General features: G+C 32.1%; 3 protein-coding genes and 2 long non-coding RNA genes across 9 annotated transcripts; all 5 read right to left on the reverse strand.

Moving 5' to 3' along the window:
- Positions 1–17355: 17355 nt before the first annotated feature.
- Positions 17356–20632, reverse strand: LOC108479980 (uncharacterized). Of its 3 annotated transcripts, XM_017782863.2 has the most exons (4): positions 20478–20632; positions 18989–19107; positions 18647–18715; positions 17356–17659 (listed from the first exon to the last, which is right to left on the reverse strand). In XM_017782863.2, exons 1-3 carry the CDS (start codon positions 20630–20632, stop codon positions 18693–18695), a joined length of 297 nt encoding a protein of 98 aa, XP_017638352.1. In that variant the 3' UTR covers positions 17356–17659; positions 18647–18692. The 3 variants fall into 3 exon arrangements, with proteins under 3 accessions (XP_017638352.1, XP_052878984.1, XP_017638351.1); XM_053023024.1 differs by lacking the exon at positions 18647–18715 and having other exon boundaries at positions 17356–17655; positions 18985–19107; XM_017782862.2 differs by lacking the exons at positions 17356–17659; positions 18647–18715 and having other exon boundaries at positions 18719–19107.
- On the reverse strand, positions 17356–26645 carry LOC108479979 (alpha-L-fucosidase 2-like). Its single transcript, XM_053023023.1, has 11 exons — positions 25542–26645; positions 25211–25356; positions 24151–25007; positions 23875–24007; positions 23367–23525; positions 22842–23066; positions 22666–22767; positions 22410–22545; positions 21702–21897; positions 21250–21538; positions 17356–17659 (listed from the first exon to the last, which is right to left on the reverse strand). Exons 1-11 carry the CDS (start codon positions 25744–25746, stop codon positions 17594–17596), a joined length of 2514 nt encoding a protein of 837 aa, XP_052878983.1. The 5' UTR covers positions 25747–26645; the 3' UTR covers positions 17356–17593.
- A 1030-nt stretch (positions 26646–27675) lies between these two features.
- LOC128285681 (uncharacterized) lies at positions 27676–28783 on the reverse strand. Its single transcript, XR_008276210.1, has 2 exons — positions 28366–28783; positions 27676–27944 (listed from the first exon to the last, which is right to left on the reverse strand). It is a non-coding gene; the product is annotated as an uncharacterized LOC128285681 (long non-coding RNA).
- A 1013-nt stretch (positions 28784–29796) lies between these two features.
- LOC108479854 (alpha-L-fucosidase 2) lies at positions 29797–35620 on the reverse strand. Of its 3 annotated transcripts, none has more exons than XM_017782676.2 (10): positions 35042–35620; positions 34660–34805; positions 33436–34337; positions 33028–33160; positions 32519–32677; positions 32118–32342; positions 31922–32023; positions 31695–31830; positions 31097–31292; positions 29797–30393 (listed from the first exon to the last, which is right to left on the reverse strand). In XM_017782676.2, exons 1-10 carry the CDS (start codon positions 35250–35252, stop codon positions 30090–30092), a joined length of 2514 nt encoding a protein of 837 aa, XP_017638165.1. In that variant the 5' UTR covers positions 35253–35620; the 3' UTR covers positions 29797–30089. The 3 variants fall into 3 exon arrangements, with proteins under 3 accessions (XP_017638165.1, XP_052879324.1, XP_017638166.1); XM_053023364.1 differs by lacking the exon at positions 29797–30393 and adding an exon at positions 30675–30945 and having other exon boundaries at positions 35042–35529; XM_017782677.2 differs by lacking the exon at positions 29797–30393 and having other exon boundaries at positions 31172–31302; positions 35042–35527.
- Positions 35621–70828: 35208 nt separating this feature from the next.
- On the reverse strand, positions 70829–71610 carry LOC128285215 (uncharacterized). Its single transcript, XR_008275660.1, has 2 exons — positions 71436–71610; positions 70829–71176 (listed from the first exon to the last, which is right to left on the reverse strand). It is a non-coding gene; the product is annotated as an uncharacterized LOC128285215 (long non-coding RNA).
- Positions 71611–72089: the final 479 nt, after the last annotated feature.

The following is a 72089-nucleotide window of genomic DNA, read 5'->3' on the forward strand; positions in this document are numbered from 1 at the left end:
TTTTCACATCAAAACATGCTATCAGACTTATCAGATTATAGATCATATACAAATTTAGCATTTTAGACATTCCAGTAATCAAAAAACATACAATAGCAATTGATTAAATCTCATGTCTCAGAGTTATTTTTATAAAATACGGACCCTACAGAGTGACTAAATACGAATCATAGATCAATACAACCCTAGGTAAAATTTTCAAAAAATGGGTCTACACACTCGTGTAGCCCATATGGCCCAACTAGACCACCCTGTGTGGTCCACACCGCCCAACTAGCCCAAACCTTGTGGCTCACACGACATAGCACACGACCGTGTGGTGTCAACTGTCCACTTTTCAACTTCGCATTATTTGTAGTTTTTCGAGTTTTCGTTACACACCTGATCGTTTTTCGATGCAATCACAACAGAGAGGATTCCTGTACCTAAATTGACATTTCAAAATGTAAAAATTAACAGTGATAAGCTAAATTCTGAGTTCCTAACTTGGTCGCAAACATTAACTAAACATTCATAACAAGATTCGGCCTAAAAATGCATTGATCGCTTACCCTTAATAAGACAACGACTTATAACAGAAACTAAGTCATCGGAGGAGTGTTCTTCTTAATATTTTCACCTTAAACAATGATTTCCAAATAAACAAATAAACCTATGCCATATAGAAAAGCCAAATCATCATTCAAAATCTCACATTAAAAGCTAAATACCAATTGAAGGATTAATTCTTCACTATTGAACCCAACAACCATAAATACTACATCATCACAGAAAATCCATACTCTTACTCGACACCATAATCATGCACAACCAACACCAAAATTAAAGGAGTGCCAACAACACCGAATTTATGTCGGCCAAAAAGGAATCAAACAAAAGAACCCCTACCAAAGCAACACAATAGATGAAATGAATGGAAAAGAGAGAAAGCCAGAGAAATTATGGAAAGAGAGAGAATAAAAGAAAAGAAAAAACAAAAAGAATGAAAATTAAAACAGAAGAAAAGAATGGAAACGTGAAAAATTGGACAGCAACTAGACTGAAAAGTGGGAGAAAGAGATGGTTGTGAGGGAGGAATTTTAGGGATTATAAAAAAAAAAAACTATCCACTGAATCTATTTGTTATGCAACTTAGATTTACTTTGCATACATAGGATTCAAACTCAAGACCTTTTGGTAAGCTAAAGTCTTACCACTAAACCAATAAGCTCATTTTTATCATTAGTTTAGCAAAAATATCATTTACGCCAGATGATCAAGGATAGGGGTTAAAACAAAATTAATAAAAATTTAATGAAAATGATTCAAACCAATAAGCAAAAATTTGCAAATCTCCTCTAACAGAAAAAACAATAAAAAAGTTCAAAGTTTAGTTCAAAATAATAACTCCCCTAACAATAAAAGCAAACAATCTTGAAGAAAAAAATCATAGAACATAAATCAAATGATTGCTCTCTAGTTGCTCCCCTTAAGTCTTACCCTCCTTTTTTGACAAAAATTGAAAAAGGGTGAGCATGAAGCTTTAACCTCCGAGTCACGAATATATTGCAACACATCAACCTTCCTTTTGAAAATGGGTAGAAGGGAGTTGAGGAAATCTAAACCAATTTTAGGATTCTTCAAGGTCAAAGCCCATTGTGCACGTGTCAAAGTATTTGTGTCATTGGAGGTAAGCTCAGCTACTTCCACACCAACAAGTTCTTCTTTAGCTTCTACAGCTATTCAAAATATATTCAGGATAGTATCAACCACATGAATATTAGTGTCAAATTTGAAATTATACTTCAATTCATGAGGGAGTGGCTTTAGTAAATAATCATCAAACATAACATTTTAATGTCTCATGATGAGTTGGTAAATCAATGAAGGAAAAGGTAGCCTAACCTTACTTCATCTATCTCAAACATGTTTAATAGTTTGATTAAAAATCATAAAGCCAAAGTCGACTTTGGTTTCATTACCAACTTTGTAAAAAAGAAGAAGAGCTAGAGCCTTTACTAAAAAGACATTATGAGAAGTTGGCATCTAGTTGCAGATGACTAGTTTGTGTAATGCAACATAAAACTTACTTAAGCTCAAAATTGGTATCCAGTCTTTTTATTCCAAGATGTTCAAACTTTTAAAGTTATAATAGTGGGCATTTTATTATAATAGTATCAAACTCATCCTCATGTTTAGAAATTCCAAAAAAGAACATAAGTAATAGAGGATTAAAATCAAAATAGTGTCCTCTTACATGAACCATCATACAATTTCTAGACTCATTGTTTGCAATATCCTTCTTCAAGTGGGCATAAAACTCAAGAAAAATATATTTTACATAGGGCAACAAAAATTTGGTTGTATTCAGCAAACTCAGCTTTTCTAAGGCTTGCACCACTCTAACTTTGGCAAAATCTTCAATATTTATATTTTTTCTCTTGTATCAAATGTTTTTGTTATAGGGTATTCATCCTATTCATGTAGATTCTGTTAAGAAAGCATGGAGCTTCCTTCTCAGCCACAACTTTCTTTTACTTTTTAGATTTTGATGGAGGTAGAGTGGACTTAGATTTTCTCTTCCTTTTTTTTGGGAGTGAAATAACATTGGCTATGAGTTTGAATAGAAGTTAAGTGTCTTAGGTTATATTCTATTTCTAAATGAGAAAAGCAGTGAAATAATCCTTAATTTGCGATAGATTCTATAGCTAAACATAGTGTAATGTCTTTTTTCTCTTTTGTGGTAGTTTGTTCTTACAAATATTCTTTTGGAAGAACAAACTCAGTGGCAAAGTTACCTTAGCTAGTAAGAGCTTCAATAGGAACATTTTTTGTAATTTGATTAACAAGATCATCAAGATTTATAAATTCTTTATTGACATCATTAGTAATAGAATTAGTACCACCATTAATACTTGTATATGCATAATTTATAAGAGTGTTGGGTTGATAGATTGCCATTACCCAAGCATTAGGATCTTCACAATTTCAAGTAGGTATAGGAGAGTCTCCACAACCTTTGGTACAACAAGCTCAATAAGAGTCAGTTCTTCACCCAAAACATTCACAAGTTTAGCTATAGAGGTTGCTGGCTTGGATTTCTATCTTTTGGTCAATATTATTTGAGATCTTATTCTTTCAACTAGTGTAGTCAGTGTCGCACTAGTTCCAATTATTCTCATCGATGCACAGCATTCCAGTGATAAACTGCTACAACCAACTCCCTTTTCCACACTGATTGAAATTCTAGTCAGTATCGATCGCATCGGAACCATATCGTCTAATTCTGGTTACATTAATCAAAACATTTTGCATCAATTAATTCATGAATAATAGTAAAAAATGTAAAATTTCTAACTTTTTTACTAAAATTATAATAAATAATAAAAACTCATACCGAAACATTATGCATCGGCTCGTGAATGAATAATATTAAAAATATAAAATTTCAAACTTTTTACCGAAATAGTAATAAATAACAAGAACTTATATTGGAACATTGTGCATTGGCTCGTATGAATAATATTAAAATATAAAATTTCTAATTTTTACAAAAATGGTAATAAATAATAAAAATTTTACTGGAACATTATGCATCGGCTCGTGCATGGCTATTTTATATTTGAAATATATTTAATATTATTCATATGATATTTGTAAATATTTTTATATATATTAAATATTTTTCTAAAATATTGATCAATCCAAAACGATACACCAAACATATCGGTGTGCAATAATTCCAGTAGAAAAATGATGTGTCCACCACTGCGATACTAACTTCCTTACTTTCGACTCTAAATAAAAACACCTCATTAGATGAATCACTTTCATTATTAGATTTTCTTTTTATTTAGCCCATTGTTTGGATTATTCAATCTTTTGCTTAAAATCCTTCAAAATACTATAATTAGAATTAGTAACATTAGGGCTCTAACTTGATTCTTGATCTTTTGCATTACTAGATAATTCTTCAATATGTTGTTGCTCCTCCAATTGACTTCTTCTTTTAGGATCATTCTCACTATTTCTTTTAACCCTAGTTATGGTGAAAGAAGCAGGGTGAATAAAATTTTGATTCTTGAAAAAGAAAACAATTGGATTAAAGATTGATAAGGTCTTTGAAGTGGGTGCAAACACTAGAATTTGATAAGGAGTATGTAAAAATAAACAAACCTTAAGATTATCTAAAAGGAATTAGTACATTAATTGTCAACATAAAAAAGTTTAAGTTAAATTGAAACACTCTAACGAATACAAATGTATTTTCTTTCAAGAGAAATTTAAAAATTAAACAAGATAAAAGATAAAAATACAATGAAATTTAAGTATTACAAGCTTTTAAATCAGTTTGAAGTTTCTTAAACTTGTTACCATATATTTCGTAAACAAGACAATAAGAATTTTGTTTTTTTTTTTTTGTGATCTCATGCTTTAATTCAACCATATTTTGTTTGTCCAAGCCTCTAATGAAGTGATGGCAAATATCAATATGTTTTATAATTGAGCGTAGCACTAGGGTTTGTTTTTGGAATATTTGTGGCTTGTATTATCACAATAGACGTTGGCACATGTTGAACACACATCATAGTCCACAAGCATTTATTTTGTTCATATTAATTGGGTATAACATCCTCTAGCTACAATATAGTCAACTTCTATAGTGGATAATGAGATGAAAATTTTTTCTTGATATAGTAAAAGGCTAGATTATTCCTAAAGTAAAAACATGCTCCTAAATTGCTCTTTTGATCATCCAAATTCCCTACCCAATTAACATCACAATATCCTACAAGATTAAGAATAGTATATTTAGTGAACCAAATACCCAAATTCAAAGTACCAGCATATCTAGTTATCTTCTTATTGTTTTCAAAGGGGTCTCCTTTGGTAAGGCTTGATATCTTGCACATATGCTAACATTATGGCAAAGATCTAGTCTCCTAGTTGTGAGATACAATAAATTACCAATCATGCTTCTATATGTTGTAACATTAGTTGCCACGCTAGTTCATCCTTAGTGATTGTATCATTCAATCCCATCAGAGTTCTGATTGCCTTGGTAGTTTCTGCACATATACTTCATTGAGTTGTTTGTTTTGAATCCCAAAACATATGTCAATTTCCTTACCATACTCATCTTAAATTATCTTTCATGAGATTAGTAAATTCTTGACATGCTTTTATTGAAGTGAAGCTAAAAATCATGCCATTCATATAGATCTGTGCTAATAGGATTTCTCCTTTCACTTATTAGTGAAAAGAGTTTTATCAACAACCCCTATTGCAAAGCCCTTTTTAGATAATTTGTAATAGCCCAAAATTGGGTCTAGTTGGAACATAGGTTTCGGGACCACAAAATCTGAGATAGAAATAATTATTTTATGATTATTTTGAGGTCTATGATATGATTGCATGATTGTGTGAAAATTTCGTGAAGAAATTCTATGCATAAAGTGCTCAATTTGAAGTTAGGGACTAAATTGAATAAGTTGCAAAACTTGCATTCTAGAAGTTTCTAGTATGAAATTGCTTTGAAATATTAATTAGAAGGTCTTAAATAGAAATTTGACCAATTTCTAAGTGATGGACAAAAATTAGACATAGATGGAATTTTTGAAAGTTTAGTAAAGAAGGGCGTTTTGGTCATTTGGTAATTAAAAGAAATAAAATGGGAAAATAAAGCCAAAATTGACTCATCTTTCTCATGGAGGCCGAAATTAGCATGGGGGAAGTCATGGCTAGGGTTTTCAAGCTTTCCAAGCTCAATAATCCCGAAAAACAAGATTTGAACCTAGAATGAGAGAAAAATCGAAAATTGGGAAAGTTGGTAAAATAGCCGTTTTAGTATCGAGGTAAGTTCATATGTATAATAAGTATTAATTTATGCATGTTTCAATGTAAAATTGATATATTCATTATGATTTTCGAGGTGTTGAAAGTATGTAAGTTGGTATGATAATAATACAACAATAATGCTATAATTTATATTTGGAAGTTAAATTTAGTGAATTAATTGAATTATATTAAATTAAATGATTATGGTGCCAAGTTTATGAATTGATTTAAAATATGTCTATGGTACATGAAGTGCATTGAATTATGATACATAAATGTGTCTTCTATGATTATGGATATTATGGGAAATTGTAAGTTCATATGATTTTTAATAAGGCAATGTGTAATTTAGTGTTATTGCCTTGATATTAAATGAGATGTAAGTTTATCTGTAAGTAATACATCAATATTACTTGTATTATGATATTTTATAATAATATTGGAAATATGTTTATGGATAATTACTTGATTGGTGAAATTGTCGGAAAAGAGAGAGAAATCCCGGTTAAACCTTCGGAAAGATTGGATGATACAGATAGTATGTAGCTAGGTCACATGTATGGTGCTGAGTGCACATCATGTGTACAAGAGAGCTACAAGATATTATGATGTAGCTAGGTCGCATGGGTGATACTATGTGTACACCATGTAGACAAGAGAGTTACGGGATATATGTAGCTAGGTCGCATGCATGGTTCTAGGTGAAGGACACCATGTAGACAAGAGAGCTACGAGATAAATTGGCTAGGTCACATGGGTGGTACTGAGTGTTCACCATGTGTACTAGAGAGCCAAACTATATGATGGGTGGAGCTATGTGCTGAAACCACCAAGTATCGAGGATTGATCCGAAGTGTTTAACGGGAGACTCTCTATGTATTGCTTTGTGAGTTTTGTGATGAATAAGTGCAGGAACTTGATTATGTGAATGATGTGTTCATTAAGTGACCAGGATGTGCTGAGGTTATAAACAAGTAAGTTATACATGAGGATGATTTTATGGTGACCTTGTGGTCATGGGCCTATACTTATGATGTATGAAATGTGGTGAAAATGATTTGTGATATGTATGTTAAAATGAGGTTAATACAAAGAAAGTGTGAAAGAGTGAATTAGCAATAAAACTGTTTTGGATAGTAGTAGTGACGCGATTTTGAAAAATTACCAAAAATAGTAGAAATTGAATCAGAGACTTAATGAGATATAAAATTAAAGCTCAATGAGTCTACTTTCATATAAAAGAAACAGAACAAGAAAAGGAGTTCTATATTTTGAGATATTTATGTTTTTGTGACACTGGTTCAGAATGATTACGTGATCCCCTGTTCTGACTTTGGAAAATCACAAAATTTTGGATAAACATAATTAGAGGCTTAAACTTATATTTTTAAAATCCATAATGAGTCTATTTTCAAGATAAATCAACAATAACATTATCCGAGTTTTTTACTGTGAGATAATTAATTTTTAGTGAAGAGAGGTCAAAACTGTCAGAAAGTGAAACAGGGGAAATTTTAATGAATAAACTGTACTAATTGGCTAAACCAAAAATTATGAAAATTTTATGGTGGAAATATATGTGAGTCTAGTTTTAGAGGAAATTTACGGATATTAATTTAGAGCTTTTTAGCTCGAATTATAAATAAGTAAGTGACTATGACTAGTGTGGATAGTTTGATGTGAGCATTTATTAGTAAATTGTGAAATCGACTTACAAGAGTGCTATATACATTAAGGATGTGGAATGGAGAGGAGGAGGAGGAAAATAAATATATGTGGAATACATGGAAACTATGGTATATGAAATATTGATATAATGAAATAAATGATATGTGTTTACAAGAAAACAGAAAGAGAATGATATGTATCATGACATGTATATATATATATATATATATATATATGACTAGTCTCAATGCAATGCTTGTTGGGTATGGAGTTGAATTGAAATGTTTCAGGCAAACATGTTATTTTGCGTATCTGAATTGTGGTATTTTATAAAGATATGATCTAGTTTTAAATATGAATGCTTGATGATTAAGCTGAAGATATTTTGTAAGATGATAATCTTGGTATAAATGTATAAGTGGTACTATAATAAACAAGGTAAAATGAGTATGAGAGACACATGTATGATGACATACAAATGCTATGTTGTGGTTTAATTGAGAATATTTAATCATTAAATGAATACCATGTTATATGCTTTTGATTTTGTATAAGTGTGTCAGAGATTAAGGTTGACCAAAGCTTGGAAAATAGCCTAGGTCTATTCCACACAGGCAGAGACACGACCATGTGTCTCAGCCGTGTATGGAACACGACTTTGGGACACGGGCGTGTAGAACCTTAAAGCATGAAATTTCCAAGATTTTCGTAAGTTCTCGGTTTAGTCCTGAACCCTTTCTAAAGTATGTTTTAGGCTTCGTAGACTCAAATAAGGGACTATGTGTAAGTGAATGAACGTTTTGAAATATGAATGAAATTTTATGGCCCGTATTTTAGTTTGATGTTTGTATGTTTGTCCGGTAACGCCTCATACCTTATCCCGACCTCGGGTACGGGTAAGGGGTGTTACATAATTACTTAGTGAACCTTTCATAACATGATTTGAGGCTTGTTTCAATCCATAAAGAACTTTAGTTAACATGTATACAAGATAAATATAACTAGCATTAATAAATCATTTAAGTTGAGCAACATATATCTCTTCATATAGAAATCCATTCAAGAAGGATTTTTTGACATCTATTTGGTAAAGTTTTATGTCCAAGAGACATGTTGTAGCTAACAATATTTGATGGACTCAAGTGTTGTCACTGGTGAAAAAGTTTCATCAAAATCCACTATTCAACTTGAGTATACCCTTATGCAACTAACCTGACTTTGTTTCTGATGATGTTTCTAAGTTCATCGATTTTATTCATGCAGATCCACTTGGTTCTAAGAATGTTGCGATCTTCAGGTTGAGGGACAAGCTCTCATACATTGTTTCTTTCTAACTGAAACATCTTTTCTTGCATTTCTTAAATCCATAACTCATCTTCAAAGGCTTCTTCAACTTTCTTAGATTCAACATTTAAAATGTAAAAAGAAAATCTTACCATGCCTTTATTTTTTGGTTGTGGCTTGTATTTGGTTTTTACCCCTTTATTAACTTCACCAATCACATCTTCAATAGGATGATTCTTTTGTATCCTAGTAGATGGTTGCAACTCAGGAATACTTGTCTAGGTTGTGTTAGGACATGTGGGCACAATGTCTATGACATTCAACTTGTCACTTTCAATCAACTCATTTTTTGATTTAGTTATATACTTTTTTCCTTTACCTCACTCATGTCTTCAGTGCCATAATATATAACCACATTAATGGAATCTGTAACAATATTGGCCCTCTTTTTGAGCACTTTGTAAGTATGGTAGTTATTTAACACCCAATAAATATCCTCTCATCAATCATGTGATCCAACTTTCTTTTGTACTCCTTATCATGTAAGATATAACACATACCAAAGATATGAAAATAACTAACAGAAGATGTTTTACGTTTCCAAATCTCATAAGGAGTAAGTCTTGTGTTTGGCTTTAAGTAAAATTTATTTATAATATAGCATGACATGTTGACTCCCTGTGACCAAAACTTGTGAGGTAGCTTGTTTGAGATCAACATTACCCTTTCCATATCTTTTAGTACTAGTAATTACCGTCTTTTTATTATTTAGCTGAAAAATTGGAGTGATTGTGTTTTAATCTATAATTACTAAACTAATTTAACTAAGAATGCAACAGAGAATGAAATAGGAAAATAATCGAAGATAACCAATGAGAGGGACAATACCCAGGAAAGAATCCACCTAGACTTCACCTATTATTATGAATTGAATTAAATGATATATTCATTTGTGTCTTAATCTATAGAAATCCCTAAATTATGTTAATATCTCTTTCGAGAGTAAAAACAACTAACTCTAGGTTGATTAATTGAAATCTCTTTTTAATTAAAACCCCTATCGTCGCATTAACTCAATCTATGGATTCCCCTAATAGATTTGACTTTAATCCGGTAGATTTATGTTGTCCTATTTCTAGGATTGCATGCAACTCCACTCAATTATGCTAGTCTCCCCTGGGTATCTAGGGGATTAGTTCATAATCTTGAATGAAAACATATCAAAGTAAAAAAAAAACCATAAGACATTGATAAGCCATAAGAGTAACATGTTTTTAATCCAATTCTTGATGTGTTTTTGGATGATTTATTATGTGAATTAGTGAATTTGATGCTCCTAATCCTTTAAATTCATGTTTTTATACTTAGGTGAGCATAGAGGAGCAAAAGGAGCAAAAACCGGGCAAAAAGAGCTGTTTCCAGGATCCACACGGCCTGGACATTGCCACACGGTTGGCCACACGCCCATGTGCCAGCCTGTCTCGATTTCGAACCCTGCTTCTCTTTTACGTGAAAAAACTAAATTTTTAGGGTTTCTAAGCATTCTAAAGTTTATAAATACATATTAGAAGGGGACTAAATGGGAGGATACAGAGAAGAGCGAAGAAATTACTAGAAGAACGTCGTCGGAATCAACTCAGAAGCAAGATCTCCTTCAAGATTGAATATCTCTAGTCAGCTTCTTTATAAGTTTTTGGGTTTCTTTATGTTTTTTAGTTTTCCTAATTTTGAGATGTTTTCCTTCCAAAGTATGAACTAAATTCCCTAGATACCTAGGGAAGATGAAACCTATGATGGATCTTGTTATTTAATTTTCTGAATTACATGATAAATACTTGATTTCTTGATCTCAATTATGTGTACTTATTCTATATTTTAATGTTTCCAGGATATTAATTCATGACTGATGTGCTTAACTCAGTGGAGCAAAAGTCCCTATTTAAGAGTAGATCTGACATAATTGAGTGAAGTTGCATGCAATCCTAGAAATAGGACGACATAAATCTACCGGATTAGAGTCAAATCTAATAGAGGAATCCATAGATCGAGTTAATGCGACAATAGGGGTTTTAATTAGAAAGTGATTTCAATTAATCAACCTAGAGTTAGTTATTTTTTCTCTCGAAAGAGATATTAATATAATTTAGGGATTTCTATAGATCAAGGCAAGTGAATAAATCGTTTAATTCAGTTTCAGAATAATAAGTAAAGTCTAGGTGGATTCTTTCCTAGGTATTGTCTCTCTCATTGATTTATTCGATTATTTTCTTACTTATTCTCTGTTGCGTCCTAAGTAATTAGAACATTTTAGATTTAAGACAAACTTCTTCAATTTACCGGCTAGATAATAGAAAGATAGTAAGTACTAGTACTTTTAGTCCTCGTGGATACAATATTCCCGACTCACCATAGCTATACTATTATTCAATAGGTGTGCTTGTCTTTGTCGTGATTTTAGTTAGTTAAGTGAATCATCATCAGACATAAATAAATTCAACAAAACTTCGAAAGAAATTAAAAGGAGATCTTCAATCTTGATGGAGATCCACTTCCGAGTTGACTCCGATGGTTTCTTCGAGTGTTTTCTTCAATTTTCTCTAATTACTCCCTAGGTATTCTTATAATAGGTATTTATAGACTTTAGAATGCTGAGAAAGCCTAAAAATTTGGTTTTTTTTTCACGTATTTGAGAAGTAGGTTGCGAAATCGACACGGGCTGGCACATGGGTGTGCGTCCAGCCCGTGTGGCTCACACGGGCATGTGTCCAGCCTATGTGGAAATGCCCAGGCCGTGTGGATCCTGAAAATAGCTCTATTTGTTTGATTTTGGCTCGCTTTTTGCTCATTTCACTCCCAAATACTCTCCTAAGTATAGAAACATGAATTTAAAGGATTAGAAGCATCAAATTCACTAATTTTCATAATTAATCATCCAAAAACGCATTAAGAATGAGATTAAAATATGTTACTTTTATAGGTTATCAAGTACTTTGTTATTTCTTTATTTCAACTATCCCGTTCTATTGAGGTGTATTTGAGGTTGGAAATTCCTGAGCTATCCAAAATATGTCACAAAAGCTTGCAAATTCATCATTCTTAAAACCGCGACCATTGCCAATTCTAATACGATTGATCTTCCTAATTATTTTACTCTTCTCAGTCATTAATCTGGTAGAAAACCTTTTAAAACTATTGAAACTTATGATTCGTTTTTTAAGAATTCAAGTCTTGAATAATCATCAGCACAAATGAAAACATATTTCTTACTCTCATGCTTTCTATTTGCATTGGAATAAACAAATCCATGTACAATAACTCCAATGGATGTTTTGTCACTATATGTGGCAACTATTTATAAGACATCTTATGTTGTTTTCCTAGTACATAATTTCCATAAGGTTTGGATATTTCACTACCAAACTTTTGAAGTCCCTAAATATCATCATATCGAACTAATCTTTGCAAATTTTGATAGCTTACATGTCCTAGCTTTTGATGCTAAATCTCTCCGTCTTGAATTAAAGCTCTACTGCATATATAGTTACTTATAGCAATTATCAAAGGTTTTGACACTCTTCATAATTATAACATTTTCTTCATGAATTAACTTCTAGCTATCTTTATTAAATTTTACATGAAGGCCTTGATCACATAGCTGATTAATGCTTATCAAATTTGTTTTCAATCCCTGTACAAGAAACACATTTTTAATATTAGGAAAATATTCAATGTTTAATGTATTTTTGCTTGTAACTTTTTCCTTTTTTTTTTCCATCTCCAAAAGTAACTCTGCCCTCAAAGTAACTTTTAGTATCTTTCAAATTTGCCATGTCTCTAGCCATATGTCTTGAGCAACCACTGGCAAAATACTACAGAGTATTTGTAGAAGCCTTCATTGCACTATAAGAAATGATAAAACATTTATGCTCATTTGTCTCCATATAATCTATGAGCATGTTCCGTGTTGTGGCAACTCCTATGGTCACTTTAGTTGTGCCATAAATGATTTTTCTTATCTCTCAAAATCTTGTAACATATGGGTTTTATATGCCCAACAACTTCACGATAGTGATAGATAGGTACCATTCTCCCTTCAAATTGGTCATGTCTTCAAGTGTGGTACTTGATGTTCCTACTTTCATAAAAATAGAAGGTTTATTTTGCAAAGATGATTACCAATAATTCTCAAACCTATATTCCTTAACTTCTTTTTTAATTGTAGCTAAGACTTCATCAAGTTTTTCACTTCTTGTCAAAAGCTTCTTGAGATCTCTTTAGCAACATCAAGTTTAGTTTTATTTTTGTTCAATTGAACTTCTTTTCCTTACACGAGCTAGGTAAGCTTACAATTTTTCTCCTTGAGACTTGAAACCTCACCACTGAGCTTCCCATTCACATTACCCAACAAATCCTATTTGTCTAGTATGATTTTATAGGATCAACCTAACTGTGTATCTGCATCATTATCATCATTGTCACTATCATCTATACCTTTGAACGTAAATGAAAATGTAACATAATTACTTATATGATAATCTTCATAATTTTCACTTTTAAAGTCATCGCTCCATGTGATATTGAAATACTTTTTTTTTAATGTGTTTGAACATTTTGCCTGGATATGACCATTAATCATGGCACTAGATGCCTTTTCCTTTCTTTTTGGATTTTTATTAGCAAAAGAAGCTTCTTCTTTCCCTTATTCTCACTAGACTTTTTCTTTTTAGAGTACCTTTTGAAGACCTTGTTTAAGTTCTTAGTCAACAAGGCTAATTCTTTTTTGCAAATCTTTAACAACTACAGAAGTTTCATCAATTGTGTTTGTAAATGTGTTCATTTTTTTTACACAAAGAAAGCATAGTTTTTGTTTCTTTTATTCCTTTCATGTCTAGAATCTTCAAGATTCATTTCAAAATTTTGTAAAGACCTAATAAACTTACCTAGTCTCATTTTGTTGATATCTTTGGTTTCCTCAATGGTAACAACTTATATGCCAAACTTTTCTGGTAGTGATCTTAGCACTTCACAAACTTATTTTTCTTTAGAATATATCTCACCCAAAGCATAAGCCTTATTAACAATATCACATAGTCTAGAATAACAATAAAAGATAGATTTAGATTTAGACATGCATAAAGTTTTAAAGCTAGTGGTGAGTATATGGAGTTTTGGCATATTCACTCTTGAAATTCATTCATGTGCAATCTCTAAGATATTTCATACTTCTCTTGCTGATACACATCTTGAAATCCTTTAAAGTTCTTATAGATCCACCTCATTAAAGATAGCATACAAGGCTTTGGAATTGTAGTTTGTTGTCTTATTTTCTTTAGTAGTCCGAGTAACTTCAGGCTTAAGAATCTTCTCAACTGTTTGTGAAGGTTCTCGCAACTCTCCATGCCTTTTCATCAATGGATTTAATAAAGGCTTTCATTTTAGCTTTCCAACATGAGTAGTTTGATCTATCTAGAAGTGGTGGTCGAGTTATTGATCATCATTTTTTCATGGCTTCTATGTAAACTGGCTAGATGTAGGGTTTAGGGTCACCAAATGATTGTATACTTGGCTAGGTTGTGGTAAGATTTGTGGCCCCAACTAGTAGAACAACTATAAGAAAATTAATCATACAAGAAATGTTTATGCAGTTCGAACTTAACCTACATTTGTGGAATCTTGCTTAGAGAATCAATCCACTAAAATTCATATAGTACAAATAACTTGATGATTTAAGCCTAACCCCCTCACTCAAGTTGCAACCTCATCTTTGTACATATTAGTTTGATTCTCACACTTACTATCTTAATTACCAAGTGACTGTTTTCTAACTAATCATTCAAAATGATAAACTCTCTTCACACAATAGTTCCTCGATGAACATATTTTACACTCTAAAATTTCCTCTTAAAACTTTGTTTGGAAGTGGAGTTATTCTATGTTTAATATAGACTTTTTTTAGATCAATGTTATCCATTATCACCAATTCAAGGTGTGGTTCATTCCTCATTCAAAATGTTGTTCTATCTACCTTATCTTCATTTTGAGATATCGATCGAGACTTCAAACATCATAAGACTTATTTTCTTTAACTTTTATAATTTTTGATCGAGACACAACTCTCTTGTATTGTACTTGAGGAATCTTCACACAATCTTGTACCTAATTTTTGCTACGTTTTACAAGATAAAATAATTTGAAATATAATGTCTAAAACTACCAATTAAAAATTTCATATTATGCCTGACTATCATGGTTTTTATGTTGACAAAAGTCTAGCTACATCAGCTTCACAACATGCAAAGTAACAAATTGATTTTATATGAATATAATTTACAATTGTGAACTAAAATATTGTTCATCATTCAATTACAGCTACAAAAGAGATATTATAACATGGTCGGAAATTTTCATTAGAAATGATATGGTATGAATGAATAGTAGGTCAAACTATTTTCGACAAATATATGAGAGAATAATTGTCAAAAAGTAGGTAAAATAAACTTGATTATTTGCCACAAAATTTTCGTCAAAAGAAAAATTCATATTACTTTGTTGAAAATAATTTCGTCGCAAAAAATGGGATTAGCTTTGCTATTGAGATTTGCAAAAGTTAAATGAAAAGGGGGTAAAGAATTTAAAGATTTGGTGTGGGTTAATTAATTGTCAACGTCCGCCATGCATTGCTTTTCAATGGATTCTCTAAACTAGAATACGACAGAATAAGAACAATGGTGCTGACAGAGGGGGATAAGAGATGATTGATTACTCACCCATAACCTTGATGATAATGATTCCTACTGAAATCGAAGGTGGTCTTCAGAATGATGTGTTCATAACTTTTTAGCCACTTCACTGTAGTTTTAGAAAAAGCACTTTATTATTTTTGCTTTCTGCACCACCTCAGAATCTCCATTGCCAACCCAACTGGTTGGCTACTTTACTGATTGTGACGCCACAGAATTTGAACCCATCCACCCTTCTCATTTATTACTTTCATTTGATTAATTAATTACTAAGGCTTAGTTTGGATGGGCGGTGCGTTTACTTCAGGTGAGATCAAAAACAGTGGCAGCGGTGAGATTATTTATTGTGGCGGTGAGATTGGATACTGTAACAGTGAGATTAGAAACAGCGGTGGGGTGTATGTTTGGATTCAAACACAATGTAGTGGTGAGATGAAAATAAAAAATAACTATTAAAGACATTACATTAAATTAAATTAAATTAAATTATATATGTAAAATAAATAATTATACCATATTAAATAATATATATTAATTTTTATTTATATTAAAACAAAAATTTTATTAATAAACAATTACATTACATAAAGTTCATATATCTACTTATTTATAATTAACTTTTATTTATATATTTATTTTAAAATATATTTATGGTAAATATTAAAATAATTATTACAATAAACATATAATTTATATATTTTATAATAAATTTATATATTTACTACATCAACATATATAAAAGAATAAAATTTATTTAATTGCTATATAATAATAACATTTGTAATTTACTTATTTGGATACCCAAAAGTCTTATTTTCACACCCATATTAAGGATAAAGTGGTAAAAATATTACCCACTATAGTTGTGTTTTGTTTACTGGTGTTTGACACTCCAGTCTAAAACTTCCTCACCAGTGCGTTGGAAAATCTTTCGCTGGCCAAATTTGTTGTCATCCAAACAAGTATAAGTGGTGCAATTGCACCAAAATCAAGAGTAAACGTGCTTCACTGGAAGTAACTAGGCATCCAAAGGAGCCCTAATTAACAAATCTTGACCTAATTTAATATTTTGGAATTTACGACTAGTTTAAATTTGTATGAATTTAATTTTAGTGTCTAACAAAAAGGGAAGAGTAAAGTCTTTATTGCACCAACGACTGTTGATTAACGAGTCAGTGGGGATATAGAAGGCAAGTACGCATGTTTCATTTACTTTGGATCCGGGGATCAGTTATCCACAAAGAGTCGTCCCCCACAATGCGGGCACTCAACAGCTTACATGTGGGCGCAGCAACCAACTCTCCTTTATACACATAAACTCAAAACCACCTTTTTTTAATATAGATCAGCACATCCCACCCCGAATCTTGATGAATGTTTTGAGAACTCAACTTAGTTGACAATCCGTTCAATTTGATGTAGATGGAACAAGAAGAAACTATGATTCTTAACCAATAACCTCAAAAACAGGAACATCAGACTTGGCTTAGTTATGCGGCCTGGTCTATATTTTGACTTTCAAATGTTGTTTTGACCAGAATAAAAAAGTTATGGAGGAAGGTGAAGTTAGTGGAAATAGGAAACCAAAGGATTGATGCACATGGACCATCACCCACTAGAACACCAACAGTTTTGGCCTTTGGACAATCCACCAAATCTCAAAGATGGAGCTATAATTGCTCCACAAACATGTCGCTCAAGTGGGTCATGCTGCATGAATTGACAGCAAGAGCTGCTTCTGCTCATTACAGGCACCCCATGTGCAAACATAGGTGCTGGCCAAAACTCAACAGGCACAATATACTCCATAACATGTCCGCTAATTCATGCAATCACAGTGGATCTCTTATGTGCAAAATCATACATTGAAAATTCCTAAAAAACAGTTTCGTTAAGCTACCAATACCATGCATCACAAAAATGGAGTTATTGATCAATAAGAGCAACTAAAGTACCTACAGGTCGATCATATAAGAAAATTAAAAATTAAAGGTTTTTCCTGGCAGTAGCATAAAACCTAACCTTTTTTTTTTTTTGGATAATTTATGGTAAGAGTACCTAGCCTCTGACCCCCACAGGACAAACTAATATTGGACTCCCTCAATTCGCTTGTTGCACTCAGCAGTGCTAATCCATGGCCTTTCAAGTACCTGCAATGGAGGCACAAATAATTAGCACATAAGGTTCAACACTTCCGATAGCAGTTCACCTCAAGTCCTATCAAATTTATTTCTTGTCTACCAAATGTTGTTCAACCAACAAATTATTATTGATATCAATTTTTCTTCAAGCAACTAGTCAATGACAGAAGCCTTCAACAAGAACCAAAAGCACAAGATTCCCCAGTCATTGTGACAAGTTAGCAAAGTGATTTGAGTGATCACCAAAAGTAAACGTGAGGAACATTTTTCCACCCTAACTTGTCACTGTTTTAACTAGAGAACAATTTAGCTTGAAGTATAGCGTAGTCTAGGAGTGCAAGCATTTCAATGTTCTTTGAATGTCTAATATTAGTGATTGTCAGTTACTGTAAATACCAATGACAATTGTAAGATAAACATGAGATTCAGTAGAGACACCTTCCTACCCTTCCAACAGGGTGCGAAGCACTAAATCAGCAAAACAATGTTCAACAAACTGCTAAGGACAACATATTTTAACAGCTAAAGTTAAACAGGTAAAGACATATTCTTCTTTTCTAATATTATTAGGGTTTTAACACACGAAAAAAAAAAAAAAGAGGTGCAACAGTTAAAAATCTAGCACTCATAAGGACAAAAAAACATGAATCGAAGTATAGTTCAGTACAAGAAGTATTTAAAGGGTAGAGACCATATCAAGATCATTGCTCCTATGTTGCTGCACCATATTTAGGTAATAGCATTTTGCACGGACTGAACAAGGAAATGTTAGGCCCTTTGACCCTTTCTTTTATCAAATTGCCTTTGATAGTGTCAAAACCCAATGGCCAACATTTAAAAGAGGTATATCACTTAAAAGCATTTATTTAAAACAAGACGAGAGAAAAAAGGTTAAATTTTATCTGTTTACTTTAAAACTGTTGGTTAAGGTACATTTCTTTATACTTTCACAGTAAGGGTAAAATAATAATAATAATAATAATAAAAGAAACCTACAAGGTGGAATCATTCTCTCCTTTGGCTGATCGAAAGTCCACGTGCATCACCCATCTTTTCCATTCCTCCCTATCAATCCCAATCCCAATTCCTTCTCATTAACCAAATTTATAAAATTTACCTAGTTTACGTCTTTTTCGTAAATATAGCACAATAATCACAAAGCAATTATAAAAAACCAAGTATCTACTTTGCATAGTTGAAAGTTATAAAAGACTCAAGAGAAGTGAATAAAAGAAATCAGAAAAACTCCGTTCCATCAATTTCTTTTCCATGTATCCTAGATATAGTAAGACACACAAAGAGACTACTAGCGATCCTGACAAGAACGACAGAAGGTACCATGAGACAGCTCACAACAAGCCCGCACGTTAACAGTAAGATGCGAAGTAAGACAAGCCATGGGAACCAAGTTATGTAGAGGCAAGAACGACTGGACACATCCCAATTCTCCCAAATTCCTGAAACAAGCATGAGAACCCCAATATGTCTTTAGCCATTTCATTTTGTCAATAGAAAATGTCAGCAAACTGGAATTCTTTTTCATAAAAAAAAAATAAAATAAAAAGAAAAAAAAACAGGCCCTCGTTAACTTGTATGAATCCCAATAAACTTGTATGAAACGAGACTTGGAATTTGGACTATAAACTATACATTTAGGTTACGTTTTGAGAACTTAGGATTTTAAAAAAAATGCAATTCAAGGATGGTTAATCTACAAAAATAGTCATTTTTGTTTGGCTCAGGTTACATTTCAATCACTTATATTTGAAATGTTACGTTGTAGTCATTTATGTTATTATTTTGTTACGAAGTGATAACTCTACCATTAAGTTCCGTTATCTTTTTAACGGTAATCTTAAGTGGCAGTCCAACTAGATTTTAAGTGCTAACTTGGATTTCTAAATGGGATAAAAATAGATTTTTAATTAAAAAATTTAATTAATTAAAATTTTTAAACCTAAACCTTAACTAAAAAATTGTTCATATCCTCTTTTTAATTTTTCTTCCATCTCTTCTTTTTTCAATAGTTTTTTCTCATTTGACTAGAAAAACTATTATTAATATCAAAATAGTTGAAATCAAATTGACTGCTTTATAAAGTTGGATTCAATAGAAGGTTCAAGTATGTCTTCTTTGTATTCCTCTATCTCTTTTATTCAGCACTGAAAAACAAAAGATTAGATTTTTTATTATTTAATGAAAATCCTAAATTAAAATTCTTGATTTTTTCTTCTATTTTTTGAAATTTTTTGTAGACATGTATTTTATTTTACGTCAATAGACATCTCATAAAATGCAACCAGAATCATGTTTCATTCAAGCTAATTTTAAAATTTTCAGAAAAGGGTTGCTACTTTCACTGTTCTTGTTCCTAATTATTTTATTTACCACTTACGATTACCGTTAGAGAGATAATGAAGCTTAACGGTAGAGTGATCACTTCGTAACAAAATAATAATAAGTGCCTAAATCGTAATATTTTAAACATAAGTGACAAATGTAACCTGAGACAAATAAGGGTGACTATTTGTGTAGATTAGACGAGAAACTCAAATTTTCAAATTCATGTTCAAAACATTCCATAATTTTACTGCTATATTTTCCAATCAATAAACGAGGCAATAGAAGTTTAGTAAATAAACTCAAACCAATACAGTAATCGGATTTGAATCACTTTCGCAGGAAATAATTTTCCACCAAGAGTTATTTCTAGTAATTTTACAATAAAAATCAATGTTAACTGAAAATTAGCTACTTTTAAGCCGCTTTGCTTCTATTCCCGACTTCCATGTAATGCAGAGCCAAAAGAGAAGTTTAAAGAAAAGACCTGGAAGGGGCGAAGGAGAGACGGCGTGACTGAAGGCGGGGAGCTGAGGAAGTACGGAGACGGACGCGAGGCATAGGCGCAGGGGTGCGGAGCGATGGAGCTCTGGCGGCAGACATGACGGAGCGAGAGAGGGATCCTGCACCACGCCAAGCCATTTTCGCAGTGAAGCTTTTTGGACGGAACGGTAATTACGGAGAGTGATAAGACACGACAGAAGCCGGATGTAGTAATTCAGTAAGGTTTTGGTTAGGGTTTAAGGGGATGGGTGTGTTTTGTCTCCCGTTTGCCAATTTTAGTAGACTGAACATTTGAAGCCTTTTTGGGCCTTTCGACTGCTTCTAGTTGATCCAGACTGCCTAGGCCTTTGAAACACATTTTTCTTCACTTAGAAACCTTACCAAAAATAACAACCTTCAATGCAATGCAATGAAAGAACACAGCAAAAAGAAAACGCAGCATGTCCATAGCTATTCCATGCACCTGTAATGGAGGAGGCCGATCCAATTGAGCTAAATATCTGGTGGTTTAATCCATGCAATCAATCTCTGTTTTGATGCACCATCTTTGATATTTTATGTAGTTTAACACTTAAACTCTAAACAACGAGATTGCTAGCATTTGGCCTAGAATATCAGATAACAGTCAAAGAGAGGAGACATAGGACAAGAACTGAAGCAGAAAGGAGGAGCCAAAGTTCCTCAATTTTATTGAACATAAACACCAAAAGGATCCATATTCTATCTTTTTATTATAGTAAAGAGTAAGTACTCACACAGTCTAACCGTCCATTGTATGTGTACATTGTTTCACATGATAGGTTTACAGATACCATAGTTTCTCTGTAGTGTAATCTGAATCTTCTCCAAGATTTCCGGTTTTTCAACCAAAGACCTAGTCGGTGGAGATTTCCTTCTTTCCAGCAAATGTTGACTGTCAATCCTCCACGTGCCACCAATCCTTCCACACACCCATTTCCCCAATAATCCCGGGGAAGAGCAGGAAGCAAGTATAGGTCTTCCAAGGTACTTTGAACTAGCATTTCTGCAACTGCTGCAGTAAAACTGACACCCAAATTCACAAAACATAACACCTTACTCAGTTTCATATGTTTTGAATGTTTGAAACCAGAAGTAGCTAAAACCAAATTGGTTCAAAAAGTCAACTGATTAGTGTTTCTTTAGTGATCATATCTAATTGATGAAGAAAACAGACGGTGTAGCTTACCCAAAGTTGGCATCTATCTGGAAAGGAGGGTGTGCTGCAAATAAGTTACTGTATATTCCACCTCTGAAAGCTTTCTCATGTTCTGGATCCACAAAGTATATTAAATGTTTGACCATCCGATATGAGTGCTCACTGTCATGAAGACGTGCCCACAAAGCAGCTTTCCACATGGTGGACCATCCTGGTCCTTCCTCTCCTGGTAAAATGATGAAGATAAAAGAGAAAAAGCCTACCCGACTATTACAAAAATAGTCAGCTTGAACTCTAAAATTTCTTGGGTACAATTTAATCTAATGGAATGCACGAAAACAGTTGATGCAATAAAAAAATTGAACTTATAAGCTATATTCTATACAAGATAGGATCCAAAGTTGTACAAACTAAGCCTTTAAGCAAAGAAGTTGATTCTGGGACATTCCTTCATCACATTGTACAAACAATCTTTCACATGCAATAAATTATATAATCTCATATTTTGACAAATAATATTGACAAACATTCATTATTTTTATGTTTTATATTGGCTTAGGCAAGTTTGCCCTACTCTTGAGGATCAAGTATAAACTATCACCATAGAGAAGCAACATGTTGAAAACCAAAAAAGCAAAGGACACTAACTGCAGAGTGTAGACTGGATGCAATAGACCAATATTGTAGAGGAGGGCAGAAACACTAAATAAACAATCCAGATAGCCAACAAAGACCAACCTCGTTTATGAAGTGTATTCTCTGCAGCTTTGCAAAGGTCTGGCATGCTTTCAATTGTGATTGTGTGTCCAGGAAAAAGCCCAAACAAGTGTGAAAGATGTCGGTGATGCACATCAGGGTCCTGAAAATCTTGTGCCTGTCTATCAAACAGGTAAGTTCTTAACCGGAAAATATCAACAGTTTTGATACACTGACTTATGACTGAAAATCAAGGTCTTGAAAAGTTAGCTTTAACTTTGTGGAGTTACTGACATACCCATTCCATGATGGAACCATCTTTCGCAACTTTGGTTGGGGAAAGCCTCGATTGAGCGTTACGCACTCTTTTTACTAAATCATCCTCATTTTTATCCAAAACCTGTACCAACATAAAGAGTTTAGTGAAATGGAGAACTAGGATTCTTCTTGTTAAGTTTAGAATAAGGGATTCACCTCAGCAGCTGAAACAATCACAGAGAAGACTTCTTTTATGATTGCCATGTCCATGGTTGATGAATAGCTCACACTAGCACGGTTACCATCTGGAGCGATAAAGTCATGTTCAGGAGATGTTGATGGGTTAGTTTCAAGATAACCTCCTTTCCCTTCGATCAACCAATCTAACAGAAATAGCCCGCACCCTTTCAACAAAGGGTATGCCTTGTCTTTAAGAAAATCCTAAAAACATAGGACATATTTAATAGTTAAAAGTCATTTCATAATGTATTGTGTGTTAAGAAAATGATAGTATCAGCATTACAATGCTGCAAGATAAAAGTAGTAAATTCTTCTCATTTGATAAAAGAATCATAAACTTGGAGTTTTGGCTATGAAGGCACTTCATATTGTGCACTTAACAGCAGCGAGAAAAACAATTCTGAGATAACAGAAATAGCATTCCTCTAACAAGGAACTAGTTTTTATTGTGATGTTTTACCAGGAAATGGAAAATATGTTACAAAAATATCAGGATCTCACAATGTCCATGGTGTATGTGTAGTGCTCCCACAGATGAACACAAAGCCAAGCTCCACCCATGGGCCATAATGCCCAATCAACATCACCAGCATCTGCTGATGATTTTGCCCATATGTCAGATTTATGATGTACAACCCAACCGCTTGTTTCATAGTTGACCTGTAGATTGTGTTACAAAGAAATTTTCATATGAAAAAATGTAAAATAGAAAAAGGAGGAACATATACCTCATAAGCCATAAGATATTATTGTCAAGGTCTACTGTTATAAAACTATGGCTTCTAGGTTAGAGGAGGAAGGGCAGTATGTTCGTTTCCCAGTAAAGAAAAACCCTAATAAGAAGCCAGATATCTACATATCAAAATGCAGGACCTATGACTTTCAAATCATTGCAGGAATCAGAACACTCGATTCGAAGTTTCAACCATGTAATTTAGCAGGTATAAACAGGTTATATTTACAAGACTAAATCAGTGTAGCAGGTTTAGTTTAAAGGGAAGACTCTTACTTCTGCAGTTTTACGACCATTGACCGATAGGGAACTGAGGAAATCAAATAAGGGCTCCTGGCATTCACTAAGGTTGCATGGCAAGGAAGGCCAATAATTCATTTCAAGATTGATGTTCAAATGAGGAGCAGAGCTGAGGACAGAGGTAACAGAACCAGTCACAATCCAAGTAATACTTTGATGGATATAATGGCTGCAGATATAATGTTCCACAGGACATACATCACACAAGCAAGATTAAATGAGAAAAATAAGAGAAACGGAATGTAGACATACTCCCATTTTGGCTCAAGATCTTTGTTCCATATTCCTTGCAAGTTAGCCACCTGAGTTCCAGGCCGTGAAGAAGAAATAAGTAAATACCGGCCAAACTGGAACAGAAGCTCGACAAGATATGGATCCTCATCCATTTGAAAAGATTTTATTCTCTCAGCCGTTGTTGGAACTCTACCGTCTTGATTTTTCTTGAGGCACACAACAGATCTTGAACTTTGTGAAAACTGCAGTGAGACACGGCGGAACAGATTCTGGTAGTCATCCAAATGATGAGCATAAAGATCAACATGTGACAGATTACTAATCGACTTCAGGACATTGAGAGAATCTGAAGTAGGATCCTTCTTAGAATCTGATGGCTTGGTGAATGGCCCATCAAATGAAGATGATGCCACCAGAAGCAAAATAGCCCAATCAGAACCTTCAACCCTTAACTTGCTGTCATCTAGAATATGTACGATGCCATTCCCCTTGCTAATCTTTAAATCAAGAACAGCAGAAAACTGGATACCCTTTCGCTTGTCATCTGCATACACTTGTGGTGGGATTCGCTTTTCTGGGCAATGTCCTTCCATTATAATCTGCCTTTCACCGGTCATTTTACAATGGTGATCTAACTTGCTGTCCAGATATACAGTAAAGGATACAGACCCAGGCTTGCTCCCAGAAATCTTCGTTACCATTACTTGGTCGGGATTAGAGGCAAAATGCTCTCTGGAAAATTCTACACCATCCACAGTATATTTTATTTGCACAGTTGCATTATCCAAGTCCAGCTCTCTTTGATACGTTTCTTTATCATAATTCAGATGAGAATCATCAAATTCCAGCTTGATATCACCAAGTAGTTGATAAACCTCCATCATTAAAAGGCAAAAATCACCCAGATAAGCTTCTTAGAACAATTTCAATATTTTCCAGTAGAACAAATTAAACTGAGACCTGTGATTCATGAATTTAACTCCTAAATCAAAGAAATAGTTTGGCAAATTCTATAATTTTACATTGCCTTCACACAAGTTTTTTATAATAATAATAATAAGGAAAAGAAGTAACATACATCTGCAGGATTTCCAACCAACTTGGCTGATGCTACAGTAGCTTCAGCAAATTCACCACTATCAACAAGCTTTCTAATCTCTGATAGAGCATATGGAGCATTGGGGTTTGTATAGTCTCCAGGAACCCCAGTCCAAAGTGTGTCCTCTACAAAATTATTTAACAATAGTCATTTTCTACTAGTTTCATTGATAATTTGTAGACACCACATGTAATGTATATTCATTTTAATGGTCTTATTATTCACTCATTCAGAAACGTAACACAAGTTATTAAAGAGAATTTGATAAGATTTGACAAGAAAGCGAAAGGAAAATATAGTATTAGTTCACCGTTGAGCTGGATAAGTTCGGAAGCGACGCCACCCCAAATCATGGCACCAAGACGACCATTCCCAACGGGGAGGGCGTCGGTCCAGTACTTGGCGGGTTCGTTGAAGATGACTTTCAGTGGCCTTGAAGTTGAATCCGAGGAGCATGGGTTCCAGAGATCGGCCACTGTGGGTCTCCGCACCATAATCCACTCTTCATCTCTCATTACCGCAAAATCAGAAGTAGAGATTGTACAATATACCAACTAATGCTTCTTTTTTGACTTCTGGTTCAAGTTTCTTTCTTTTATCGTTATCGTGTATGTATATTTACAGAGCCAGGAGCAGGAGTGGTGAAGAGTGTGGGCTGTCTTTCTGACAGAAGGAAAAGAGATTGCTTCTTCTTGTTTTGGGTTTTCTATACGCAAATAGTCCAAACTTCTTTCTTTGGGTTACAATATGCCATGGTAATTTGAATCCTTTCACAGAATTCTGGTTTTTTTAAGCAGAAGATCAAATCCATAAGAGACTTTCTTCTTCTTCTTTTTTTGCTTTTGAAGCAAATTAATGTTTGTGGTTCAGCCAACCACGTGCCATCAATCCTTCCAGACATCAATTTCGCTATTGCACAAAGGAATTGCCAAAACAATCTTATTTTCCTTTGAATTCAATATGAGGTTTTACAAGTGATTTCATCATAGGATTTTAGTTTTTTCTCTTTCAAAAATTGTAGCCAGTGCTTTAAAACATAATTTCCAAAAGTTCCTTTACAGTGGAATTTTCTCAAAAATCGTTTATCAATAAAATTCATGAAAAAACAAAAGCCCTTTTTTGAACTCAAAAAATACAACAGACACGAAAATAAATAATAATATGCATAGTTTCACTTCACTTCGAATAATCTCCTCGAAAATAATTTTATAGCTTGCACTTGCTTTTCCATGTCTGCTTACACTTGATTTTCAATGTCTACAAATTGAATTAAGGACAATACAAATTCTAATACAAAATCATTTCTATTCTCAATAAAGGAAGACATCATTTTAACTAACACGCAAATAAGGATGTAATTGTCTATAGTCGTCAACTTAACTTTATTGATCATGTCTAATATATTTTTTTTAGTTCATGCCCTAAATCCCAACAAAATGGAAATTAATTTTGATTAATACAAATAATTTGTTGACATAATGTATAACTCCAAATTAATCTTTAAAGACTGATGATAATAACCTTAATACGTAATAAACCTATATGAAAATGGGATTTTATGAACAAGCCCATATAATTGGAGGAGTTAATGTTCCACCAGAGATATATCACTATTAGAATAATTACAATATTAGGTGGAGGAAAAAGCAAGGCTCAACAATCTCTTGAGGGCCGATTTCGCAATCAACAAATTTTATTTATCATTTATACCTTGTCGAAATTTATCGTTACTTACCCTAATAGATTCTATATTTTCTTTTTCATTAAACTAATTTTTACACTCTATGTTTTCTTTTTCAATGGCCAAATGTTGTAATTTAAAATACAAAGTAATTTATCTTACTTTTTTATTGTTAACAAACAATTCATATCAAACTAAAGTACGTTCATAATTTAAATGCATGAGAAAATGAAACAAAAATGAGGAAATATTTGATACAGAAAGACAGTTTTGGTATCTGTTCTTATTTTCTAATGGCTACCCCAACAATGGTGTAAAAAGTTTTTGGCAATTTACACCATGACCTCTCCCCAAATATCTTGCCCAAACAATCTTATTTTTCTTTTAATCAGAACATTGAATTTGTGCTGAGGCCTTCCATTGCTGCCTTCTTGTAGAGGTCTTGCGATAAGAGTGATTTCATCATTTGGTTTTAATCCTTTCTCATTCGAAAATTGAGGCCAGTCAATTGAAACATAATTTCCAATGACTTCATGAGTATGGAATTTTGTCAAAACCGTCCACACTTTTCCCAAGCTATCAATAATATCCATGAAAAAAAAACGCCCTTCTTGAAATTCAAAAAACTCACTAACATACATGAAAGGGAAAAAAAATACACATCGGTCCACTTCGCTTTGAATTATTCTCCTTGAGAATAATCTCCTACCTTGCATATGGTTTTCCATGTCCACAATTTGAATTGAGAGCAATACAATAATGATTCTAATACGAATTTGTATGATTTTTGATGATTGTAATAAAAATTCTAATACAAAAATTCTTTATATATTTAATGAAGGAAGACAGTCACTTTAACTAACACCTTTGTAAATAGGTATGTAATTGTTCGTGAGTGAATTGACTTAACTTTCCACTTAGTTAATACACATTGCTTTTCATGCTATAAGCATGCTCATTATTATGAAGAAGCCCCCACAAAGCAGTTATCCATGTTGTTGATCATTCTTGACTCTCGTCCCCTGTTTCAGCCTACATAAAGTGTAAGCATACTGCTTAAAATATAGTGTAAGCATACTGCTTAAAATATATTAATCATATAGTTTAAAGCAATATAAATCTTTATCCGATCACTGGTTCTAACTTCAGAAATAGCCATCAAGGTTCTCATTATACGAATGTAACAATTTACATAAATTAGTGGCTCTAGAATCCATCAATCTATGGTTATTATATTTATGAAGAAAACGTGCTTAATACAAACGCAACGTAGGAAGCTAGATAACAAGCGCTTTTCATACCAATACATGAAGCAAATTTGTACCACTCATACGATCTAGGACATTACAACAGATAGGAAGAAATTGCAGCAAGCAGAAAAAAAAAATTTAATGAGAGTACTATAAGGGAAAGAAGCAAGAAGTTATGTTTAAGAGAGGTGGTAAAAACATACTCTCATGCTGGCTCAATATACCTTGCAGGATTGACACCTGACTTCCGGGTCGTGAAGAAGAAATAAGCAAATACCCTGCAAGAAGGATCTTCATCTGTTTGAAAAGATTTCACCCGCTCAGCAGTTGAAACTGCACCATCGTTGCTTTTACTAAAATGTGATTTTTTTTGTAGAAGATTTAACTTCCTTCATCTCCAAAGAGCCATCCCCTAAATTGCCCTTCGAACTTTTTGAAAGCTGCAGAGAGGCACGATAGAAAAGATTCTGATAGTTATCCAAGTGGTGGGCCTAAAGATCAGCCCAATCCGAACCTTGAACTTCTTATCATCTATATTATGTATACCACCTCCTTGACAAACTTGTAACTCAAGAAGTGTAGCAAACTGAATTCCCTTCGGATTCTCATTTAAACTCACTTTTGGTTGGATTCTTTTACCAGGACAACTCCCTACATTATAATCTGATTTTGCCTTTTTTGCCTGTGAACGGTGGTGTAACGTGCTATCTAAAGAAACTGTAAATGAAAGTGACCCCGGTTTGCTTCCAGACAATGGCGAAGCCAAGGGGGGCTGGTTACGCCCGGCCCCTAAAATGGAAATTTTTTATTTTGGGTCTTTATAATTTATAAAATTTTAAATTAGTAATGTTAAAATTGTACTTTGGCCCCCTAAAAATAATAAAAATTTGATTTAATCTTTTAAAAATTATAAAAATATACACTATTAAAATTATGAAATTGAATTTTTATTATCGTACAAATATACAATTTAATTCCGACCCTTACATCAAAATTTTCTAACTCCGTCACTACTTCCAGAAATCTTTGTTACTATAACCTAACCAGGATTCGAAGCAAAATGTTCCCTCGTAAATTCAACATCACCAACGGAATATTTCACTCTTGCTGTTGCAGTTTCCAAGTCAAAGTCTCATTGAACATTTTAATTATTCAATTGAATAGTAGCAAAGCATAATTTCATTGTGATTGCATATTTTAATTCTTCACTTGAATGGTAGCAAAGAAGCAAAGCATAAATTCTTTGTGATTTACAATGTATCCTTTAAAGCATTAGCTGTAACAACTAACTAATGCGTTCGCATTTATTCTTTCTGCCCTCATCATTTAATTTGAGGCATGGTCGATTGTTGGTTGTAAGGTTAGCATGGATGACAAATTGCAAGCAATTGTTGGATAAATGTCATCAACTGGGATAAATTTACTCGGAGAGAATGGAAAAAGAGTAACAAAAAGAAAATTAAGTTCAATTATTTTTTTGCCACATGTGCTTTTTTTAATTTTAACAGTGCTATAGTCCAGAGGCCACAAGTGACGGCATAAAACGTTATGAAACTATTCATGACAAAAAAATATACATTGAGGACCAATTTGGTAATTAAGGTATAGTTCAAAGCCTATAGGAGAAAGGCATATAAAGGAAAATCAATGGTGATCACTTATGTTTATAGCCAATGACTCCAACTTAGCAATGACAATTGAAAACCAAAAGCTACGATCCTATAGAGGAAATGTAATGTCTTCGAAGCTAACAACCATGACAAGAGAAGAAGCAAGAGAAAAAGAAAAGAAAAAATGGAATGAATAGAACAAAGCATGCAAAAGAACCCCAAGTTCCTCTGCAAAATTTATTTGGAGTAACAAAAAAAAAATGCATTGCTCAACATGGAGATAGCATTGATCTCGATGTTCAAGAAAAAACCGCTTCCTACAAGGAGTATGTCTTGACGCATTTTAGTCGTCTATTGAAAGTGTAAACTTTTCCAGTTGATATCTTTGCTGTGATTGTAGTTCCTCTATAATGTAATCTTTTGACAGAGTTTTCTTCCATCGACCAAAGCCCAAATTCCTCGAGATCACCTTCTTGCCAGCATATGTTAACTGTCACCCCACCGCGTGCTTTCAATCCTTTCACACAGCCGTTGGCCCATTTATCCCGGGGAAGGGCAGGGAGTAAGTATAGATCTTTCGTGGTGCTTTGAACCAGCATTTCTGCTACTGCTGCTGAAAAACTGGTGTAAAGCTGCATATTAGATGCTACTCCTGTACTAACACTAATAAAGTTCTAATTTAAAGGATTTATAACTCAATTGGATTCCAAATTCTATGACTCTTTTGGAGGAAGAATTTTAAAATTTTAAAGATTTTTGAAATTCTAACATTTTAAAATGCATCATTTCAACATGCTAGGATTTGTAATTATTTGCTTAGATAAATGTTTATTTTTGGAAAATTTTAGATGACTAGGATTTCATAAATTAAAAAAATAATTATAAAAGAAGAAGAAGAAGAATATTAAAAGTATATGATATAATATATTTTATAACAAGATCATACGTAACAAATGAAATAAGATTATTTAGTAATTTAATTCTTACAAATTTAGAAATTCTCTATTACTTTTACCTAGAAAACTTGAATATACCCACATTAATACTCTTACACCCTAGTCCTAGTAACATAGCTCCCAACAGTAGTAACATAGCTCCCAACAGTTTCAAATAGCCAAATATCCAGTGTCCAAAAACTGCATCTAATCCCATTAACTTTACTCCCTCCCCTCTCTGTGCCAGTTAATTAGACATCACAACTATCAGGAAAGGAAACAAGACATTTCATTGCAAATCTTACATTTGAAGCATGAATTAATCCTAGGCAAGTTGAAATGATAATTATAAAAAAATCTCCGAAACATGACCAAACAATGCTGCTTACCCAAAATTGGCATCAATTTGGAAAGGAGGATGTGCAGTGAACAAGTTGCTGTAGAGTCCTCCCTCAAAGTCAGCTTCATGAGTTGGATCCACCAAACTTATTAAATGCTTGACCATGCGATAAGCATGTTCACTATAATGAAGACGTGCCCACAAAGCAGTTTTCCATGTTGTTGACCATCCTGGACCCTCCACCCCTGTTTCAGACTACATAAAGCGTAAGCATACTGCTTAAAATATATTAATGGTATAGTTGAAAGCAATTTAAGTGTTTATTCGGTCACTGGTTCTAACTTCTGCAACAGTCATCAAGGTTCTCATTATACGAATGTAACAGTTTGAATAAACTAGTGGTTCTAGAATCCATCAATCTATGATTATTAAATTTCTGTAGAGAACGTGCTTAACACAAACGTAATGTAGGAAACTAGATAACAAGCGCTTTTCATATCAATTCAAGTACTGCCTAACATGTCTTTGCATTTCAAAATTTTAGTAAAATTCTAAAGTTATATTGCTGAAATGTCTAATTTATGTTACTTTATTTCTTCGTTGTAAAGATTAGCATATTCACCATGAAGACATTGTCACACACATACCTCTTTTAAAGAGGGTAAAATCAACAGCTTTACAAAGGTCTGGAGTCTTTTCAACAGTAATCGTGTGCCCTGGAAACAGGCCAAAAAGGTGTGATACATGCCGGTGATGCACCTCCGGGTCCTGAAAATCTACTGCCTGCTCCAAAAGCAAGGAATATTTTCATCTACCTTGTTGAACACAAATAAAATAACTTTCAACAAAGATCAGGGTCCATATGTTGATATACCCATTCCATAATGGAACCATCTCTAGCAATTTTTGTTGGTGGTAACTTCGCCAGAGCTTCACGGACTTTTCCAATAAGAGCATCATCCTTTCTTCCCAGAACCTGCCTTTTAAGAAACTAATTAGCATATAAAGATACGAAGAATATGAAATAGAAAAGTTGGTCTGTGTTAGATAGCTTGAAATAAAAACTTCACCTCAGCTGCAGAAACAATTTCAGAGAATACTTCTCTTATGATTGCAATGTCCATTGTTGACGAGTAGCTTACGCTAGCAGGCTTGCCATCAGGAGCAACAAACATATGCTCGGGAGAAGTTGATGGGTTGGTTTCCAGATAGCCTCCGGGGCCCTCAATCAACCAGTCCAGAAGAAATGATGTACATCCCTCTAATAAAGGATATGCCTTATTTTTTAGAAAATCCTAATTAATCAGAAAAATATTAGAAATCCTTCCAACAGACAAAAAATATGAAGTATCATTCTGATGAACCATTTTTGAATGGCCTCTTGAAGAGTTTGCAGTGAAGTTGATGACAAGAAACTTGAGAGCAAAACAAAGAATTAGAAGCCAAAAAAATTTAAAAGACAGGAGCTTACTTTGTCCATTGTATAGGTGAACTGTTCCCATAAATGAGTACAGAGCCATGCTCCCCCCATTGGCCATAAAGCCCATACAGCCTCACCTCGATCTGGTGATGTTTTTGCCCATATGTCAGTCACTTGATGTGCAACCCAACCACTTGTTTCATAATTCACCTGCAACATTCAGTGACCGGATAAGGAAGCTTACGATTAGACGATGCTTTAAGACGTAAGTGGCATAAAACCAAGAAGAAAAAGGAAAAAGAAATTTTGGGGCAATAAAACAGATACTTGAGATTGCAAGTTTAAATAGTCATAGTGCTAGCTTTATTGAAGATGTCAAGGTGAGCAGAGATGGAATTTTGATGTAAAACTAAGGTGATGAAATCACAAGACAATATCTTCAGAGGTTACCACCAACAAAATTTAAAGAGAATCCCATGTATAAGAAAGTATGCCAGAAAACTAAATTTTAGATGCACTAAGCAGACTTTTAGAAGAGAAAAATAACAGAGGGAACTTACTTTTGCTGTTTTACTCCCATTGATTGCTAGACTGGAAATAAAATCAAACAAAGGTTCCTGGCACTCTTTAAGGTTGCAAGGTAGGGATGGCCAATAGTTCATTTGAAGATTAATATTGAGATGAGGAGCACAACTGGCAAAGAGAAAAAAAAAGGGGAAATTATTATCAAATCCAGATATAGAATATGAGTGAAATTTAAATTTCTTTAGTTGGTAACTTTTGTTGAGATATTATATCGCATAAGTAATACATGAAGCAGATTTGTACCACCCCTATGTAAATATATGATCTAGCACATTACAACAGATAGGAAGAAATTGCAACAAGCAGAAAAAAACAAATTTAATGAAAGCACTATAAGGGAAAGACGCAAGAAGTTATGTTTGAGAGAGGTGGTGAAAACATACTCCCACGCCGGCTCAATATCCTTGTTCCAAATACCCTGCAGGTTTGACACCTGAGTTCCGGGTCGTGAAGAAGAAATAAGCAAATACCGACCGTACTGAAACAAAAGCTCCACAAAGGAAGGATCTTCATCTGTTTGAAAAGATTTCACCCGCTCAGCAGTTGAAACTGCACCATCGTTGCTTTTACTGATATGTGAGATTTTTGTAGAAGATTTAACTTCCTTCATCTCCAAAGAGCCATCTCCTAAATTGCTCTTCGAACTTTTTGAAAGCTGCAGAGATACACGATGGAAAAGATTCTGATAGTCATCCAAGTGGTGGGCATAAAGATCAGAATATGACAAGGTTTTTATAGATTTCAACGCATTGAGAGAGTCCGAAGTGGGATCCTTCTTAGAATCTGAAGGCATAGTGAATGGACCATCAAATGAAGATGAAGCTACCAGAAGCAAAACAGCCCAATCAGAACCTTCAACCTTCAACTTCTTGTCATCTATATTATGTATAACACCTCCTTGACTAACTTGTAAATCAAGAACTGCAGTAAACTGAATTCCCTTTGGATTCTCATTTAAGCCCACTTTTGGTTGGATTCTTTTACCAGGACAACTTCCCTGCAATATAATCTGATTTTGCCCGTTTGCCTGTGAATGGTGGTGTAACTTGCTGTCTAAAGAAACTGTAAATGAAAGTGACCCGGGTTTGCTTGCAGAAATCTTTGTTACTATAACCTGACCAGGATTCGAAGCAAAATGTTCCCTCATAAATTCAACATCACCAACAGAATATTTCACTCTTGCTGTTGCAGTTTCCAAGTCAAGCTCTCTGCTATATGTGCCTTCCGTGTACTTCACATGTGATTCATCAAACTCTAGTTTGATATCCCCCAGAAGCTGGTAAACCTTCATAATTACAGAAGATATCATTAGAAAGCGATGAACTCCATAAATTAAAAAATCAGTTGAAGTTCAAAAGTTCCCTTTAAATAGAATCTCTTTGGAAATATCACACACACACATATATAAATATAATGTTCAAGCCCCATGTTGTAGTGATGAAACAAACCCAACAATTCGAAAGAAGAGTTTATCTAAACTTGAAATGTCACCTGGATATATGGTTTCCAAATGGGAATAACATGTGAAAATCCAAACCCGTTGCAATTGCAATTTTGCATACGTGATTAAAAGAATAGCTATGCAAGGGATGAAAGAGAAAACATACATCAGAGGGATGATCTGACAACTTGACCGCTGCTTTTGTAGCCTCGGCATAATCACCATTGTCAACAAGTTTCCTAACCTCCGCTAGGGCGGCTGGAGCCTCCGGATTCGTGTAATCCCCTGGAACCCCAGTCCACAATGTGTCCTCTACACAGCAATTCAAACAACAATGGCTGATTCAATTTGCTTTTATATACATTACAAGACAGCAACTGATTCACAGTACAGCATATCAAATCTTCAATCGTTCCTTATAGTCGCCAAAGACAAAGATAATAATATAAAGAAGAAAGGATAGAAAATAATATCTTTAAAAAAAGCCTCTCTCTTTTTTTCTAAACAAAGCATGTAAGGGCTAATGGGTGGTTTTGGAATCTAATTACCATTGAGCTGAAGAGTTTCCGATGCAATGCCGCCCCACACCATGGCGCCAAGGCGACCATTTCCGATGGGAATTGCGTCAGTCCAGTGCTTGGCAGGCCCACTGAAAGTAACTTTCAACGGCTTGGAAGTGTCGGCAAGGTCCATGGAGGTAGGGTTCCAAAAGTCCTTCTCTGCGGGCTTCCGCACCAAAACCCACTCTCCATCTTCCATTAGAATCAAAAACCCAGCGAAGGCAAAGAAACGAAAGCAAGAAAACTGAAATGGGTAGAAGAAAGAAAATAAGAACTTTAAGCAGCTTAGAGGAGACAGGGAAACAGAGAGGTTGGAGTGCGGGACTGTGGGGTGGAGATATTATGCACAGCAACACGGCATCGTAACAATGGTAAAATGCAGTAGCGGAGAAGGGGGGACCCACGTTTTTAAGACGAGATTATGCGCATTTAGCATGTAGCACGCGGCGCTATGTTTGTTTACGTGACACTCTGACATTTTATCACGAGAAAAACAAGAAAGATTGTATTTTTTACTGCAGCTCATACTCTCCTACTGTTTTCATTTTTTTAATAATATTTTCCAACATCTGGGAAACTCACCTGCTCATCTATATATGCATTGAAAACAGCCATTTTTTTTTTTTTATAGCATTCATCAATTATTTTATTTTTTCTTCATTCATGTCTCTTAAAATATATCTATTTCCTTTTTGTTCTTTTTAGTACCTACATTTTTTTTAGCTCATTTGGGTCGTTAAAGTATTCTCCTTTATTACGTCAACTAAAAATTCAATAGAAGTTTTATGTGTCATGGTCACACTCTAACTTGGACCATTTAGATCCTATGATCTCAACATTATAAAGTATCATTAGGTGAACTATTTTATTTTTGGATAAAACAATTTTTAGTTCTTAAACTTAACATCTTTTCTTAATTTAGTCATTAAACTTTTTTATCTACATTAGTCCTTAACATAGTTTTTGTTTACCTGTATGGATGAAAAAAATTTTATAACAAATATATTTAAAGGTCAGCGTTCGATCAAATTAAATGAAAAAATTTCGAGTTAATTGAGTTGACAAGTTTTATTTTATCATTCTAACTTGATTTGATTTTTTTCGAATCAAGTAAAATTGTTCGAGTTAAATTTAAAAATTAAACATGTCAAATTAAAATCTTGTTATAATATAACTAATTTCATGTTAAAGCACATAAATTTAAAACTATATATATTTAAAAAATTTTGTAAAACAAAATAATAAAATAAATAAGATATTTTAGATAAACTTGAATCATTAATTAACTTATTTATGTCCCAAAATTATTATTATAAAAAATTTAAATTTTAACATTCTTTATATATTCTTTAGAAATTTAAAAAAATACAAATCTTGGCATTTTATAAATATTTTGAATTTTAAATTTTATTTTGAATTTTTGAATTTTTTTGTAAAATTTGTTTAGAGAGAGACTAATTTACTCATTTTCAAAATTGACAATGATCAAAAGTATATTTACACCAATCTATTATTTAAATTATTCGAATGTAAATATTACTCGACTTGAACTCATATTCAAATTATTTATTCGATTTGACTCGAATAACTCGATTCCATTAATTCGAAATTCAATTTTTTCAAATCAAATCGAGTTTTGCTCACCCCTAAATATACTTATTGTGCGTGAATTTTTATTAATTTATAAAAAGATAAAACAATTTCATAATAATGTAAAGACATAAACCTCAAAACTACACATGAATTTTGGTTCAAGGTGCAATACTATAAATTAACTTTGATTTCGTGCAATTTTATACATGAAATATTAATTTAATTCAATTTTCACAAATTACCAACACAATTATCAATATAATACCATTTTAAGTATACATATCACAATACAAATAATTTTATATATCTAATATAAAAATAATTGATGTATTTATTCCTTTAAATGTCATAACTGAATCAAAATTAAAGCTTCATGTATACATTTGAACCACAATCAAAATTTCATGTGTATAGTTACACCAAACCAAAGTTTATGTATCAAATTAAACATCGATCAAAGTTCATGTGTAGTTTTAAAATTTATCCCCAATATAAACTAAATTATAAATGATTGAGCTTTTGATTCGTTAGAATCTAATTGATTAATGACATCAACTCAATTAAGGTTTTTATTATAACTAGATTATGACATACTACTCACTATATGGATGAAAAATTTATCTAATAAATTTATTAAAATATATATTTGAATTTATAATGTTTTGGATACAGTGTGTATGTATTATTTAGATTTTATATAAAAACATAAAAGATAAAACTACCTAAAAAATATTTATTTTTTATAAAAATAAAAGGATTTTAATAAATTTACATAGAACCAATAAAGATTGACATGAATTCAGTAAAAACTTTAAATATTATTAACGATAAATAAATATTTACTCATTTATAAAAATAAAATTTTAAGAAATTCACAGATAAATTATAAAACGAGAATAGTACCAACTCAATCAAAACTTTAAATGTTAGTATTTATAATAATTTTATTTTTAAAATTTTAAAATAATTGTAATTATTTATGTGCTGGCAGATAATATCGGTCCAAAGCAGGAGGCAAAGGATCAGTGATTCGGATTCTTCATGTCTACAATGCCAAAACTGGCAACCATCAATTAATTAATGTACTATCAAACTAATATAATTGATAGACAAGTTTGGAATTTCCCAAAGCCCTTGTCCATCGATTGAAAAAAAAAAAAAAAAAAGCTGATGATTGAAAAAAAAATGACGTGAATTGGGTCAGTGTAAAAAAGAAAATTAAAACCGGCTTACTTTAGGTGAATTTAGATAGACAATGTGTTTATTTACTGTTAATATTAAAATAATAGTGGCGGGAGATTAGATATTATAATAATACTATAACGTGAGATAAAAAGTAATCTAAACACATCGCACCGTACCCTACCATCCATCTAAACTTAGGGTCAATTTTGCATTGCTTTTCAAGAGCTCTTCTGAAATAAAAGCTGTGCAGAACAAGTTACTTTTGGCTGAAATTTTTAGCTTTTCAAAAGTACATTTCAAAAACACTTTTAAAAAGGAGAAGTTAAAATTTTTAACTTTTCCTCTCCAAAAAGCATTTTTAGTACTTAATTACTTTTTCACCCCTCAATAACATAGTACTTATTCTTTCTTTTTTGGTACTTAATTACAAATATGTTAAAATCATTAATTAAAAATAAAAAATATTTTTAAAATACTAATTATAAATATTTAAAATATGGTTTATAATTTTAATTAAATTTTATAAATAATTAATATTTATTTTTAAAAATATTTAAAATTTATATTTTATATATTAAAATATTAACAAGAAGTTATAATAATTTTTATATCCTTACTAAAATATAATAATATTAACTAATTTAGATATTATTTAAATGTATATTTGTTACTTGATAATAACATATCTAAAATAGATATTTTATTTCTCAAAACACTTTTTGACAAAGAATGCTAAACACTCAATTTTAAACCAAATTTTTTAAAAGTACTTTTCTATAGTACTTTTCAAAAATATTACCAAACTAACCCTTACTCTTTCAAAATTCTTTAATTGAAAACGGAAAAGAGTGATGGTGTGATTTTTTTTTTAGAAAAAAAGCTTTGATGTTTTTAATGAAATTTCTATTTGTATGCTATTTTAGTAAGAAGTTCTCATTGGAATTTAGTAAAATTTAAGAGATTATAAATTAGTTTGCACTTTTTTTACATTAACTTTAATTAGAATTTAATAAGTTTTATTTTTCTATTTTTAGTTTTAGGGATAAATATCAAAATTATTCATGAACTTTGATACAGTTTGCAATGCTAAACGGCAACTTTAATTTGATGCATTTGTATACATCAAACTTTAATTTTGATTCAAATTTCACATTTCGCAAACTTGTTATCTATGTGACACAATTTTCTATTAAGACGTAAATTACTAAAAAAACAAACAAACAAATTTAAATTATTTCCACCTAGATTTTTAAAAAAATACAATTGGAAAAAGTATTTCTTATTTCCTCGTAAATTTTTTTTTTAATTTAGGTGGAAATAATTTAAATTTCTTTTTTTAAACTAATAAAATATCATGTCAATAATTTACACATGATTTAACAAAAAATTGTATCACATAAGTAATGGGGTTGTTGTGGGTCGAGTACTCCTTTCCCTTTCCCTTCTTCAAACTCAGATTTCTCTAATTAACGATAGAATAAGATTCATTTTGCATCATTTATTCAATTCAAGTTAGAATCTATAGATTGTGCTGAATGTTCAAAATTCATTGGATTAAAAATTTCGATAAATCAATTTTTGCTCAATTTTAACATTTCGAAATTGAAATTTGATGTATACAAACGTACCAAATTAAAGTTGATGTATAATATTGCAAATTGTATTAAAATTCAAGTATAATTTTGATTTTTATCCTTACTTTTATCATCCTTTTATTTTATTTCTATAACTTTTAATTTTCTTTTTTACATTAATTATGTTAAAATTTATTCTTTATTTAACTTATTTTATTTAAGACTTTAAGTTACTATTTCTCTTATTTATTAGTTACAATTTTTGTTATACAAATGACCACTTATAATATCTCTCCATTTTATTTTATTAAATATTTTATTCTGAAGCTTTGTACATTTTATTTAAGATATTTATTAAATTTTATACTAATTTATTTTAAAATGAATAAATAACATTTAATCTCAAACTAAAAAAGCATTAAACCTGGGTGATTTTTAAATCAAATTTAATCAAATTTGAAGTTTAATTTTTCTTTAATTTAACATAGTTAAATATTTTTGTGTTGATATGAAAATTTCTTAAACTAGTATTTTGATGCATTATGTTGGTGGTATATGGTTTTGTTTTTATTTTAAATGAGAAATTGGTATAAAATCTCATTAAACCTAGGTAATTTTTTACAAAAGAAATTCATAGTGTGTGCAAACGATACATTATAAAATAAAATAAAATAAAATTATATCTAGTTATATTTAGATATGAGCTTCAACGATCTGATATTAAAATTTAGTACATTAATTATCTTGAAGTTCCATTAAAATTTAAGCATAAAGATACGATAAGAATGCGATAACAATGCATTGCATTAAAATAAAATTAGTTTTACAAATTTAAATTTTAAAACAACATCATTCAAATTTTAAAGACAACATATTCGATCCGACTTTGCAATCAACAAATTTTATTCGTCATCTATACCTTTTATTTTTCAAATAAATTTCTTCTATTTTTTCTCAAAATTTATCACTACTTACCCTAATAAATTCTATATTTTCTTTTTCATTAAACCATTCTTTATGCTCTACGTTTTGTTTTTCAATGATACATAATATTAATTTACACTATTATTTTATAATAGTAATTTGAGATACAAAGTAATTTATCTTACTTTCTTATTATTGACAAACAATTTATGTCAAATTAGGGTACGTTCATAATATGAGTGCATGAGAAAATAGAAAAAAAACTGTTTAAAAGAATTGATAGTTAATATTTGTAATGAATATGGAGAAGATAATTGAAATATATTTGTGATAAAGATTTTAATACGAAATTTCTTTATGTGTTTGATGAAAGAAGACATCATTCTGACTAACACATTTGTAAATAGGTATGTAATTGTTGGTGAGTGAATTTACTTAACTTTCCACTTACGAACACACATTGCTTTTCATGCTATAAGCATGCTCACTATTATGAAGATGCCCCCACAAAGCAGTTTTTCATGTTGTTGACCATCCTCGATTCTCCTCCCCTGTTTCAGACTACATAAAGCGTAAGCATACTGCTTAAAATATATTAACCATATAGTTGAAAGCAATATAAATCTTTATCCGATCACTGGTTCTAACTTCAGCAATAGCATTAAGGTTCTCATTATACGAATGTAACAGTTTACATAAATTAGTGGTTCTAGAATTCATCAATCCATGGTTATTAAATTTCTGAAGAGAACGTGCTTAACACAAAGGTAATGTAGGAAACTAGATAACAAGCGCTTTTCATACCAATACATGAAGCAAATTTGTACCACTCATACGATCTAGCACATTACAACAGATAGGAAGAAATTGCAACAAGCAGAAAAAAAACAAATTTAATGAAAGTACTATAAGGGAAAGAAGCAAGAAGTTATGTTTAAGAGAGATGGTGAAAACATGCTCCCATGGTGGCTCAATATACCCTGCAAGATTGACACCTGACTTCTGAGTCATGAAAAATAAATAAGCAAATATCCTGCAGGAAGGATCTTCGTCTGTTTGAAAAGATTTCACCCGCTCAGCAGTTGAATCTGCACCAACTTTGCTTTTACTGAAATGTGAATTTTTTGTAGAAGATTTAACTTCCTTCATCTCCAAAAAGCCATCTCCTAAATTGCTCTTCCAACTTTTTGAAATCTGCAGAGAGACACGATGGAAAAGATTCTGATAGTCATCCAAGTGGTGGACATAAAGATTAGCCCAATCCCAGCGTTTAACCTTCAGCCTTCAACCTTCAACCTTCAACCTTCAACTTCTTGTCATCTATATTATGTATAGCATTATATTCTGATTGTTCCTGTGAATGGTGGTGTAACTTCTTGTCTAAACTTCAAATGTCATCTGGATATATGGTTTATATACATTACGAGACAGCCACTGATTCACAGAACAGCATATCAAATCTTCAATTGTTCCTTATAGTCGCCAAAGACGAAGATAATAATACAAGGAAGAAAGGATAGAAAATAATATCTTTAAAAACGCCTCTCTGTTTTTTTTTTTTTCTAAACAAAGCATGTAAGGGCTAAGGGGCGGTTTTGGAATCTAATTACCATTGAGCTGAAGAGTTTCCGATGCAATGCCACCCCACGCCATGGTGCAAAGGCGACCATTTCCGATGGAAATTGTGTCGGTCCAGTGCACTGAAAGTAACTTTCAACGGCTTGGAAGTGTTGGCAAGGTCTATAGAGGTGGGGTTCCAAAAATCCTTCTCAGCGGACTTCCGCACCAAAACCTTGAAGTGAATTGAGTCGGTGTAAAAAGAAAAAAACAAACCAAAACACTTTCAGAATTTTTTTAATTGAAAACGAAAAAGAGTGATGGAACCAAAATCGGTTCGACCAGACCGATTTCAGGTCTGTAATTTCAGATTAATACTATAACATTATATAAATAAAAATTTAATCGTGCAATCTTATATTATAAATTATTATACAAAACATTGCATGCAATGTTTCAAAATTGTAAAATAATCAAACTTACAATACAAAAAAATTAAGGTCAAATTATGCTATTAGACCCTGCACTTTATTTAAGTTATGGATTTAGAATGTGTACTTTAATTTGGTCATTTTCAGTCCCTGTATTTTTAGAATATGAAAACTTTAGTCCTAGCCAAATAATAACTATTAAATTCATTATGTTATTTTCAAAATTTGATGTGTCAAACATATTATCGCATGTGTACCGCTATGTTTGTTTGTTATTTTTACATATTACTCTATTAAATTCATTATGTTTTTTTCAAAATTTGATATGTCAAACATATTATCGCATGTGTACCGCTATGTTTGTTTGTTATTTTTACATATTACTCACAAAAAAAAAATTATAGATTTAACAACTATCGTTTGCATTAAGGCTGCTACCATTGTGTCAGGACTAAAATTTTAAAATTCAAAAAATACAAGATTAAAATTGATCAAATTATAGTACAAGTACTAAATTCACAATTTACATAAAATACAAAGTCTAATAACAAAATTAACCAAAAATAAATATTACAAAATGTACTAGTTTGGTCCTAAACCTAAACTATGTATTAGATTGAGAATATTTTAATATACAATCCTCAAATTTTTACTATAATTTTTTGTTAAGAGTCCATTTATAACCGATATAGGTCTAACATGAAATTGGAGTTTTACTATGTTATTTGTTGATTTGATATTATTGCGGATCATCGAATTCGGAGACTATTTTGATGTATTGAAAAGTTTCACACTGATGTGTGATGCAATTTTAAGTTCCCTTGAGTTTTTATGTCTAAGTTCGTTTTACTAAGGTTACGTTATACGAATTGGTAAATATGAATTGGTAGAAAACATTTGCATTGCTATGATAAACACCAAGTAATGTGATTTAAATGATGGTAAATATGTATGTTATGTCAGTTGTGTAATATATGGATAATGACATTTGACACTAATTATATTAAAATTTATTCTCTATTTAACTTCTTTTATTTAAGACCGTTTAATGGTCTTAATTGCTTTAAATTCTTGTTAAGTTACTATTTCTCTTACAATTTTGTGTTACACAAATGACCACTTATAATATTTCTCCATTGTATTTTATTCTGAAGCTTTAAACATTTTATTTAAGATATTTATTAAATTTTATACTAATTTATTTTAAAATGAATAAATAAGATTTAATCTCAAGCTAAAAAAATCATTAAAGTTTTGTTGTTACTTTCCATATATATATTAATTATTATTATATTACTAATTTTAATTATATTATTAATTTTAATTAATCATGCTTTAAATATTTCTTTTATATCAATTGAATTGTTTGTATTTATATCAAATTAATTGTTTTTAATTTTATTCGTTACATTTTGGTGCTTTAAATTTGTTGGAAGGTTGCGATATATATATATATATATACATACACACGCTCTTCTTATCCAGCAGAAGAAAGAAACTTCTTCATGAGCAAATTCCCAATTAAAAACAAATATGATTTTTCCCAAAAACCTAACATTTTGTAGAAAAATAAAATATTATAGAATGGAGATGGAGAAAGGTGTTGTATCGTCTCCAGGTATTTATTTTTTCTATTTTAATTATAATGTCAAATAATTTTTATTATTCAACAATTCTATTTTTTTCATTTCTTTTTAAATCATGATAAATTGTTTTCTCTTTAAATTTTTTTAGCAAACATCACCAATTCAAAGCGAAGTTTTATTTATAGATTATATATACATTTTCATTTTCCCATTAAGTTTTATTTAACATTAAAATGTGCATTTAATTTTTCCTATAAGTTAAGTCTAAATTTCATACCCAATTATTTTCTTATAATCTTAATTTACATGTTGATTATATTTATTTTATAACATACTAAATAATTTATCTTAACTTTTACTAATTACTAACATTTATATAAAATTAGGACACATTCATAATATGAGTGCATAAGAAAATGAAAAAAAACTATTTAAAAGTATCGATAGCCAATATTTGTAATGAATAAAAAAGAGAAGATAATTAATATCTATTTGGAACCACAGGTTTTATTCAATATGAAGAAATATTCAGTACATGAAAGATTTAGCTTTAGTACCTACTCTTATTTTCTAATGGCTCCCCCCAACAATGGCGTAAAAAATTTTTGACAATTTACATCATGACCTCTCCCTAAATATCTTGTCCGAATCATCTTATTTTCCTTTTAATTAGAACCTTGAATTCATTCTGAGCCTCTCCTTTGTCACCTTTTTATTAAGGTCTTGCCATGAAAGTAATTTCATCATATGGTTTTAGTCCTTTCTCATTTGAAAATTGTAACCAATCAATTGAAATATAATTTCCAAACACTTTGTTGGTGTGACATTTACCCTAAACCATCCGCACTTTCTCCAAGTTATCAATAACATCCATAAAAAACAAAGGCCCTTCTTGGCACTCGAAAAATGTAGCAACAAACATGAAAGGGAAAAATAATATGCATCTTTCCACTTCACTTTGAATCAATCGCCTTGAGAATAATTTCCTACCTTGCACTTGGTTTTCATGTCTGCAAATTGAATTAAGGGTGATACAACAATAATTCAATTTGCAGACATGGAAAACCAAATGTAAGAAAGTAAATTATTCTTAAGGAGATTGATTCAAAGCGAAGTGGAAGGATGCATACTATTTTTCCCTTTCATGTCTGTTGATGCATTTTTCGAGTGCCAAGAAGGGCGTTTGTTTTTTATCGATGTTACTGATGGCTTAGGGAAAGTGTGGACGATTTTGGAAAAATTTCACACAAATGAAGCGTTTGAAAATTATGTTTCAATTGATAGGCCTCAGTTTACAAATGAGAAATGACTAAACCCATATGGTGAAATCACTTTCATGGCAAGACCTTAACAAGAATGCGACAATGGAAAAGCTCAAAATGAATTCAAGATTCTGATTAAAAGGAAAATAAGATTATTCGGACAAGATATCTGAGAAGAGGTCATGATGTAAATTGTCAAAAGTTTTTTACACCATTGTTAGGGGGAGCCATTAGAAAATAAGAGTAGGTACTAAAGCTATGTCTTTCATGTCCTGAATATTTCTTCATATTGAATAAAACCCGTGGTTTCAAATATATATTAATTATCTTCTCTCTTTTATTCATTACAAATATTGGCTACAATATAATGAAATCACTCTCATGGCAAGACCTCGACATGAAGGCGACAATGGAGTGCCTCAGAATGAATTTAAGATTTTTATTAAAAGGAAAATAAGATTGTTTGGGCAAGACATTTTGGGGAGAGGTCATGGTGTAAATTACCAAAAGCTTTTTAAGCCATTGTTGGGGGGAACCATTAGAAAATAAGAACAGGTACTAAAGTTATGTCTTTCATATACCAAATGTTTTCTCATACTGAATAAAACTCGTGGTTCAAATATATATTAATTATCTTCTCCCTTTTATTCATTACAAATATTGGCTACCATATGACGAAATCACTCTCATGGCAAGACCTCAACAAGAAGGCAGCAATGGAAAGAGCCAAAATAAATTCAAGGTTTTGATTAAAAGAAAAATAAGATTATTTGGATAAGACATTTGGGGAGAGGTTATCGTGTAAATTACTAAAAAGCTTCATTTGAAGATTAGTATTGAGATGAGGAACATATGGGTTTTATTATTAATGTTTTTCTTCTTTTCTTTTCTTTTTTTTTTTATGATAAACCAACAAACTTTTATTTATTTTAACTTTAACACCCTTATGAATTACACACACAAAATCTATAATAAACATATTTTTAAGTGGAGGAATTAATTTCAAATCCCTTAATGAAATTATAGATTTTTAAGTGAAGGATCCATAGAGCGTGGAAAAATCCAAGATTTTCGATTTTAATAATTTCATCTATATATATATATATAAAAGAACGAGGAAGAAATGAATATGTGAAGAAAAGAGCAAGGCTCAACAATCTAGAAAGCTCTGTAAAATTATTATTCATTAATTAAGAAGTATAATTTATTTTATTTTTCTAGATATGTAAAATTCAAAATTATAATTTTTTTGTATTTTCTATTCATCATATTTATATTTTTAGATGTCATATTATATAACCATTTCGGCCGTGTATAAGTAAATAAATTAAATTTTATTTTTTAATCAAAATTTTGTTTTAGTCATTATATTCAAATTTGAAGTTTTTTTTAATTTCATTATGGTGGTATGGTTTTGCTTTTATTTTAAATGAAAAATTGGTATAAAATTCCATTAAACCTTAAAATTAGAGTGATTTTTTTTAAAAAGAAACCGACAATGTGTGCAAACAATACATTATAAAATAAAAATAAATAATTTAGTACATTGATTATTATGAAGTTACATTAAAATTTAAGCACAAAGATAAGAATGCATTGATTATAGATGCGAACAAAATATGTTTAACATGCATTAAAATATGTTTAAATTTTAAAGACAACATCATTGAAAAGAGTAACTACCAATCTTTTGTTGTTCTATGATCCAACTATGGTAGGGGTTAAATATGACTCCTATTTTTAGTCAAATTTGAAAAATAGTCTTTCAGTTAAACTCTGTTTACTTGTTTCAATCAAATACTGATTAGTTTAGATTATTTTATTATTATTTGATCTATGAATTTAGCCAATAAATAGGCTCTTTTACAACCTTAGAAAATACACCCATTAGAGATTAGAACTCATAACACATTTAGAGAATTTTGTGTTTACGTTTTGTGGGTTTTTTGTTTTCGGGTTTTCGGAGTTTAGTTTTTATCTCCATCTTTTGTACTCTTCGTTCTTTTGCCATAATAGTAAAATTATCTTTGCCCGTGATTTTTTATCCTCTTTGGAGGGGTTTTTTCACGTTAAATTTGTGTTCAATTTATCAATTTATTCTGCTATTTTCTTGTTCATTACTTAATCGGGCTAAAATCCTAACAAGTGGTATCAGAGCTAGTTCAATTTTCATAGATCAGCCCGTTCAGAGATGGCAACAACAAGGTTTGAAATTGAGAAGTTCGATGGTGAGACAAATTTCAATCTGTGGCAAGTTCGGATGATGGCAATTCTAATTCAATCAGGCTTGAAAAAGGTTGTTATCGGGAAAAAGCCTGAGAATCTAAATAAAACAGAATGGGAAGAGCTTGATGAAAAGGCTTTATTTGCAATCTAGTTGTGCCTCACGAATACAGTATTGCAGGAGATATTGATGAAGAAGACTTCATCTGCCTTGTGGAAAAGGTTAGAAACTCTTTATGCGACTAAGTCTCTAGCTAACCGTTTAGTGTTGAAACAACGTCTATTTACGTTTCGCATGAACAAAGGTGAGCTTCTTAGAGATCACATCGGTCAATTCATTACTCTTTTAAATGATTTAAAGAATGTTGAGGTTCATATTGACGATGAAGATCAGACTATACTATTATTGTGCTCTTTACCTCCTTCATACAAGTCTTTCAGGGAGACCCTGATTTATGGCAGAGACAAACTCTTGTTCGAAGATGTGAAGGGTCATTTGTTGAGTAAAGACAAACTCGACAATGAGCTTCATTTGGATATCAAGACAGATAGGCAAGCTTCCGTTTTGGTAGCATCAAAGAAACGAGATAAAAGATGTCGCTATTGTAAAAAGTTAGGTCACGTCAAAGCAGATTGTTATAAACTGCGAAATAAAAAAACTGCTGAGAGTAACGAGGAAGATGTAGCTGGTGCTAATTTGGCCGAAAAAAATGGGGATGATTTCTTGTTAGTGTCAACAAGTGATAACACCAAGCTCACGTCCGAGTGGATCCTAGATTCAGGATGTTCTTTCCACATGTGTCCCAATAGAGAGTGGTTCTCCACATACAGTTCGATTGAAGGTGGAGTTGTGTGCATAGGAAACGATTCATCTAGTAAGGTAATTGGTATTGGTACTATTAAAATTAAGATGCACGATGGGACGATTAGGACACTCTCAGATGTCAGATATGTACCTGATTTACGAAAAAATCTTATCTCCTTAAGTATTTTAGACTTGAAAGGATGCAAAATCAACATCGAGTCGAGCGGTATTAAAGTATCTCGTGGAGCTCTCGTTTTGTTAAAAGGTAAAAGAACCGGTAGTCTTTATATTCTGGAAGGTTGTACAGTGACCGGTGAAATCGGACGTCCCTCGTCCGTTACGGAGTTGAAGTCAACTTGTTTAGAGCGGAGGCAACTTGGTTATAGGAGGGAAAAAGGTATGACTGTTTCGTTGAAGAGAGGTTCTCTTTTAGATGCAAGTTTTGAAAAGTTAGGGCACTGTGTTCGTGAAAATCAGACCCGGGTTAGTTTTGATTTGGCAGTGTACAAGTCGAAGGCTAGAAGTCTTCAAGTTTCTAAGTACAAATTTGACTCAATTAATTCCCTGCATAGTTCAAGATAGGCTCGTGGCGGGCTTTGGCAAAGATGGCGTTGTGAAATATGAGTCAAGGTGGAGATTTGTTAAATATGACTCCTATTTTCAGTCAAATTTGAAAAATAGTCTTTCAGTTAAACTCTGTTTACTTGTTTCAATCAAACACTGATTAGTTTAGATTATTTTATTATTATTTGATCTATGAGTTTAGCCTATAAATAGGCTCTTTTACAACCTTAGAAAATACATCCATTAGAGATTAGAACTCATAACACATTTAGAGAATTTTGTGTTTACGTTTTGTGGGTTCTTTGTTTTCGGGTTTTCGGGGTTTAGTTTTTATCTTCATCTTTTGTACTCTTCGTTCTTTTGCCATTATAGTAAAATTATCTTTGCCCGTGGTTTTTTATCCTCTTTGGAGGGGTTTTTTCACGTTAAATTTGTGTTCAATTTATCAATTTATTCTGCTATTTTCTTGTTCGTTACTTAATCGGGCTAAAATCCTAACAATAGGCAAGCCAGGTTTAGGTTCATCATACTCCCATCCAGTGGCTTTAATTTGCTCTAATGAAATCGAAAACGAATCAAGTTTTTTAACTTCTTTCTCCTCCTTTTCTTCATCATAGCAAATTGACTTTATTTTTGAGAAAAATTTTGGGTTGATTTCAAGATTCCAATCAATATCATCGATATATAAACCAGCTGCATTACTTGATAATTTGTCCTTACAAGAAAAGCCATGATAATTTTCCGAGAATCTTTGTTTAGTTTCTTGAAAAACTTTTAAAGTAGTTGAATCATTCCACTAGAATCCTTTATCAGTCTTAAACAAATTATTCTTCACATTAACAAATCTTTTCCATGACATTGCACCCATTTTCATGCATAATTTTTCTCCAATACAGACAATGATTTCTATGAATTACTGGTATCTCTTGGTTTGAGATGAATAAACTTTTGTCTATAATAATTTTCTTAGACGATTATAATATATAACATGGTTTCTTGTGATCCAATAATCTCTCAAAGACAATTAATGATTTGAAATTGAAAGAAGAAAATTATAGCGAATGATATTAGTGCGATGAAATAAATATGAATTTAAAGTGAGGGATTTGTTGAATTTATATAAGATTATTAGAGTTTTCATTAATCCTTTTCCTTGTTGGAATAAGATTATTAAAAATAATTATATCTACATTGATAATATTTTTTATTAAATGGGTTTTATTAGTTAAATAACTTTATTAGTTAAATAGCAATCAAACTCGACTTTAAAATTTTAAAAATAATGATTACGAATAAAAATTATAACTTAATGTTGTTTTAAATTCAGTTTGAAATATTTTATGTTTATGTTCTAAACTCAGTTTGAAAATTAAGTTTATGTTCTAAGCTGAGTTTGAAAATAAAAATTTAAAAATAATGATTACATAATAAAGAATTATAACTTAATGTTGTTTTAAACTCAGTTTGAAATATTTTTTTGTTTATGTTCTAAACTTAGTTTGAAAATTGCAACAGTAATTCAGTAAAATTGACTAAAAAAATTGTCATCTATAGATACATAAAATCTCCAAATATCACGATTCTAAATAAACCACTAGATACATATAATCTCCAATTCAAATATCATGATTCTAATAAACCACTCTATTTCCATCTTTCAGATATCATGTCATCGGCTTGTTTTATTCTTTCCCAAGTATTAGATTTACTCTTTCATTCTCCACATAAAGGTTCCTGATTGTTCTTGTAGCACGTTTATTCACAGGAAACAAGCGGCCTACGAAATATGAAACAGAATAGGAGAATCCTTTGGCTTGGTTAATCACAGCCCCTAAGAATAGTACCATCTACGAGACTGACCTGTTATTGATAGGCCATAAAAGTAACATATTTTAATCCCATTCTTGATGCGTTTTTGGATGATTTATTATTTAATTTAGTGAATTTGATGCTCCTAATCCTTTAATTTCATGTTTTTATACTTAAGAGAGCATAGAAGAGCAAAAGGAGCAGAAAACGGGACAAAATCAGACAAAACGAGCTACTTTTAGGATCCACACGGCCTGGCCATTCCCACACGAGCTGAGCACATGCCCGTGTGAGCCACTCGGGCTGGCCACACGACCATGTGCCAGCCCGTGTCGATATCGCTCCTTGTTTCCCAAACACGTGGAAAAAACTAATTTTTAGAGTGTCTGAGCATTCTAAAGTCTATAAAACCTAAAGGAGCACGCAGATAAGAACGAAGAAATTACTCGAAGAACGTCATCAGAATCAACTCAGAAGCAAGATTTCCTTCAAGATTGAAGATCTCCAGTCAACTTCTCTAGAAGTTTTTGGGTTTTTTTATATTTTGTAGTTTTCCTAATTTTGAGATGTTTTCCTTCCAAAGTATGAACTAAATTCCCTAGATGCCTAGGGAAGATGAAACCTACGATGGATCTTGTTATTTAATTTCTGAATTACATAATAAATACTTGATTTCTTGATCTCAATTATGTTTACTTATTCCATGTTTTAATGTTTTCAGGATATTAATTCATGATTGATGTGCTTAATTCAGTAGAGCAAAAGTCCTTGTTTAAGAGTAGATCTAGCATAATTGAGTGGATTTGTATGCAATCCTAGAAATAGGATGACATAAATCTACCGGATTAGAGTCAAATCTAATAGGGGAATCCATAGATCGAGTTAATACGACAATAGGGGTTTTAATTAGAAAAAGATTTCAATTAACCAACCTAAAGTCAATTAGTTTTACTATCGAAAGAGATATTAATATAATTTAGGGATTTCTACGGATCAAGGCAAGTGAATAAATCGTTTAATTCAGATTCAGAATAATAAGTGAAGTCTAGGTGGATTCTTTCCTGGGTATTGTGTCTCATACTAGTTTATTTGATTAATTTCTTACTTTATTCTCTGTCAAGTTGTTAATAATTAGTTTAGATAATTTTTTAAAAACAAACTTCTTCAATTTACTGGCTAGATAATAGAAAGATAACAAGTACTAGTACTTTTAGTCCTCGTGGATACGATATTCCTGACTCACTATAGCTATACTATTATTCGATAGGTGCGCTTGCCTTTGTCGTGATTTTAGTTAGTTAAGTGAATCAGCATCAGTTATATAATAGAACGCACACTTAGCAAACACAAATGAAAATATTACCATGTCCAAGGTGCTCATTACCAGTTACCAAACTATTAGGATTAGGGTTGATAGGCCCGCAACCTTTTTTCAATGTGCGAACAAAGAAATCCCTTAAACATGCATATTCTTCAAGAGGTAAGTTATTCTTCATTTTCAGTTGATTGTGCATTTATCTCATCAATCGACAAAAATGATCTAAAGAAAAATGAGAAGGGAAAAGTTAAAGCACGAGCTCATGCTCTATACACATGTGGGTGCAGCCAAACTCAAATGTCCTAAAAAACTATTTTTAAGCAGAAGTATGGGAATTGTCAATTTATCATTAGTGTTCAAACTAGAAATCATAAAAATTAATATATATTGATTGATCATGCATAATATTATTCAATCACTTGATAATGATCATTAGTGTTCAAACTAGTCACCACCATACATAATATTATTTAATCATAATAAACTTTAAAAACAATAAGTATTTGCTTAAAAAATATCAATAAATCCTTAAGAATATGATGAAGATATCGAATATTAATAATAAAATTATTAGCCAATGTTTCCCAATTTTATTGTGATCTTAGCCAATGTTTGCCAATTTTCTTGTGATCATATTCTTCCATGATCCAACTATGGTGATCCAACTATGCTAGGCAAGTGAGGTGTAAGTTCTTCATATTCATCCCATCCAGTGGCTTGAATTTCCTCCAACGGAATCGGAAACCAATCCATCTCCTTAGCATTGTCTTTTTCTTCATCTTCATCATCGGTGAGTGACTTTATTTTCGAGAAAAGTCTTGGGTCGATTTCGGAGTTCCAGTCAATATCATCAATATACAAATCTGGTGCATTACTTGGGAACTTGTTCTCGCAAGGAAAACCATGATAAATTTTTTAGAATCTTTGTTTGGCTTCTTGAAAAGCTGTTAAACAGGCCAAATCATCCCACTCAAAAACTTTGTCTTGTTCATACAAATTCTTCTTTGCTTCAACAAATCTTTCCCAAGGCATTGCACCCACTTTGATGCATAATTTTTTCTCCCATGCAAGCAATGGTTCAAATTTGGGATGAGTGATCCTTTGCTATAGTAACTTGGTTGACGATTATTCCCTTTTTGATGATATGACATTTCATTTTGATGATATGACATTTTTATGTTAAAAAAAATTAAAATAAGATAAATGAAAATAATGTTAGTAAAATATGATTGCCTTTGAAACGTGTATAATACTTTCCTTAAAGCTTTAATAGGCCTCCAAGTTGCAACAAGTTCCAAGTAGAATTGTGAAAATGACGAATAGAAAAGTCCTTTATATAAATAACAAATAGATGTATCTTTTGTAAAATATAATGTATCTTTAATGAGATACTCTTTCATAGATTTGTATTGTTTTACAAATTAACTTTATATAAGATTATGTCTTTATATGATAATCTTACGTACAAAGTTACGTCTATACAATATTATTATTCATTAATTAACAATTATAATATATTTTATTTTTCTAGATAATAAAAACGTTTCAAATTAATTCACATTATAATTTTTTGGATTTTTATTTTCTTTTCGTAATAGTTTCATTTTTATATGTCCTATTATATAATAATTTAGGTCCTCACGGTAAATAAATAAAAATGTTTTAGTCATTATATTCAAATTTGAAGTTTAATTTTTCTTTAATTTAACATAAATTTAACATAGTTAAATAATTTTGATACATTATGTTGGTATATGGTTTTGTGTGTAAAGGATCTCTGTTAAAATTTAGTACATTGATTATCTTGAAACTGCATTAAAATTTAAGGACAAAGATACGATAAGAATGCATTGGTTATAGATGCGGACAAAATATGTTTAATATGCATTAAAATAGGATTAGTTTTTCGAATTCAAATTTTGAAAACAACATTATTCAAAATTTAAAGACGACATCATATTCTATTCGACTTTGTAATCAACAAATTTTATTAAACCATTTTTTACGTTTTATGTTTTCTTTTCCAATGATCAAATGTTTTATACAATTATTTTCTTATAATCTTAATTTACACGATGATTGCATTTAATTTTAGAATAGTAATTTAAGATACAAAGTAATTTATCTTACTTTTTTACTATTCATATCAAATTAGGGTCCGTTTGTAATATGAGTGCATAAGAAAATGGAACAAAAAACTGTTTAAAGAATTGATAGCCAATATTTGCAATGAATAAGGAGAAGATAACTGAAATATGTTTGGAAGCATAAGTTTGATTCAATGAGGAAATATTTGGTCCATGAAAGACATAGTTTTGGCCCCTGATAATCTTTTCTAATGGCTACCCCCAAGAATGGTGTAAAAAGCTTTTGGCAATTTATACCATGACCTCTCCCCAAATATCTTGCCCAAACAATCTTATTTTTCTTTTAACCAGAACCTTGAATTCATTCTGAGGCCCTTCATTGCCGCTTTCCTGTTGAGGTCTTGTCATGAAAGTAATTTCATCATATGGTTTTAATCATTTCTCATTCGAAAATTGAGGCCAGTCAATCGAAACATAATTTCCAATCACTTCATGAGTTTGGAATTTTGCCAAAACCGTCCACACTTTTCCCAAGCCATCAAAAAAATCCATGAAAAAAAGCCACCCTTCTTGAAACTCAAAAAATTCACTAACATACATGAAAGGGAAAAAAAAATACACATCGTTCCACTTCACTTTAAATTAATTTCCTTGAGAATAATCTCCTACCTTGCATTTGGTTTTTCATGTCTGCAAATTGAATTAAAAGCAATACAATAATGATTCTAATACGAGTTTGTATGATTTTTAAAGATTGTGATAATGATTCTAATACTAAAATTCTTTATATATATTTGATGAAGGAAGACATTATTTTGACTAATACCTTTATAAATAGGTATGTAATTATTCGTGAGTGAATTAAGTTAACTTTCCACTTAGTTAGTGAACACACATTGCTTTTCATGCGATAAGCATGCTCATTATTTATAAAGATGCCTACACAAAGTAGTTTTCCATGTGGTTGACCATCCTGGGCATTTCTCCCCTATTTTAGACTACATAAAGCATAAGCATACTACTTAAAATATATTAACAGTATAGTTGAAAGCAATATAAATCTTTATTAAATCACTGGTTCTAACTTTAGCAACAGCCATCAAGGTTCTCATTATACGAATGTAACAGTTTGCATAAACTAGTGGTTCTAAAATCCATCAATCCATGGTTATTAAAATTTTGAAGAGAACATGCTTAACACAAATGTAATGTAGGAAGCTAGATAACAAGTGCTTTTCATACTAATACATGAGCAGATTTGAACCACTCATACAATCTAGCACATTACAACAAATATGAAGAAATTTTGTACCACTCATACAATCTAGCACATTACAACAAATAGGAAAAAATTTCAACAAGTAGAAAAAAACAAATTTAATGAAAGTACTATAAGGGAAAAAAAACAAGAAGTTATGTTTAAAAGAGGTGGTGAAAACATACTCCCATGGTGGCTCAATATACCTTGCAAGTTTGACACCTGACTTCCAGGTCGCGAAAAAGAAATAAGCAAATACCTTGCAGGAAGGATCTTCGTCTGTTTGAAAAGATTTTACCTGCTCAACCTTCAAGCTTCAACTTCTTGTCATCTATATTATGTATAACACATCCTTGACTAACTTGTAAATCAAGAAGTGCAGCAAACTGAATTCCTTTTGGATTCTCATTTTACCAAGGCAACTTCCCTGCATTATAATCTGATTTTGCATGTGAATGGTGGTGTATCTTGTTGTTTAAACTTCAAATGTCATCTGAATATATGGTTTATACATATTACGAGAAAAAACATTGATTCACAGTACATGTTAGAGTGTAGGAAAGACTCTATTAGTATGTTACTATGAGTTTGTTATACAGGCTAGAATGTTGTTAATGAAGTTGTGAGCAGCAGTTAATCATGCACAATTCTATAAATACTATTGATGTACTGATTCAATTCAAGATAATAATACTAGTTAATTCTCAATGTGTTCATTCTATTTCTCTCTATTAAATAATTTGTTATAGATATTAACACGGTACCGGTTGCCTGATTTCTTAGAGGTCGCTTCTACTGTAGATCCATGGCCAATTCCACTGATTCCACTTCAGCTGGTCGCAGTAGTCCCTCATTCTTGGGCTCTCGTTTAGTTCAATCGTTTCCTCGTCATGACACTGTGAAGTTAGATGAAGGAAATTTTATGCAATCGTAACAACATATCTGATTAATTATTGAATGATATGAGCTAATAAGGTTTTTAAAAGGGACGATACTTGTTCCGCCTCGATTTGTGTCTTCTCCAAATGGAGTTTTGGTTTCAAATCCCAACGCATCTTTGTTTGTTTAGTACGAAAAGTTACTAGCCTCTTAGTTACTCTCTATGATTAGTGCTTCTTTATTGTCTTGTTTTACAGTTGCCAAGACAGCGTGTGAAATTTGGAACACTGTGAATTGTCTCTTCGCTGCCGCGACCGGAGCCAAGCTGTCGCGTATTAAGCATGAGCTGCACTCCATCAAGAAAGGCACGTTGACTGTCAAGGAGTACATCGCTAAGATTCAAAATACTTACGCGTTACTCGAGGCATCTGGATCTATAGTTTGGGAGGGCCTCTCATCGGACTATAATGCTATTTTGACTTTAGTGTCATTCTCGTCTAACATTCTTCCGTTGCAAAAAATTTTTGATATGCTTTTAGAGTTTGAAAGCCGCCAGACTCGCACAGTGCACGACGTCCCCTTTCATGCCCATATGGTAGAGGTCTCTCCAGATACACTGGTGGAGGACTCCGTGCGTAGTGGTCATCCTTCCTATGGTGTTCGTGGGTGAGGTTTTTGATCTCAACTTTAGTTCTAGACCTGTGGAAGTTATGGACATTTGGCACAATGCTATTATTATTGATTCAACTGGGACTACGACGGTCCGTCTGCTTCAACCATGGCAAGGGCCTCTCCTGTTTGTGCTGGTCAAGGGTCGCACGACGGAGTGTTTGGTGCATCTGGTCAATTTGATGACTGGTATACGTCGACTCGGACTGGCTCGGATCAGTTCAGTGGGCCTGGCCAGTTTACTAGTGCTTTTGTGGCGACACCGACGTATTTTTCCTATGGCTCCTCGTGAGGAGAATGGCCACATTTGCAGAACAACTTCTCATGTGCACCAAGTTTGCCACCTGCTAGGGTTTCAAACCCTTTTGTGCATAATTTTCATGATGGAGCAGGCCAAGTGTTTGGGCCCGATATTGGACCATGCCCGCATTGTGGCCAAACTGAAAGTTAGCAATTGCCGCGGGAATTGGGCCATCTTCGGGCCATCTGCTGGTGCAACAACCCGCATGTTTCAGTCCAGAATTTTGGGCTATCTAGTCTTGGTGGGCCGGTCAGTGTAGGTCGTAGTCTTGGGCATGATTCTCTTGGGTTGAATGCTAATTTTGTTGGCATTGAGGGTTCTCTTAGGTGTGGCCAAGGGTTTGGGCCTACAAATGGTAATGGTTCCATGCAAAATAATAGCTTCTGTGTTTCATGGTGAATTAAACTAATGGCACGTGTTATTGATTTTGATTCTTAGTCGTGTGCTGGGTTGCCCCGCATTCTTGATTTTCATGTGCCTGATTTTTTTACCATTTCTGGGTCCAATACCAATGCGACTCAGTATGGGTCCAATTTTGATAATGATAATTCTTACATTCCTATGCTTGTAGGGACCTCATCCTGGTATCTTGATTCGGGTGCTACGCACCATGTCTATAGGGAGGCCTCTACCTTGAATGAGTCCATGCCATACTCAGGTCATCTCCTCTCTTGATGGATGATGGGACTCCTACAAAAATCTCTTGTGTTAGGAATTCTATTTTTCCTATGAAGAATAAGCTGCTTCATCTATCTAATGTTTTGTCTGTGCCAAATATATATAAGAATCTGCTATTTGTTTCTTAGTTTGCTAATGAAAATAATGTATTCTTTGAATTTCACCCATCTTATTGTGTTATTAAGGACATATAAACTCAGGAAATTTTGCTGTAAGGCCACACTCATGATGGGCTCTATCATTTTTTTTCGGTTACTCCTACTCCGTCTGATGTTGTTCCTTCTATTCACAACACTAGGTTCCAGACTCACAATGATAATGGTGATGTTTTTGCGTTGTGGCATAGCAGACTTGGTTATTTGTCTGCCTCAATTGTTAAACTTATTCTCGATAGGTGTCAAATTGTTTCAAATAAAATATGCCTTGATAATATTTGTATTGCATGCCAAAAGGGGAAGTCCCATAAACTACCGTTTTCAAGTTCTACTACTAAATATAAGGGTTTCTTTGATTTGGTTATCTTTAACTTATGGGGACCAACGTCTGTTGTCTGTGATAATAATTTGTATTATGTTTCAGTAATTGACATGTGTAGTCGTTTTACTTGGATTTATCTCCTTCGCCATAAGTCTCAGGCGGTTAATTGTTTTCTTTAGTTTTATAAGATGGTTAAAACTCAGTTTGGGAAGGATATTAAACAATTTCAAAGTGATTAGGATGGTGAGTTTCATGCCTTCACGTCCGTTCTGGTAAGTCATGGGATAGTTCATCGCGTATCCTACCCACATACATCTGAGCAAAATGATGTAGCTGGACGAAAATACAGACACATTGTTGAGATAGGTTTTACTCTCTTGGCCCAAGCAAATCTACCTATGGATTTTTAAGGATATGTGTTATGCAGTGCCGTTTATTTCATTAATCATCTACCTACCCTAGTTCTAAAAGGTTAGTCTCCGTATCAGGCTTTTTATGGCCATAACCCTACATGTGATCATTTACGAGTGTTTGGGTGTTGTTGTTTTCCATATCTGCGTCCGTTTCTGCATCACAAGTTGGATTTTCATTCTTAGCCATGCACATTTTTGAAGTATAGTTCTCAACATAAAAACTACCAGTGTCTCACACCAGATAGTAAGGTCATTATCTCTCGTCACATTGTGTTTGATAAACATCGATTCCTATTCCGTTCGAATGCTGTGGATTTGTCCCAGTCAAGTCAATATATCTCCATGTATGTTCATTTTGTTCAGCCTCTATCTCGTAGAACCACGGAGCTTTCGCTCTCTCAACTCGCTGAGTCCTTATCTACTGCTCCTAGCTCGTCCCATGCTGCTTGCCTCAGTCGACTTCCCGACTGAATTGGGATCTGCTCGTGATTCGTACTAGCCTTTGTCCACAGGACTCAGTCACCCCGATCCAACCACAATTTCTTCAGATATTCCGTCTGATCCTCTGCAAGTAAGGAATACTCATAACATGGTCACTCAGTCTAAAATTGGTATTTTTAAACCCAAGGCTCTATTAATTGAAACTGCCGACTGTGTGCCATGCACGAATGGGGAAGCTTTTACTAGTAAGGAGTGACTAGCGGTTGCTCAAGTTGAGTTTGATGCTCTAATAAATAACTCCACCTGGAAACTTGTTCCCTTACCTCATGATCGGAAGGTGATTGGGTGTAAGTGGCTTTTCAAACTCAAGAATAATCCTGATGGGACTGTCGCTCATCGTAAAGATTGTTTATTGGCAAAAGGTTGTTCTCAAGTACCAAGATGTGACTTCAAGGAAACGTTTAGTTTGGTGGTTAAACCGGCTACTATTTGAACTATATTATCTGTTGCAATCTCCAACAATTGGCAACTCCATCAGGTCGATCTGAATAATGCTTTTTTAAATGGTGATATTACTAATGAAGTGTTCATGCAACAACCTCCAGGATATATTTAATATGGTCCAAATGGAGAATCTCTGGTGTATCGTCTGACAAAGGCTTTATATGGACTACGTCAAGCCCCACGTGCTTAGTTTGATAAATTGAAACATTTTCTTTTGTCTGTTGGATTTCTCTTATCAAAGTCTGATGCATTTCTGTTTGTTCGGGCTACGACTGACTCCACTACTTATGTTCTGGTTTATGTGGATGATATTATCGTTACTGGGAGTACGTCCGACAGTGTAAATGCTTTTGTTCAACAGTTACATAACGAGTTTTCTCTTAATGATATGGGAGATCTTCACTACTTCTTAGGCATTGAAGTTACTCAATCATCCATCAGGTGCTTCCATCTATGCCAACGTAAATACATCTAGGATCTACTTACCCGGAGTTCTTTGACTAAGGTGAAGAGTGTTCACACACCAATGATTAGCTTTCTATTTTGTCTAAAAATGAAGGAGATCATCTCAGTGATCCTACTAAATATAGAAGTCTTGTCGGTGTATTACAATATGTGGTCCTGGCTCGGCCTGATATTGCTTATGCGGTAAATTGTGTTTGTCAATTCATGCATGCACCTACTACTGTATATTTGGTTACGTTAAAACAAATCTTGTGGTATTTACGTGGCACTATTGATTATGGGTTAGTCTTTCGTCCGTCTGACAGGCTATCTTTAGTTGGTTATGTTGATGCCAATCGGGGATTAGATTGTAACACCCCTAACCCGTATCCGACACCGAATTAGGGTTACAAGGCATTACCTGACAAAACACAGTTCAGCATGTTCATATAATTCATTTCATGATCAAAGATATATCAACCACTTTACAATAATTTTAAATAGAATAACAACCATCTATTCATTCATATAAGTCAAATTCGCACATATGGACCACTTAATCAACTAAGACCAATTATGCTTTATACTTATAATTTATAAACAATTCATGCTTCAAATTTCAATCACATCAATATCATCAACCTATACAAATATTCAAACCAAACTTGCATACATCAAAGCCATGTTCACACGCTCCATAAATAAAATTTTTAAACTATATAACCATCACATTAATAGCATTCACATACTTAATATGAATTCAAGCATATATCATTACATTTCATATTCGTAGCATATGTCAAAACATCCATTTGCATACATTTATTTCATTAGCTAATTATCGAACATGCCATTTCATATGCTTATGTACATTCTCATATCAAATCAACATGCCATTTCATATGCTTATGTACATTCTCATATCAAATCAAAACAAGCCATATTATACAACTTATTAATTTTCCATATAAGAGTCATTATCAAACATCACCAAATGGTCAAATATAATTATCATTATTACCAAGTTATGCGCATTGCACTATAACAACATTAATATTTTTGAACACAATTAACAAATCAAAGTACACCTAAATCGCATGCTAATTTTTTCATAACCAAAATACATATACACAACCAATCAATTAGCCATATATTCGGTCATTAAATTTAACCTCAATAGATCATACTATTATCACAACGAAATCTCAACTAGGTATACTATTTTGTAGCTAATTAACATTATTAACTAGATACATTATACTTGCTCAAATGACCGACTCATCATCCATAGAACATAGTCATCTTTTGCTATCACAAACCGTACCAAAAAGACCAATTACACAAGCAATAATATATTCATAACATAGCTTATATAAACTTGCCACAACTGAAACCAATCCATCACTACATTAACATCACACAAACCAATTCATAAACATCCACAAATGCAAATTATACCATCAAAAAAACTTTCCAAAATGAGCTAATTAACAAGGCCGATTATTCACAAATATTAACATCATTATCAAGCCATTTTCGCATGGCTATTTATACACAATTCAAAACTAATCGTATCAAAACTAGCCTATACATGCCATATGTCATAAGTACAAGCTTTCAAAGTACCGAAATAACATTGATAGTGTGACGATGATCCTTGACGATCCCTGAGCTCGAGCTAACTTTATATATATATATATATATATATATATATATATCTATAAAATAATGAAAGAACACACAAGGTAAGCTTTGAAAGCTTAGTAAGCTATAAGCAAATAAATCACCACAAGAACATTAATGATTCAATTCGAATAGGCCACATTTAACTAGTCTCATACACATATACAATCACTTTTCTCATATAATCCATATTACCATGTTAAGTAACTTCACTTACCTTATTTTTCAATAAACATATAAAATTCATACGTACCTGAATCATTTAGCTCAAATTCACATTCAGTCTCGTTTTGACATTGCCCGTTGAACCATTCGGAATCGTTAAGGATACTCAGAATCACATATATTACATACAATGCCATATCCCAGATATGGTACCTTACATGTTATCACATATCAATGCCTCTATCCCAGATAGGGTCTTACACATAATCTCATATCGATACCAATGTCCCAAACATGGTCTTACATGAAATCACACCTCGGAAGTCCTAATGTTATGACATTAATATCCTATACTATTCCTAAGGTTCATACGAGGCTTTCAACTTTGTAACTCAATCAATTCATGCTCGAAACAAGTCCTCCAATGCTCAATTCAATTCAGAAACATATACAAATATATATTTAAATTTAAAAACATTTATTTGCATATGAACTTACCTCGTACAGAAATGAACATATCAAAACAACTATTCAACAACTTTCGACTTCCCCGATCCAAATCCGATTTCTTTCTTTATTGATCTAAATAAATTCAAATTTAACTTATTTAATCACATATTCATTCAATTTCACCCAAAAACATATAAATGGGCATTTTTCACTTTAGCCCCTAACATTTCACATTTTCACAATTTAGTCCCTATTTCAAAACAACACAAAATACAAAAAATTTCATCAAACCCAAGCATGGCCGAATCTTCCCTAGATCTTTAGCAGCCCATTAATTCCATTTATTTCACATTTTAACCCCTCAATTTACAAATTTCACAATTTAATCCTTAATAAGCATTTTTATAAAAAATCACTTAATAAACTATGAAAATCTAACAACAAATATTTATTCTTCATCATCAAACAACAAAAAGCTTGAATATTCATCAATGGAATTTCACAAATTCATCATCAAATCTGAAAATTAAAGCATGGGCTAGCTAATATATAAATCAACGATCTCAAAAAAGTAAAAATTATCAAAAACCAAGCAAATAACATACCTAAATCAAGCTTCCTAGGCGCCGAACTTAAAAACTTCAACAATGGTTTCTTTTCTTCTCACATTCGGCCTTAAAAGATGAGCATGCGTGATATTTTATGTTTTGTTTTATTTATTACATATTAATATTCAATTTACCATTTTAACCTTTATAATTAAATAAGAAAACCATATAACATAAACCCATAACCGTCCACTCCATTTTTAAAAGGCCAAATAACCACATAAGGACTTCACCTTTAATTAATTAAAGCAATTAAGCACTTTAACATATAACATGCTACTTTTATATTTTATGCGATTTAGTCCTTTTATCAAATTAAACAACCAATCGATAAAATTATTTCACGAAACTTTCAAACATATTAATTCACATGCTGTAAACACATAAAATAATATAAAATTAATTTTATAACCTCAGATTTATAGTTCCGAAACCACTGTTCCGATTTAGCTAAAATTAGGCTATTACATGGATTTTGATGATCGCCGATCAACAACGGGCTATTGTCTGTATTTTGGACATAAACTCGTCTCCTGGTGTTTTAAGAAACAATAAGTCATTTCTCTCTCTACGGCTGAGGCTTAGTATCGGAGTCTAGCTGCAGCTACCGGTGATGTTACTTGGTTAGTGTCTCTACTAAAGGAATTACGAATTCCTTCTATAGATACACCTACTATTTGGTGTGAAAATTACAGTGTTGTGGCGGTCGCTGCTAATCCTATCTTACATTCTAAGTTCAAGCATGTTGAGCTTGACCTGTTCTTTGTTCACAAAAAGGTCGCTAATGGATCTCTCGTTGTTGGCAAGGTGTCAGCTTGTGATTAGGTTGCTAACATCCTCACAAAACCACTATCAATATATACTTTTGCCCAATTTCGTAGTCTTCTTCAATTCTTACCTCTTGGGAAGATGGGTGAATGTTAGACTGTAGGAAAGACTCTGTTAGTCTGTTACTATGAGTTTGTTATACAGGCTGGTATGTTGTTAGTGAAGTTGTTAGCAACAGCTAATCATGCACAATTCTATAAATACTATTGATGTACTGATTCAACTCGAGATAATAATACTAGTTAATTCTCAGTGTGTTCATTTTATTTCTCTCTATTAAACAGTTTGTTACAAATATTAACAGTACATCATATCAAATCTTCAATCGTTCTTTATAGTCACCAAAGACGAAGATAATAATACAAGGAAGAAAGGATTGAAAATAATATCTTTAAAAAAGGGTCTCTCTTTTTTTCTAAACAAAGCTTGTAAAGGCTAAAGGGCAGTTTTGGAATCTAATTACCATTGAGCTGAAGAGTTTCCGATGCAATGCCGCCCCACGCCATGGCACAAAGGCGACCATTTCCGATGAGAATTGCGTCGGTCCAGTGCTTGGCAGGCCTACTGAAACTAACTTTCAACGGCTTGTAAGTGTCGACAAGGTCTATGGAGGTAGGGTTCTAAAGTCCTTCTCAGCGGACTTCTGCACCAAAACCTTGAAGTGAATTGGGTTAGTGTAAAAAAAAGAAAAAAAAACCAAAACACTTTCAAATTTTTTTTTAATTGAAAACGAAAAAGAGTGATGGAACCAAAATCGGTTCGACCAGACCGATTTCAGGTCTGTAATTTCAGATTAATTTTATAACATTATATAAATAAAAATCTAATCATGCAATCTTATATTATAAATTATTATATAAAAACATTGCATGCAATGTTTCAAAAATGCAAAACAATCAAACTTAGAATACATGTCAAATTATGCTATTAGACTGTGTACTTTATCTAAGTTATGGATTTAGTACATGTAATTTAATTTGGTCATTTTCAGTCCCCGTACTTTTAGAATTTGAAAACTTTAGTCCTAACCGAATGATAACTATTAAATTCATTAAGTTATGTTATTTTCAAAATTTGATGTGTCAAACATATTATCGCATGTGTAATGCTATGTTTTTTTGTTATTTCCACATATTGCTAAAAAAAAATCAGTTAATAGATTTAACGACTATTATTTCCATTAAGACTAAAATTTTAAAATTCAAAAAATATGGCCACTAAGAATGATCCAATTGGTGAACGTGACTAAATCTATAAGTTTACACATAATACATGACTAACAACATAATTTAACCAATCAAATTTAACTGCTATCCTTGGGTTAGGACTAAAATTTCAAAATTCAAAAAGTACAGGATTAAAATTGATCAAATTAAAATATAAGTACTAAATTCAAAATTTACATAAATTACAAGGTCTAATAACAAAATTTAATAAAAAATAATATTACAAAATGTACTAGTTTGGTCCTAGATCCTAAAATATGTATGAGATTGAGAATATTTTAATATACAATTCACAAATTTCTACTATAATTTTTTGTTAAGATTCCGTTTATAACCAATATGGGTCTAACATGGAGCTGGAGTTTTACTGTGTTATTACACCATCTTTTCGAAGACTATTTTGGTGTGTTGAGAAGTTTCATGCGATGCAATTTTATGCTCCCTTGAGTCTTTATGTCTAAGTTCATTTTACCAAGATTACACTATACGAAAAGCTTTAAATGAATAACAAATTGATTAACAAAAATGAATATGAATAGGTTGAAAACATTTGCATTGCTATGATAAACACCAAGTAATGTGATTTAAATGATGGTAAATATATATGTTATGTAAGTTATATAATATGGATTATGACATTTGAAATTAATTATATTAAAATTTATTCTCTATTTAACTTCTTTTATTTAAGACCGTTTAATGGTCTTAATTACTTTAAATTCTTTTTAATGTTACTATTTCTCTTATTTATTAGTTACTTATATTTCACCATTTTATTTTATTATGAAGATTTGTGCATTTTATTTAAGATATTTATTAAATTTTATACTAATTTATTTTAAAATGAATAAATAAGATTTAATCTCAAACTAAAGTTTTCTTGTTATTTTACATTTATATATTAATTATATTACTAATTTTTAATTATATTATTAATTTTAATTAATCATGCTTTAATTATGAATTGAATTGTTTGTATTTATATCAAATTAAATTTTTTAATTTTTTCGTTACTTTGGTGCTTTAAATTTGTTGGAAGGTTGCCATATATATATATATATATATACACACATACACACACTTCTTATCTAACAAAAGAAAAATTTTTCCCAACTAAAAAAAATATGATTTTTCCCAAGAAACCTAACATTTTGTAGAAAAAATAAAATTGAGGCTAGTCAATTTAAATATAATTTCTAAACGCTTTGTGTGGGTGGAATTTTCCCAAAACTGTCCACACTTTTCTGAAGCCATCAATAATATCCATAAAAAACAAACGTCATTCTTGAAACTCGAAAAATGAAGCAACAGACATGAAAGGGAAAAATAGTATGCATCGTTCTACTTCCATGAAAAACAAACACCATTCTTGAAAATTGAAAAATGCAGCAACAGACATGAAAGGGAAAAACGGTATGCATCGTTCTACTTCGCTTTGAATCAATCTTCTTGAGAATAATTTCTTACCTTGCACTTTGTTTTCCATGTTTGAAAATTGAATCGAGAGTAATACAAATTTTAATATGATCTTGATGACTATGATAATAATTCTAATACGAGAATTCTTTATATATTGGATGAAGGAAAACGTCATTTTTACTAACACCTTTGTAAATAGATATGTAATTGTTGATAAGTGAATTCACTTAACTTTGCACTCAATTACTTGACACACACAGCTTAAAATATATTAATGGTATATTTGACTATTATGAAGACTGTGCCCACAAAGCAGTTTTCCATGTTGTTGACCATCTTGGACCCTCCTCTTATGTTTCAGGCTACATATTGATTCTAACTTCTGCAACAGTCATCAAGGTTCTCAATATCATCGATTTTGGCGAAAAGTCTTGGGTCGATTTCAGAGTTCCAATTAATATCATCGATATACAAATCTGGTGCATTACTTGGCAACTTGTTCTCGCAAGGAAAACCATGATAAATTTCCCAAAATCTTTGTTTGGCTTCTTGAAAAGTTGTTAAACCAGCCTAATCATCCCACTCAAACACTTTGTTATGTTCATACAAATTCTCCTTTGCTTCAACAAATCTTTCCCAAGGCATTGGACCCACTTTGATGCAGAATTTTTTCTCCCATGGAGGCAAATTTGGGATGAGTGATCCTTTACCTATAGTAACCTGATTGACGATTATTCCCTCTTTGATGATATGACATTCCCTTTGACGATATGATATTTTTCTGTTAAAAAAATAAAATTAAAATAAAACAAATGAAAATAATGTTAGTAAAATATGATTACCTTTGAAACGTGTATAATACTTTCCTTAAAGCTTTAATATGCCTCCAAGTGGCCTTCAAGATGTAACAAATTTCAAGTAGAATTGTGGAAATGACAATAGAAAAATCCTTTATATAAATAATAAATAGATGTATATTTCGTAAAATATAATGTAACTTTTATGAGATACCCTTTCATAGGTTTGTGTTGTTTTATGAATTAACTTTCTTTGTATGATAATCTTACCTACAAAGTTACGTCTATATAATATTATTATTCATTAATTAATAATTATAATATATTTTATTTTTCTAGATAATAAAAACATTTCAAATTATTTCACATTATAAATTTTTGAAAATTTCTTTTCTTTTCATCATATTTGCATTTTTAGATGTCATATTATATAATCATTTTGGTCCTCACCCTTAGTCATTATATTCAAATTTGAAGTTTAATTTTTCTTTAATTTAACATAATTAAATATTTTTCATACGTATTAAAATTTAAGCACGAGATACAATAATAATGCATTGGTTATAGATGCGGACAAAATATGTTTAACATGCATTAAAATAGGATTAGTTTTCCAATTCAAAATTTAAAAATAACATCATTCAAATTTTAAAGACGTCATCATATTCTATTCGACTTTGCAATCAATAAATTTTATTAGTCATATATACCTTTTATTTTTCAAATAATTTTCCTCTAATTTTTTTCTCGAAATTTATCACTACTTACCCTAAAAGGTTCTATATTTTCTTTTTCATTAAACCATTTTTTACGTTGTACGTTTTCTTTTTCAATGATCAAATGTTGTACACAATTATTTTCTTATAATCTTAATTTACACGATGATTGCATTTCATTTTATAATAGTAATTTAATACACAAAGTAATTTATCTTACCTTGTTACTATTCATATCAAACTAGGGTCTGTTTGTAATATGAGTGCATGAGAAAATAGAACAAAAAACTGTTTAAAAGAATTGATAGCCAATATTTGTAATGAATACGGAGAAGATAATTGAAATATGTTTGGAAGCATGAGTTTGATTCAATGAGGAAATATTCAGTACATGAAAGACATAGTTTTGGTACTTGATCTCATTTTCTAATGGCTACCCCCAAGAATGGTGTAAAAAGTTTTTGGCAACTTACACCATGACCTCTCCCCAAATATCTTGCCCAAACAATCTTATTTTTCTTTTAATTAGAACCTTGAATTCATTCTGAGGCCCTTCATTGTCGCCTTCCTGTTGAGGTCTTGTCATGAAGAAATTTCATTATATGGTTTTAGTCCTTTTTCATTCGAAAATTGAGGCCAGTCAATCGAAACATAATTTTCAATCGCTTCATGAATATGGAATTTTGCCAAAACCGTCAACACTTTTCCCAAACCATCAATAAGATCCATGAAAAAAAAAGGCCATCCTTGAAACTCAAAAAATTCACTAACATACATGAAAGGAAAGAAAAATACGCATCATTCCACTTCACTTTGAATTAATTTCCTTGAGAATAATCTCCTACCTTGCATTTGGTTTTCCATGTCTGCAAATTGAATTGAGAGCAATACAATAATGATTCTAATACGAGTTTGTATGATTTTTGATGATTGTGATAATGATTCTAATACAAAAATTCTTTATATATAATTGATGAAGGAAGACATCATTTTCACTAACACCTTTATAAATAGGTATGTTATTATTCGTGAGTGAATTAACTTTACACTTAGTTAGTGAACACACATTGCTTTTCATGCGGTGAGCATGCTCATTATTATGAAGATACCCTCACAAAGCAGTTTTCCATGTTGTTGACCATCCTGGACTCTCCTCCCTTGTTTCAGACTACATAAAGCATAAGCATACTACTTAAAATATATTAACGGTATAGTTAAAAGCAATATAAATCTTTATTCGATCATTGGTTTTAACTTCAGCAACAGCCATCAAGTTTCTCATTATATGAATATAACATTTTGCATAAACTAGTGGTTCTAGAATCCATTAACCCATGGTTATTGAATTTTGAAGAGAACATACTTAACACAAACGTAATGTAGGAAACTAGATAACAAGCGCTTTTCATACCAATACATGAAGCAGATTTGTACCACTCATACGATCTAGCACATTACAATAGATAGGAAGAAATTGCAACAAGCAGAAAAAAGAAATTTAATGAAACTACTATAAGGGAAAGAAGCAAGAATTTATGTTTAAGAGAGGTGGTGAAAACATGCTCTCATGCTGGCTCAATATACCTTGCAGAATTGACACCTGACTTCCGGGTTGTGAAGAAGAAATAAGCAAATACCCTGCAGGAAGGATCTTCGTCTTTTTGAAAAGATTTCACTCGCTCAACAGTTGAAACTGCACCATTGTTGCTTTTACTGAAATGTTATTTTTTTTGTAGAAGATTTAACTTCCTTCATCTCCAAAGAGCCATCTCCTAAATTGCTCTTCGAACTTTTTGAAAGCTGTAAAGAGACACGATGGAAAAGATTCTGATAGTCATCCAAGTGGTCGGCATAAAGATCAGCCCAATCCGAACCTTCAACCTTCAACCTTCAACTTCTTGTCATCTATATTATGTATAACACATCCTTGACTAACTTGTCAATCCAGAACTGCAGGAAACTGAATTCTCTTCAGATTCTCATTTAAACTCACTTTTGGTTGGACTCTTTTACCAGGACAACTTCCCTGATTTTGCCTGTGAATGGTGGTGTAACTTGTTGTCTAAACTTCAAAATGTCATCTAGATATATGGTTTCCAAATGGGAATAACATGTAAAAATCCAAACCCCTTTGTATTTGCAATTTTGCATACATGATTAAAAGAATAGCTACGCAAGGGATGAAAGAGAAAACATACATCAGAGGGATGATCTGACAACTCGACCACTGCTTTTGTAGCCTCAGCATAATCACCATTGTCAACAAGTTTCCTAACCTCCGCTAGGGCGGCTGGAGCCTCCAGATTCGTGTAATCCCCTGGAACCCCAATCCATAATGTGTCCTCTACACAGCAATTCAAACAACATTGGCTGATTCAATTTGCTTTTATATACATTACGAGACAGCATATGAAAAGTCATTTTCACTACATGCATTTGGATTGCAATGATAGGCACCATGTAATGTGATTTAAATGATGGTAAATATGGATTATGACATTTGACTTCTATTTACTTATTTTATTTAAGACAGTATAATAAATTCTTTTTAACTTACTATTTCTCTTATTTATTAGTTACAATTTTGTGTTATACAAATGGCCACTTATAATATTTCTCCATTTTATTTTATTGGATATTTTATTCTGAATCTTTGTACATTTTATTTAAGATATTTATTAAATTTTATACTAATTTATTTTAACAATGAACTCAAACTAAAAAAGCATTAAAGTTTTGTTGTTACTTTACACATATATATATGACCTTGATATATATATTAATTTTAATTAATCATGCTTTAAATATTTCTTTAATATCAAATTTTTTTTTTTCGTTACATTTTGGTGCTTTAAATTTGTTGGAAGGTTGCCATATATATATATATACACACTCACACACTTCTTATCTAACAAAAGAAAATTTTGAAACTTCTTTGTAAAACCCAATTTTTGCCCGGTCCAAATACCCAATTATAGCCCATACACACATAAAAGCAAAAATAATTAAAACTAAAAAGAAACTAATCCCAAATTTAAACAAGCCCAAATTGTAGTGGCCCAACTCCCTAGCTGGCCCAAATGGCCTAAGCCAATAACATAAAATTCTAGCAACACTAAGAGTTCTGAAAGCAGTTGGCGCTGTAGTCCCCATGATCAGCTTCCCACGTACGTCGGCACGCCCACACATGACCTCTATCTCGCGCATCCATGCCCCACGATCGTGCACTCCTCCACGACATCACAACACCTGCAATTAGAACAAAGAAATAGGAAGAAAATGTATGGTTTTTGGCTATAAAAGCCTTCAATTTTTCATTGTAAAGGGGGGGTTCCCTTTCTACGAATACAATAGTGGAAATATATATGAAATCAAATACAAGCAGAGACCAAAAGCAATAATATTTGTTAAAGGTGATTTTTTAGTTTTTTTCCCTTTCTGATTTTGTTATTATTCTTTCATTTTCTTCTTGCGTGAGAGAAACATTAGGAGAGAGAGGGAGACTCACCGGAGCCACGTCGTGCTCGTGTCGACGAAGGGAAACTCACCGAAGTCACGGCGGCGGTTGGGTGAACCATTGGTGGCCTTTTCGGCTGGAAGACAAAAGGGATAGTAAGGGAGAATAAGGAATTTCATAAAACATTTTTGGGTTTTTTTTAAAAAAAATAAAGGTTAAAACATTTTTTGACAAAAAAAAAAGGGGTTTTAATGGTTAATAAAAGGAAATGGCATTGGGGGAAGGAACAGACAGCTTTTTTGACTTGGTTCATGCGCATGATTTCTCTAAATGGATAATTTGCGCGTTTAGTCCCCCTCCCTTGCACTATTATCTAATTAAGCCATGTTTGGTTTTTTTATTTCTCTTAAATTATCCCTGGGACTTGCGCATATTTTCATTTTAATCCGCTATTGAAACGACACGTTTGGGGTCTAGTTTATTTTCAGTTTTAGTCTCAAGCGTTTATCTGCGTTTTGTTTTGGTCCACGATTCTATTTCAATGGTTTACTTTATTTATAAAATATCCCTTTTATTTTAATTTTATTTTAATTGAGTTTTCCATAATTCACTTTTTCTTAAAAAGGTTCATTTAACATTTTTTATTTTCTTTATTTATTTGTATATATGTATTTTAAATAATTTTGACAATTCCACTTCTTCTTT

This window comes from Gossypium arboreum, chromosome 12 (assembly GCF_025698485.1).
Source record: "Gossypium arboreum isolate Shixiya-1 chromosome 12, ASM2569848v2, whole genome shotgun sequence".
NCBI lineage: Eukaryota > Viridiplantae > Streptophyta > Magnoliopsida > Malvales > Malvaceae > Gossypium > Gossypium arboreum.

Excerpts from the sequence above, each read along its gene's own strand:
- LOC108479980 (XM_017782862.2), bottom strand. The coding sequence starts at position 20,632 with ATGGCTTGGCGTGGTGCAGGATCCCTCTCTCGCTCCGTCATGTCTGCC. Across the intron at positions 19,108-20,477 it reads CTCTCCTTCGCCCCTTCCAG|GAATTTGGGAGAATTGGGAT; the intron begins GTCTTTTCTTTA and ends TGCTTGTTTCAG.
- LOC108479979 (XM_053023023.1), bottom strand. The coding sequence starts at position 25,746 with ATGAGAGATGAAGAGTGGATTATGGTGCGGAGACCCACAGTGGCCGAT. Across the intron at positions 25,008-25,210 it reads TGGTTGGAAATCCTGCAGAT|GTTTATCAACTACTTGGTGA; the intron begins GTATGTTACTTC and ends TTAATGATGGAG. Across the intron at positions 23,067-23,366 it reads ACACATACACCATGGACATT|GATTTTCTTAAAGACAAGGC; the intron begins GTGAGATCCTGA and ends CTATGTTTTTAG.
- LOC108479854 (XM_017782676.2), bottom strand. The coding sequence starts at position 35,252 with ATGGAAGATGGAGAGTGGGTTTTGGTGCGGAAGCCCGCAGAGAAGGAC. Across the intron at positions 32,343-32,518 it reads TCACCTATACAATGGACAAA|GATTTTCTAAAAAATAAGGC; the intron begins GTAAGCTCCTGT and ends CTGATTAATTAG. Across the intron at positions 30,394-31,096 it reads CAAATTGATGCCAATTTTGG|TTTTTCAGCAGCAGTAGCAG; the intron begins GTAAGCAGCATT and ends GCTTTACACCAG.